This window comes from Chlorocebus sabaeus, chromosome 22 (genome assembly GCF_047675955.1).
Source record: "Chlorocebus sabaeus isolate Y175 chromosome 22, mChlSab1.0.hap1, whole genome shotgun sequence".
Classification (NCBI taxonomy): Eukaryota; Metazoa; Chordata; class Mammalia; order Primates; family Cercopithecidae; genus Chlorocebus; species Chlorocebus sabaeus.
The window spans coordinates 28,645,891-28,717,979 of record NC_132925.1 but is presented as its reverse complement, the minus strand read 5'-3'; the positions used below and the strand labels follow the sequence as shown (position 1 = coordinate 28,717,979).

Here is a 72,089-nt window from a genome sequence, read left to right as displayed (position 1 = left end):
CTATCTAACCAACCCAATTTTCATTTCCCACAGCTATAGTGGAAGCTGCTAAAGCTAAGGAAGGCCAGGTGTCATGGTGCACACCTGTATCCCAGCACTTTGGGAGGCTGAGGCAGGTGGATCACGTGAGCCCAGGAGCTTCAAATCAGGCAAGCAACATAGTGAAACGTTGTCTCTACCAAAAAAATTTTAAAAAATTAGACGGGATTGGTGGTTTCACCTGTGGTTACAGCTGCTAAGAAGGCTGAGGTAGGATCGCTTGAGCATGAGAAGTTGAGGCTGCAGTTAGCCATGGTTGCGCCATTGCTGTCCAGCGTGGGTTACATTGAGACCCTGTCTGATAAAAAAGCTAAGGAGTAAGACACATTTATAGGGAGATGATTTAAAGTAAGCTAAAAAGTATAATAGTTTATGTGAAATTGAACAAAAATAAATGAGGCAGGTATTTTGCTTATGATGCAGACGTTTTGTTTATAATATAATCTACATTACCAAGAATCCACACTCAAGTATGGATATGGAAAACTATTCTGCTAATAATTCAATTACACAAAAAAGAATTTAAAAGGCAAAAAAAAAAAAAAAAAGTCACCATCTAAAGCACTGATCCCTTTAATCTTTTTTCAATACTGTTCATTTGAGGGGGAAAAGCTTTCTTTGGTCTTTACGTTTTTACTTAGCAAAAAAAAAAGTATGAAACATACTATATAAAAAAGACATGGGGATTTGTTCAGTGATTCTGTTCAGTGATAATTTAAGAAGGATACTATTGAAAGCAAGCGGTTTGACTTCAACATTTTATTTCTGCTATTTGGATTTTTCCTGAAATAATCTAAAAAGGTGGATTGTGACTCAACCATAAGTTTTGAGGGGCTAAACCCCACATTCCTTTTTTTAAAATTAGCCCTTTAATTTTAATATGGGGTAGGTTATGACAGGTAATCAAGGTTAAGACCAGAAGTAGGAGAGTGGGTTTTTGGAGGTAGGGGACAGTGGAAAGACTGGAGGTGACACTGATAATCGAGATAGTTGCATATGAAATGTAGTTCTTACATAGGAATTTTACATGGCTATTCTTTTTCCCTGTTGATTGCTCAGAAATAAAACGTAAATTTTGTGCATTAACAGTGAATATCCAACATAATTAATTTATTACAAATAGTTCAATGATCTCTCTTTGTGAAATAATTGGTGACTACACAAATAAAAATATATAGCTTTCTACACTGCCTTCAGCTCTAAGTAAATCTATTTTTTTTTCTCTAGGGCAAGATTGTCCATTAAAACATCTACTCTCTGCTTGCTTTCTATTTTGAAATTGTTTAGTATTTTCAACTTCATCCTTTTAGGCAAAAATAAATTTCAACAAAGCTAGTGTGGTCACAGCTAGCATACCTGTGTAGTGATTGAATAACAACTTAAAATCCTAAGGTCAAATTAAATGAGAAAAATAGAATGTGTTACTTGTTTTGGATCCTAGAACATTAAAATGCAGGTATGATGATAGAAGATCACTTTTATTTTTCTCTGTGACTTATTGGGCCCACTAGAAAAAATTATAAGGAAAACCCAACTAATGGCCTTGTAGCTCAAAGAAAAGGAAGTCCCTAACCAAATCCAGATTATATGAACTAGAGTGCAAAGTTATTTTCTATAATTGCATTGTTTCCAATTGAGTGGATGCCAAGTGTTCTTTTTCTTTCATTTTAGAAAAATCATTTCTAATAGAAATAGGAGAAGTAGCAGCAGCAGCAGCTACAACCTGAGGTACAGCTGAATATCCCTTAACCTTATAAACAAAAATGGGTGGGAAAGATGCTTCAAGATCAATCTAACCATAGGCCCCGATGAGCTAACTGCCTAGTGCATTCCCTAGGCTGAAAGATAAGTCTATGAGGCTCTTTCCTGCTAGGGCAGTGGTAATGATGAAGTGGGCAGAGATAGAAAGAGTCATTTATTAATGCATTCTTCAATTCATCAAGTTATCTATTGTATATCATAGACTTATATGCACCGGACTCTGAGATAGACCATACGGAGACAAAGTTAATAAAGCCAGACATGGACCATGCCCTTTTGGAGTTAACAAGCCAAAGGAGTTATTAAACAAGTAAATTATATTATGAGTATAAAATTGCAACTCTTAACAGGCACTAGGAAAGGGCCAGATCAATTCAGCTCAAGGTTTTACAAACAATGTTAGTTCAGTTATTAATTCAGTGAACATGAAGGACATTATCTGGCCACTTTCAGAATATGTTTGAGATCTTGGAAAGGGTATATTTCAGTGTCTTTCCTTGTTTTTGCAAAGGCGTTGATGTTGAATTGATGCAAAAGCACAAGGGGGTAGGATTATGTAGGTTTTTCATTATCCAGAAGAAAAATTTATTTTGAAAGAAAAAATATTTAATTCAATTTTAAATTAATTATAATTACTTGCCAATGTTGGTAAGAGCACAGCTTCAATCTTGGAATCAGGTTGGTTAGCACCACTTTGTTTCTTTTTCCATACTGATTTTCATGTATTTGCTTTTTAAAAAAATTAAACTTTTTATTTTGTGAAATTATAGATTAACATGTAATTATAAGAAATATGCAGAGTTCTTTCACTCATTTCCTCTAATGGTAACGGCTATAAAAACCACAGTAAAATATCACACTAGGTACTGTATTACATGGACACTGAAACAGTCAAGCTACAGAATATTTCCATCACCACAAGGATCTCATGTTGCCCTTTTATAATCCCACCCACTTCCTTCCTGCCTCCACCTCCTCAACACCTGGTGACCACTAAACTGTTCTCCTTTTCTTTTCTTTTCTTTTTTTTTTTTTTTTGAGACGGAGTCTCACTCTGTTGCCCAGGCTGGAGTGCAGTGGCACAATCTCGGCTCACTGCAACCTCCGACTCCCTGGTTCAAGTGATTGTCCTGCCTCAGCCCCCCGAGTAGCTGGGGTTACAGGCATGTGCCACTATGCCCAGCTAATTTTTGCATTTTTACTAGAGACGGGGTTTCACCATGCTGGCCAGGATGGTCTCGATCTCCTGACCTCTTGATCCACCCACTTTGGGCTCCCAAAGTGCTGGGGTTATAGGCGTGAGCCACCATGCCTGGCCTAACTGTTCTCCATTTCTATAATTTGTCATTTAAAGAATGTCATATAAATGGAATTATACAATATGTAACCTTTTGGAACTTGCTTTTAAAACCCAGTGTAATTCTCTGGAGATTCATTCATGTTGCATGTATCATAAGTTAGTTCTTCTATTGCTGAGTTAGTCTTCCATGATATGGGTATACCATAGTTTGCTTAACTAGTCACCAGTGAAGGACATATGGGCTGTTTCTGGTTTGGGGTGACTATGAATAATGTTGCTGAAAAATTCATGTATAGGTGTGAAATAAATGCTCAGAAGAAATTGCTGGGTTATATGGTAATTGCATCCTTCTTTTTCAACAAATTGCCTTAGTATTTTCCAAAGAGACTGTACCATTTTACATTCCCACCAGTACAGTATGATGATTCAGTTTCTCTACATATTCCCTAGCATTTGGTATTTTCACTATTTTTTCTTTTAGCCATTCTTGTAGCTATGTAGTGATATCTTTTTGCAGTTTTTTTTTTTTTTTTTTTAATTTATTTTTTGGAGGTGATGTCTCATTATCTTGCCCAGGCTGGCCTTGAACCCCTGAGCTCAAGGGATCCTCCTGTGTCAGCCTCCTCAGTAGCTGAGACTACAGGCATGCACTATTGCACCTGCCTCTCTTTGTGGTTTTTAATTTGTGTTTTCCTAATGGCTAATGATGTCGAACACCTTTTCATGTGTTTATCTGCAATCTGTATAACCCGTTTAGTGAAATATCTGTTCATGTCTTTTGCCCATTTTCCAATGGAATTTTTTTAACTGTTGAATTTTGAGGGTTCATTATATATTTTTAGATACTAGTCTTTTTTCAGATATGTGTTTTGCAAATATTTTCTTTCCATCTGTAGTTTATCTTTTCATCCTCTTAACAGGGTCTGGGTCTTTCACAGACTAAAGTTTTAAATTTGATAACAGGTTTTCAATTTTTTTCTTTTATAGGTAGTGATTTTGATGTGAAGTCTAAGAAGTCTTTGACTAGTGCTAGAGCCCAATTTTTTTTTCCATTTTATAATTTTGCATTTTACATTTATGTCTGTAATCTATGTTGAGTTAATTTTTATATAAGATATAGGACTTAGATTGATGCTTATTTTTTCATCTGTGGATGGCCAATTGATCCAGCATCTTTAGTTGAAAAGGCTCTTTTCTTTATTGAAATACTTTTGCAACTTTGTCAAGAATCAGCTGGCCATATTTCTTGTGAGTCTGTTTCTGGGTTCTCTATTCTGTTCCATTGATATGTATGTGTCTATTCTTCTGACAATACCACACAATCTTGATTATTTTAGCTATATAATAAGTATTGAAATTAGGTAGACTGATTACTTTCACTTTTCTGTTTTTCAAAATTTTTTTAGCTATATCTAGTTGCCTTGCTTGTGCACATAAATTTTAGGACAAATTTATTTATATCTTTAAAAAAAAATCTTTCAGGGATTTTGATTTCCCTCGTGAATATAGATGTGAGACCTCAGTAATATATTAGGAAATCAAATTCAGCAATATATTAAGAGAATTATACACTAGCAGCAAGTGTAGTTTATTCCAGGGATGAAAGGCAGGTCTAATATTTGAAAATCAAACATATTGAAAGATCAAAGAGGAAAAATCACATGATCATATCAATTGATGCAGAGAAGGCATTTGACAAAATTCAATACCCATTCAAGGTAGGAATGTCAATGTCTTTGGGTTATCCTGCTTCTTTTGGTTCAGTCAGTTTCTGTTTTTCTTTTCTTTTCTTTTTTTTTTTTTTTTTTTTGAGGTAGAGTCTCGCTCTGTCGCCCAGGCTGGGGTGCAGTGGCATGATCTCGGCTCACTGCAAGTTCTGCCTCCTGGGTTCATGCCATTCTCTTGCCTCAGCCTCCCGAGTAGCTGAGACTACAGGCACCCGCCACCACACCCAGCTATTTTTTGTATTTTTAGTAGAGATGGGGTTTTACCGTGTTAGCCAGGATGGTCTTGATCTCCTGACCTCGTGATCCGCCGGCCTCGGCCTCCCAAAGTGCTGGGATTACAGGCGTGAGCCACCAGCTCTGGCCAGTTTCTTTTAACGTGCAGGTTTATGTGTCTTGCTGAATCTGGGGAATTTCTAGCTATTATTTCTTTGAATACCATTTCAGTCCCATTCTTTTTCTCCTCTCCTTTGGAAACACCAATGACATACATATTAGATCTGTTATAGTCCCACATATCCCCAAGACTCTATTTCATTCAGTCTACTTTTCTCTCTTTTTTTCCACACTGGGTAAATTTCATTGCTCAATCTGCCAGTTCACTGATTCTCCTGTCCTCTCCATTCTGCTGTTGAGCCCATCCACTGAGGTGTTCATTTTGTTGGTGGTTCTAAAATTTCCCTTTGGTTCTTCTTCACATCTTTTATTTTCTTGCTGAGGCTTTCTAGTTCATCATTCATCTCAAGCATGTTCATAATTGCTCATCTACATACTTTTGTTATGGTCGCTTTGAAATCTCTTTCAGATCATTGTTGCATCTTGGTTCACTTGGTGTCAGCATTCATTGATTGTCTTTTGCTGTTCAGTTGAAATCATCCTGGTTCTTGGTATGATGGTGATTTTTAAAAATTGAAACCTGGACATTTTTGTCTTATGTTAAGGAGACACGATCGTATTGAGACTATTTTAACTGTTTTTTCTCTCTGAGAGCTCTGACAAGTGTAGAGGGGCACTGCCTTGTTACCGCTAGGTGGAAGCAGAAGTCTCTAGGTTCCCTATCCAGCCTCCTGAGGACAGGTGGGAAGTCCCCGTTGCTGCTGGATTGGGGGAGAGTTTCTGCTGCTGATGGGGTCTCCACTGACGCTAGGGTGGGGTGGTCTCACTGCTGCTGGGTGACGCTGAGTGTCCTGACTCTCCACTAGGTTTCTTCTGACATCTTCTTCCCCATGTGGTAAGAGGAAGGGGTGCCTCATTACAGCTGGGTAAGAAGTCCAGGGTCCTCCAGTGATCTCTGTAGATACCACCATGGGATACATGGTGGGGCCTTGTTATCAGGTTGGGTGGTTTGGGGTGGAAATCCTGCCTCGCTACTTGGACTTTGTTAACACTGCCCTGGCGGGAATTTTAGAATGCCTCATTGCAGTTTATTGAGTGAGGAAGGTTAAGTTCCCACAGTGAGTTTGTCTGCATGGGTGGGAGGGCGGCCACAGTTTTCTTCACGCCGTTTGAATAGAATAGAGAGGTTATAGCTAAAAGTGTTCTGTCTCGCTAGGCTTCCCCTATCCTGGTCCTTTCAGAGACAGAAGGGTTTTTTGTCCGTGCTCATTGGCATTGTCAGGTCTCTGGCTTCTTCAGTTCCCAGTGTGGAATACATGATACAGAAAGGGAACCCGGGGTATCTCACCACTTTGTTGTTTTCTGGGTCACTAGGGCCCTAGCTGGTCGGCTGCTTCTCTCCATATAATGTCCAGAGTTTTCTTATATATCATGTCCAGAGCTTTACTTGTATTTAACAGAGGGAATAGGGATAAGTACTTCTACTCAATCCTTCCAGAAGCAGAAGTCAGTCAATTAATTTTTCTGATTAATGCATTTTTATTCCACATGTAGTCTCGTCTTGAGTTCAGTAAATAAGAATCTAAATAATTCACAAAGGAACATGGACATATACAAAATACGTGCCCAGCACCCAAACGCTATTCACTTTCATCAGGGTCTCTACTGTGGTCCAAACCGCGACCGTCTCTCATCTGAATTATTGGAATGATCTCGTGATTGCTTTGCCCTGCCCCCTACTTTCTATATTCATTACAGAACCCATAGGGGTCCTATTAAAACATGAATCTGATCACTGCTGAAAATTTTCCCACGTGTTCCCCAACCACCCTCAGGGTAAAAGCAGAAATCTGTACAATGGCTTACAAGGCCCTATAGATTCTGCACCCACCCTTTTGACCTCACTTCCTCCTATTCTGTCCCTCACTCAATCTGATGCGACCATGGTGTTCCTCTCACATGTGGGGCTTATCCCCACCTCAGGATCTTTGCATTGGCTCTTTCCTTTGTCTGCAACACTCTTGCCTCATACATATCCTCATGGATAGCTCCTTCACTTCTTGCAGATCCTCGTTCAAATGTGTCACCTTCCCAGGTCTTTCCTTACCACCTTGGTTAATGCTGCAACCATCTGTCACTTTCTCTACCCTCCATGTTCCTCTTCTTGTTTTATTTTCTCCATAGCAATTTTCTCTTCTAATATACCATGCAATTTACTATTTTAGTTTGTTTACTTTTTGCCTCTCTCCATTAAAATATAAACCCATGCAGGCTATGGTGTATTGTCTCTGTTATTGCTGTGTTGTGCACATTAAAAACAGTGCCTGACATATAGGAAGTGCTCAATAATATCTGCTGAATGAATAATTGACCTTCCAAGCTTCGTTGACGTAGAAATTTTTCATGATGGGCTGGGCGCGGTGGCTCACACCTGTAATCCCAGCACTTTGGGTGGCCGAGGCAGGCGGATCACGAGGTCAGGAGATCAAGACCATCCTGCCGAACACAGTGAAACCCTGTCTCTACTAAAAATACAAAAAAAAAAAAAAGAAAAAATAATTAGCTGGGCCTGGTGGCGGGCGCCTGTAGTCCCAGCTACTTGGGAGGCTGAGGCAGGAGAATGGCATGAACCCAGGAGGCGGAGCTTGCAGTGAGCTGAGATCAGGCCACTGCACTCCAGCCTGGGAGACAGAGCGGGACTCTGTCTCCAAAAAAAAAAAAAAAAAAAAAAAAAAAAAAAAAAAAAAAGAAAAAGAAATTGTTCATGATGCAGTAATAGCTCTGGTGGTCTGACTGACAGCAGCTGTGATGATGACAAAAGATGAACTCTATTACATGTTCCTTTGGAAGCATTTATACATGGATCCCTGCCTTAGTGTTCTACTGTATTTCTTAGATATTCTTTCTCCCTCTGCTTCCCTCCACCTTTCTCAGTCCAAACCTACTACCAACTATATGGTTTTCTCAATAATCTCTAGATTTAAAAAAAAGAATCTGATTCATCCAGTGAATTGACAAAGCTCCTATAACATCACGTTATAGGTCAGTGGCCATGGAATCCCCTTGGCTCAGACCTGAGTCGTGTGGTATGGTAAATGGCTACCTCTGCTTGATAAATTGCCTAGGGCAGTTCTCTCAGCAACAGCAAGAGAACAAGGCAGAGGTCCAAGAATGAATCAGTTCTTTTCTAATGTGCTTAGACAACTCAGACAACTCTGTAGATTTGTAAAGTTTTAGATTTAAAAATAAAGTCCTCAAATCCTTCTATTAACGGTTACATCTGTATCCAAGCTACTAAGCCAGCATCTTAGAAAACAAAAACATAATCATAGCTCAGTATTGACCAAAAATGACCCCTGACGTTTTAGACATTCTGGCTAGGAAAACATTCAGCTCCTTGAGAAACTTAAGAATCTATGCAACAAGTAGCAAATAGTTTAACCAAACTTTTATTTTTGAAATGAAATTGAATTTTAATATAGAACAAGTAGAAGGGCTTTCCTCTTGCGTGTAATGTTTTGTCAGAAAAGTGACAAAGCCCTTTCCTTTGAAGCCTGTCCTAGTGGACCCCACAAGACCCTTGAGAGTTCTTGGGGAGTAGGGAGAATTCTGTGTCTCGGATATTATGGCTCCACTACAGTGCCTTTCTGAGATCTCTTGGAAATATACAAAAACAAAAATGTCAGAATCAACTGCTGCTGTCCAGCATGACAGGTAAGAGACAGCAGTTCAGAATTGGTGTAAATTTTGAATTTTTGGTAGGAATTCTTTTCCTAGCCGTACTCAGGGAAAAATTGCTTCTAACATGCAGAATTTAGGCTCATTGTATAATCTCCCACTTTTTAAATAACATGACAAATACATTATAAACAAACTGTTCCATCACAAGCAACTTACAAAACATGAGAAAAATATTATTAAGCATATTTTTCCCTAGGAAATGTCTATCATATCCAACAGCTGTTTGTCATTATGTTGTTTGGTGGGCTTTTTTTCTCTCGTATCTATAGATGAAAGGAAAAAGCTATTATGAGTGAAGTGTGAAAAAATTACTAAATCCCAAAGAACCAGTGGAATGATTTCATACGAGTATATTTAATTTTGGAGAAATGTGACCAATTTGAAATTTCAGCAGAGCCTTTTACTTTCACTTTTCTTTAGAATCATTTCCTTTTTTCTATTGAACACGGGGTATTGATTAAACAAGCTTTTATTTACTTTTCATTGAACCCCTCCAAAAGTACAGCCGAAGAGTTTGCCTTTCATTAGTGACATAAGTAAATGTTATTAAGCAAAATGCACATGGAAATAAGTAAGAGCTTCCTGTTTTTCCACCTTATGGAACATCCCTTTATAATTGAATAAGCTTTTAATTCTCCTGATTAGAGTGCAACATTACCCGAATTGAAAGGAGGCAGATTAAATAGAAGCATGTCTAAATTAGATGAATTATCTGCTGATTAGAATAGAATGACACGTGATTACCATGCTTTTTTCATCTTCATTTGCCCAATTATCTTTACTTGTTTAATTATCATGGGTAGAAAATGAGGCCAATAAAATTTTCAAGACAGAAATTTGTATCATTTTAGTGAAGCTAACATTGAAAAACAGCAGCCAAGTAAAACAATCAGGACACAATGTCAACATCTAAAAAGTCAATTTGGTGATACTGCTTTGTTAATATTTAGTGTACCTACTGTCAGCCATTTGAGCCATAGTGAATCTGGTGCAATCATTAAACAAAAGTCTTAAGATGGAAAGCTGCCCTTTCCCCCTTCCCTCTGGCCCTAATAACACTTTAGGGCTATAAATGTCTGAAAAATAAAACACCAGCTTGCCTAGCAGCTAGCATCCCAGAAGAATGTAGCTCTGCCAACTGCTACTAATGAAGGACCTGAGGCTTTTCTGACATAATTCAGCAATGCAGAGTAGATGGAGTTGCACTGAATTTGAATCTTCTTGAGGGCAAAGACTCATGCATTCCTCTTTATAACCCCAGTGTCTAAAACTATGCCACCACACTGTAGGCAAACAATTAAATTTGGCAAAAGCAAATACATGTGGTGTGAGAAAGGTAATTCTTTCCTATGTTATAATACTCAGTCTTTTCCCATGATATCTTCCCTACATCAAGAAAGGTTTACTTGATGTAAATGTTCCAGTGTAAAATTGGAGGCTAAAAAGCAGAGCAGTGGCAAGAAAGCACAAGCATGGCTTATTGCTGCAAAGAGATGCCTGTTCATTTGGGTGAGTATTTCTAAGTAGACTGTCTGGTCTAAATATGGGTATTTGCAGGCAGTAACAGGTAACAATGACAGGATCCTAAATACAGTACTAACCCCTCTGACTCTTAAGTTTCTTATTTGCATACTCCAAAGGAGGACTGGCCTTCAAATATGATAATGTGAAATCAAGCAATTATTGAAAACATTCATTCACCACTGTAGTATAGCAGATATGAATTATTCAATACTCTAGTACAAGAAATTTTACATTGCTTTATTTGTGTAAATCAAATTAATTCTCATGTCATGGCCCCACTTCTCAAGGTTGCATGAAATTCAATTATGAAAGTGTTTTAGGAGGCCCTCTGCCTCCTTCGAAGTAGTCTTTCATGTTGCCCAGAAAATGAGGTTCTTGTCACCATCTTTGCTCCTTCTGCATTTTGCTGTTGATCTGGTTCTCACGGGAGTCCTCTCCAAGGTTCTGCCACAGAGGCTTTTGGCTCTGCTCTCCAAGTGTCTGCGCTTGGAAGCCTGCCTCCACGGATGTTTCACAGCACAGCTAACCTCCAATGTGGCACACCAAGTGTAAGTGGGACATATATCTCTGTCCCTTGAAGATACTCCCTCAACACTCATTATCTTCTCATGCTTGAAAAAGTTAACGTGTATTCGGTCTCTTTCTCTTTCTCTCCTGCCTACCTGCCTCTTTCCCTTTCTCTTTCTCCATGTCAAGATTTGCTTTTTCAACTCCCAGCATCAACTTCTCCCTTTTTGCCCACCTATAATTAAACTCCCAGGGAAACAATTGAAGACAGAGAAATGTCCTGGGGTAGGGGAGCAGGGACTCGAAGTTTTCATTTTTAACTCAAAGGGCAAATGCGATAAGCAAGCCCTTGAGACAGAGGAACTCGGAAGTACGTGCCTGCCTTCAAGGTACAAGGAAGTAAATATACCTCCAATTCTACAACAACAACACCTGACATGAACATTTTAATATGTTATGTATGCACATAGCTACTGCTACTTCTTACGCTTTAGATGAAAAGCACTTCTTGGTTGGATTTCACCAATGGAATCCAATTGTCCAACCATAAAGGTGCTCAAAGTAGCATGACCTTCCTTGTAAATTCACTGTGACTCAGAGTCTATCCCTTTTCTGTGCAGATTTAGGGCTTGGATGCTGAATCGTGCTATAGAAGCCAACAAGATTATAATCAAAAAGTCAAAATGCCCACCGATTAACTGAAAATTAGAAATAAAGTGGCAACTAGACCAGATACGTATGTGAACCTGATCAGTAAATTCTCTCCCTGTATACAATATCTATACAGGAGACCGAATGATGCCATCACTTGACGAGCATGAAGTCAGATCAGAGTGAGTGCATTATATGTCTTAGCCTGATACATCAGTTTCAGCATCAGAGAAATGGAAACACCAGAACTTGGGCCTGGGTCTGGAAATTGTCTCTGAAATGGCTTTGGTGATCATGCTCCATAATTTTTCCTTCTTTTTTTCTAGGCTTTGTGCTAATCTATATCTGCCTCCTTTTTGACTGATATTCTGTATGTATGCTAGGACTTCCAATCTAATTGGTAAATTTCCGCTAACCTGGGAGTCATCTATTACACATACTGTGAAAACTTTCATGTATTTAAGAAGACATCAAGCTTGGTACAATGGCCAACTACGTGCACACCACTTAGCTTGACAAATAAAACTAAGATAGTCACAGCCCCCTGTCCTGTGCACACTGTCTGATGCATTCCTCTCCTTCCTTCCTTCCCTCTCTCCCAGTGGTAAACATCATCCAGAATCTGGTGTTATCATTTTCTTTCATTTCTGTGTATTTTTACTACTTAGGTATGTGTTTCTAAACAATATATAGTGTAGTGTCATATGTTTTTAAATTTTATATAAATATTCTATGGACACTTTTGGCAGCTTTCCTTTTTCTCAATATCATTATATTTTTGATGTATATCCATATTAATACATGTGGCTCTGGTTTATTCATTTTCATTGCTGTGCAGTACTCCAGTATAGGAATAAAATGAGATATTTGTATTTCCAAAGAAAAAGAGAGCCAGACATTTATTAAAGGTAGCAAGGCAGATATTTTATTCATACTGCTGCAGTAGGGGAGAGAGACTCCAGTATAAATCCCAGCTCAACTCCAACTAAGAGGAAGGTGGCTGAGGTTTTTAAGGGGAAAACAGATAAAGAACAAAAAAGGATTATTAGGAAGTGCAAAAGGGGAACAAAGAGGACTAAGGGGGTATGTGAAAATGGAAAATTATAGAAGGGGAATTAGGTAGAGCATTGCTGAAAAAGGTTTGGCAAGATGGGTTGAACAATACACATTTTGCAGTTTGGCATTATTGCATTTTCTTTTTTTTAGATGGAGTCTTGCTCTGTCACTCAGGCTGGAGTGCAGTGGTGCGATCTTGGCTCACTCCGCCTACCAGGTTCAAGCTATTCTCCTGCCTCAGCCTCCCGAGTGGCTGAGATTACAGGCGTGTGCCACAACACCTGGCTAACTTTTTGTATTTTTAGTAGAGATGGGGCTTCACCATGTTAGCCAGGATGGTCTCGATCTCCTGACCTCATGATCTGCCCACCTTGGCCTTCCAAAGTGCTGGGATTACAGGCATGAGCCACCGCACTGGACCATTGCATTTTGTTTAGCAAAGACTTAGCTTGGGAGCTGGGGCTGCCTTTAGAAGATGGCCTAGTGTGGTGAAAGTCAGGCTACAGTTCCGTTTACTCTCCTAGCACAGTGTTTAGCAAAAGGCTCTGTGCCTTGGACGAATTCATAGCTGATGGTATTCACTGTCCTGTTGTAGGACATTTAGGATGTTAACCATTTATTTATCTTTATAAACACTGCTGCTGTAAACATTCTCACACAAATCTTGTTTACACATCTGGGATTCTCTAGGATATGAACCTATCTGTGTTATTGCTCTATAAAAGAATATGCATCCCTTCAACAGACATTTTCAAGTTGACATTGTCAAATAATTTTTCAAAGTATAAGGAATAAAGGACAAACCCACCAGTGGCATATGTGTGCCAACTCTTCCACATTCCAGACAAAATGGATCTTGTCAGATGTTAACATTTTTGCTGTTGCCAAATGTGTCTGAAATGTACCTTATTACTTTTTAGTGTGTGAAATGTACCTCATTACTTTTTCAGTGTCTGAAATGTACCTTTTTACCTTTCCCTGATTATTAATGAGGTTGGCCATCTTTCCATATGGCCGTTAGGGTTTGTATATATGATAACCTGTCCATACTTTTTGTGCATTTTTTGGCACGTGGTTTATCTGTTCCTTACTGATATTTAAGAATGTTTCAGATATCCAGCTGGGTACGGTGGCTCACGCCCGTAATCCCAGCACTTTGGGAGGCCAAGGCGGGCGGATCACGAGGTCAGGAGATCGAGACCATCCTGGCTAACACGGTGAAACTCCATCTCTACTAAAAATACAAAAAAACTAGCCGGGCGAGGTGGTGGGCGCCTGTAGTCCCAGCTACTCGGGAGGCTGAGGCAGGAGAATGGCGTGAACCCGGGAGGCGGAGCTTGCAGTGAGCCGAGATCGCGCCACTGCACTCCAGCCAGGGGGACAGAGCAAGACTCCATCTCAAAAAAAAAAAAAAAAAAAAAAAAAAAAAAAAAAAAAAAAAAAATTCTGGATTCTATTCCAATATGTAACTTGTCTTTTCATTCTCTACCCTTTCTTTGAAGAAAGATTTTTAATTTTACTCTGAGTTTATCTAGCTTTTCGTTTATTGTTTGTGATTTTTATGCCTTGTTTTAAAAATCTTCCCCAAATCTCAGCAACAGAGATATTCTTCTACAGTTTCCTCTAAAAATTGTAAATTTTTGTCTTTCACAGCTACAACCTTAATCATGATTGTTGTGCTTCATGTGAAAAAGGAATGGTTTTTGTTTTGTTTTGTTTATCCAGATGGCTATGCAGTTGTGCCAATACAGCTTATTTAATACACCATAATGTCACCACCCATCTACAGTGCCACCTCAGTGACCCAATATTACTCTGGATTTCTTCAGGGCTCTCTGTTCTGTGCTACTGGTCTATTTATCTAGCACAGCGCTAACACAATAGTGTCCCAACAAATCTGATGTTGAGAACTTTACACTTCTCTTTCAAGAGTTACTTTAGCTATTCTTGGCCCTCTAAACTTTCAAATAAATTTTAAAAAGCTTGTTGGGATTTAGATTGGAATTACATTGAGTCTATAAATGAGTTTGGGGGAAAATGATATCTTCACAACATTGCATTTTGTGTCATTCAGAAGCATGGTACTTTTCTCCATTTATTTAGATCGACTTTAATGTTTTTCAACAGAGTTTTGCACATCTTTGCTGGATTTCCATCAAGGCACCATTTATTTATTCATAAATGTTAACTATTTTAAATTGCCCTCTGTTCCTGTAGTGTAAAAATGTAATCACTTTTGCATACTGATTTTTATGTATGGTATCCTTATAAACTCTCTAATTCTAATATTTCTGTACTTTCTTTGGGATTTTTGAAATACATTATAATATTTTATAGGTAGGTATAATTCTTTTTCAATTTATTTTTTATTTTCCTGATAAGGAAGCCACAGAGACACGCCAAATAAAAGCAATAGTAATAGGCATCCCTTTCTTGCTACTGATTTGAATGCCTATGCATTTAATATTTCACTATTATATATGACGTTCGTGGTAGGGTTTTGGATAGTTTTTTTGCTCTTGGTAAGCAAGATGTTTTTTAGACTCAGTTTCCTCAGAGGTTTTTTGTTGGGTTGGTTGTTTTTTAAGAAATAAATGTTGACTTTTCTCTATTGCATTTCTTCATCTATTGAGATCTTTAATGTGCTCAAATTATTTATGCCTCTGGAATGCAAACTTGTCAAGATGTTTTAAATAGATTTTAGTAATGGCTTTACTAATGTTTTGAGTTTTTACGCTTATATTCTTGAGTGGCTTTGAGTATTTTCCAGTCTTAAACCATTATTGTCATCTGTTTTTGTTATCAAGATTATCATAACCTCATAAAATGAACTGAGAATTTTCTTTTTCTATTCTCTGACTGAAAAGTCATGTTCCAGCCCTCTCAAGATTCACCTATACTCTTGATTGTGTGTGTGTGTGTGCACACGTGCACTGATTTTCTTTATATAAATACAAGTAAACACAAATATATGTATATTCTTCTTCCTCTACCCCTGGCATCTGTACACAAAAGGCAGCATACATTATACATTGTTCTGCACTATGCTTTTCTTACTTTTTTTTTTTTTTTTTTTTGAGACTGAGTCTCGCTGTGTCCCCAGGCTGGAGTGCAGTGGCATGGTATCTGCTCACTGCAACCTCTGACTCCCTGATTCAAGCGATTCTCTTGCCTCAGCCTCCTGATTAGCTAGGATTACAGGCGCATGCCACCAGGCCCAGTTAATTTTTGCATTTTTAGCAGCGACAGGGTTTCCCCATGTTGGCCAGGATGGTCTTGATCTCCTGACTTTGTGATCTGCCCGCCTTGGCCTCCCAAAGTGTTGGGATTACAGGCGTGAGCCACCGCGCCCGGACGCTTTTTTTACATTTTTAACATATATCCTAGAGACCTTTTTACCTCAGTGTATAGAGCTTATCTTTATTCTTCTTTGTAGTTTTATAGTATTCCATGTGGCAGTTACAGTAAAATTCATTTAAGCAGATTTCTATTGTCGTCAAATTTTTGCTATTACAAATAATGCTGCACATACGCTGGTAAAATATCATTTAATGTATATCCTGCCGTATCTATAGAATGGATTCTTAAAAATGAGAGTGCTATGTCGAAGAATAAAACATTTATAAATTTTGTAAATATGCCAGATTGCCCTTCATAATTTGTGCTATGCTACACTCTATACCCATAGTGTAGGAGCGTGCCTGTTCTCTGCAGCAAAGTTTTACACTGAGACCACTTTTTAACGGTTGTAGAATCTTTTTATTTTTCTGTTTCTTCTTGAGTTTGTTTCAGTAGTTTATACTTTTTGGGAATTTATCTATGTCATCTAAATGTTCACCCATTTTTGCATGAAGTTAATATTCTTATTTTCTTTTTTAAGTTTTGCAGTCCTTGCAGACATGGCCCCATTTCTCATCCTTAATATTGTTTACTTGTGACTTCTCTCTATTCTTTTTTTTTTTTTTTTTTGAGACGGAGTCTTGCTCTGTTGCCCAGGCTGGAGTGCAGTGGTGCAATCTTGGCTCACTGCAAGCTCCACCTCCAGGTTTCACAACATTCTCCTGCCTTAGCCTCCCGAGTAGCTGAGACTACAGGCACCCGCTGCTGCGCCCGGCTAATTTTTTTGTATTTTTAGTAGAGACGGGGTTTCACAGTGTTAGCCAGGATGGTCACGATCTCTTGACCTTGTGATCTGCCCGCCTCGGCCTCCCAAAGTGCTGGGATTACAGGTGTGAGCCACCATGCCCGGCCTCTCTATTCTTGATCCATCTGTCTAGATGGGATTTCTCAACCTTGACATTTTGGGTCAGAGGCTTCTTTCTTGAAGGGAGCTGTCTTGTGCATTGTAGGATGTTTAGCAGCATTTCTGGCTTCTATTTACTAGATGCCACCAGCATCCCCCACCACAGATTGTGCCTGTATACACAAAATGTCTCCAGACATTACCAAATATCTCCTAGGAAAGAGGAACAGGGCACTGGGGGACAAAATTGCCCTCTGTTGCAAATTACTATTCTAGAAGTTTGGCAGTATGATCAGCCTTTTTAAAGAATTAATTTGAGTTTTGTTAATTCTGTTTCTTCTTTTTTATTTTTCTATTTAATTAATTGTTGCTCTTTTTCTGTTTTTGTGTTTGTTTGTTTGTTCTTTGTTGTTGTTGTTACAGCGTCTCACTCTGTTGTCCAGGCTGGAATGCAGTGGCGGATCACAGCTCACTGCAGCCTCCACCTCCCAGGCTCAAGTGATCCTCCCACCTCAGCCTCCTGGATAGCTGAGATTATAGGTGTGTGCCACAATGCCTGGCTAATTTTTTTTTTTTTTTTTTGAGACCTCACTCGAGCCTGCTGCCCAGGTTGGAGTGAGGTGGCACAATCTTGGCTCACTGCAACCTCTACCTCCTGGGTTCAAGTGATTCTCATGCCTCAGCCTCCTGAGTAGCTGGGATTACAGGTGCCTGCCACTGCGCCCACCTAATTTTTATAATTTTAGTAGAGATGGGGTTTCACCATGTTGGCCAGGCAGGTCTCAAACTGTTTACCTCAGGTGATCTGCCTGCCTTGGTCTCCAAAGTGCTGGGATTACAGGTGTGGGCCACAGTGCCTGGCCTGCCTGGTTAATTTTTTAAAAAATTTTGTAGAAGTGGGATGTCACTCTGTTGCCTAGGCTACTCTCAAACTCCTAGACTCCTGATCCTCCCAACGTGTTGGGATTACAGGTGTAAGCCACCAAATCCAGCCAGTTTTCCTTTTTCTAATTTGGCTTATTGATGTTTATTTCCTAACTTTTTATGATTGATATTCAATAATTGAATGTTCACCTTTGGTTTCCTAATGTATGCACTTAAGGCTACATATTTTCCTCTAAGTATCACTTAACTATAATTTACAAGTAAGTGGTATAGTTTCGTTTTAAATTTCAGCTTTAAGTTTTTTTTACTCATGGGTATTTAGAAGTGCATTTTTATATTTATTTATTTATTTTATGAGACGGAGTCTCACTCTGTTGCCCAGGCTAGAGTGCAGTGGCGCAATCTCAGTTCGCTACAAGCTCTGCCTCCTGAGTTCACGCCATTCTCCTGCCTCAGCCTCCTGAGTAGCCAGGACCATAGGTGCCCGCCACCGTGCCCGGCTAATTTTTTTTTTTTTTTTTTTTTTTTTTTTTTGTATTTTTAGTAGAGACTGGGTTTCACCATGTTAGCCAGGATGGTCTCAATCTCCTGACCTCGTGATCCGCCTGCCTCGGCCTCCCAAAGCGCTGGGATTACAGGTGTGAGCCACTGCGCCCGGCCAGACGTGTATTTTTATAATTCCCAAATATATGGGTTTTTACGTACCTTTTAGAAATTGATTTCTAATTTAATGTAATTGTAAAGGAGTATGTTTGGTTAATTCTGATTCTTTGATGTATAGTGAGACTTAGTTTATGGCTTACAATATAGTCGATAATATTCATAAATGTTCCATATACTCTTGAAAATGATGTCCAGTTACTTCATATAGTCTTCTGTATAAGTCCATTAGCTCAGTTCTTCTCAAACTTTTTTGTGTCATGTCATGCTAAGGTAAATGAATGAAGCTGCCTGAGGTCAGAGGAGACTGACCTGTAAGGCTGAAGACACCCAGTCTACGTTTAGCTATCCTTATGATGGAGAAAATCAAGATCTGAATCAACTTCTAACCCTTTTACAGTATAACAGTTCGCCAGAGCCCAGCACAGCAGCTTATAAGTTTTACATTGTGTCAAGATTACTGTGTTTTTCCAATCTTCCAAACTTTTATCAATTTCTTTGTTTATTAATCTATTAATTATAAAGTTGTGTTGGAGTCTTTTTATTCTTATGGTTTCTCTTTGTAGTTCTGTAAATTTCAGATTTATATATGGTAATAGGTGCCTATAATTAGGATTGTTATATATTCTTAATAAATGTTAACTTTATTAATTGCAATGACCCTTTTTATCTCTAGTATTGCTTTTGTTTACATCTCAGTTTTGGCTGATAGTATAGCCACAACAGTTTTCTTTCAGGTCATTTGGTTAGCATATTTTTCTTCACTTTTTATTTTCAACTTTTGTATCCTATGTTTTGGGTGTATTGCTTCTAGTTAGCATATAGGTGGATCTTTTCCTCCATTTTCAAAATATTTGTCTTTTAAATTGATAGCTTAGTCTAGTAACATTGACTGAGACTGTTGATATATTTGGAATAATTTCTACCATCTTATTTTGTATCTTCAATTTTTGTCACTTTTGTCTTTTTGTTTCCCTTTCTTCTTTTTGGGCTTCTGTTGGGATAAATTACAGTTGTTTTTTTTTTTTGCTTATTTGGGGGGTTTTCTCCCTCTCTCTTTCTTCCTTCCACTTATTTAGAAGTTTTACATTCTGTTTCTTTCAATAATACTCTAACAAATTTAACCATCACATTTAAATTAGTGCAAAGATAGTAAATATCTTTTTTTGTTTGTTTTTTTTCTTGAGATGGGGTCTTGCTCTGTTGCGCAGGCTGGAGTGCAGTGGCACAATCTTGGCTCACTGCAACCTCTGCCTCCTGGGTTCAAGCGATTCTCCTGCCTCAGACTCCTAAGTAGCTGGGACTACAGGCACTTGCCTCCATGCCTAGGTAATTTATTTTTAGTAGAGACGGGATTTCACCAGGTTGGCCAGGCTGGTCTCAAACTCCTGACCTCATGATCCGCCCACCTCAGCCTCCCAAAGTGCTGGGATTAAAGTCATGAGCCACCACGCCCGGCCAATAGTAAGTATCTTTATACTCATCTTGAACAATATAAACAATTTTAAATACTTTGATTATCTCCTCCATTTAAATATGTTATTTTGGTCTAAGTGTTTTTAATCCAAAAATTGAAAATTTTTATAGTGCAATTTAATGGGTTTTTTCCAATTTATGTCTAAGTTTAACATTTTCTTCACTATATTTCTTATTGCAACTCAGACTTTCTTTCTGAAATCAATTTTCTTCTTCCTGAAATCTCTTCATAGAAGTTCTTTTAAATAGTTCTATTAGTTGTAAATTCTGTCATTTTTAATTTTTCTGAAAATGTCCAACAATTTTTGGAAAATATTTCAGTTGGTGCAAAAGTAATTGGGGTTTTTGATATTTCTTTTAATGCAAAACTGCAATTACTTTGCATCAACCTAATAGTTTAGCTGGATGGACAATTCTAACTTGAGGGATATTTTATCTCAGCATGTTAAGGATTTTACTCTGTATTAGTTTGTTTTCATGCTGTTGATAAAGACATACCTGAGACTGGGCAATTTACAAAAAAAAAAGAGGTTTAATTAAACTTACAGTTCCACGTGGCTGGGGAAGCCTCAGAATCATGACGGAAGGCAAGGAGGAGGAAGTCACATCTCACGTGGATGGCACCAGGCAAACACAGAAGCGCTTGTGTAGGGAAATTCCCCTTTTTATAACCACCAGATCTCGTAAGACTTACTCGCTATCACAAGAACAGCACAGGAAAGACCTGCCCCATGATTCGGATTCAATTAACTCCCACTGGGTCCCTCCAACAACACATGGAAATTCAAGATGAGATTTGGGTGGGGACACAGCCAAACCGTATCATATTCCATTATCTTTCTGGCTTGTATTGCTGCATTTGAGGAGTCAATTGTCAGAATAATAACTTCTTTGTAATGATCTTTTTTCTCTGGCTACTTTAAGATCATCTCTTGGTCTTTGATATTCTGCAAATTCAGTATAAAACATCTAGATATGGATTCATTGCACTTCCTAAATTTGCTTATTGATTTAATATCATTTCTGGAAAATTTTCGGGTATTTGAAAGATTGCAAATTTTCCATTATTTTTATTATCTTCAAGAACGTCAGTTACCTCTACATAAAACTTCTTACTCTCTCTTTCAAGTATCTTAACATTTTTCATGTTTGTCATCTCTTTATACTTCATATTGAGTCATTTCTTCAGTTACCATCAACCACTAGCTATTCTAACTTATTTAACATCAAATGTTTTATGTATTTCAAATAGCAAATATCTAATATTTCTTTTCTAAAAGTTCTTTTTTTCAAACTTGATTGGTCAATTTTGTTAATGTGTTTTCTTCTCTTCATATTTCCAATGCCCTAATTTATTATTTAAAAATGTAAAGAGTTATATTATAACATGTACATGATAATTCCAGTATTTTGGAAGGTCTGGTGAGAATTTTGTTTTGTTTGTTTTGAGACGGAGTCTCGCTCTGTCGCCCAGGCTGGAGTGCAGTGGCCTGATCTCGACTCACTACAAGCTCCGCCTCCCGGGTTCACGCCAATCTCCTGCCTCAGCCTCCCGAGTAGCTGGGACTACAGGCGCCCGCCACCACGCCTGGCTAATTTTTTTTATATTTTCAGTAGAGACGAGGTTTCACCGTGTTAGCCAGGATGATCTCGATCTCCTGACCTTGTGATCTGCCCGCCTTGGCCTCCTAAAGTGCTGAGATTACAGGTGTGAGCCACCGCTCCCGGTCGAGAATTTTTAACACAGATACATGAAATAAAGCCTTAATTCAGATGTTTATAATTTATTTGAGATTCAAAAATGGCTCTGACACATTGTTAAAGTACTAAGTAGAGGACCAGATCGTGTGATTTTGGAATATCTAGGAAGGACAAGGAATTTACATAATGCCATTGAAGGGGCAGGTCAAAGGAAGCTTAATGAAGGATGTGATGTTTAAGCTAAATCTCAAGGATAGGGAAGATTATCTTAGGCAGGGAAAGTTAAATCACAGAACCTTGAAAATGCATGGTATGCTTAGGAAGCAGTAGTCAAGTGTGGTTGGTATATAGGAGATATTGTGAATGAATACAATTTGAAAGATGTTTGTGGATGGGGCAAAGACATAAGAATTCTGGTTAAGTAGTTTTGATAGAGATGAGACAGCCAGGGGTCCCTGGAGAAACCTCGCCTTCAAGCCTAAAACGGCCTGAAGGCTGAAAAACTGGACTGCTGGTCCCGGATGAAGCTGCCCTCTGCTGACTGAATAGTGCCCACTTGCGCACTGGGAGGACAGGGTGGAGCCTCGGGAAGTTCGTGCCAGTGGCAGGGGGAGGAGCCTGGCCTCTTCAGTTCCTTGTTGGTGACCTGGAATTCAATCTGTGAGGTGGGAGACCTGCTAGCAGGACTCTCACCTCACTGAGAGTTATTTTTCCTTTTTCCTTTTCACCCAATAAATTCTACTCCTCACCCTTTTATGTGTCTATGAGCCTAAACTTGCCTGGTCATGTGACAAGAACCCGGTTTTAGCTGAACTAAGGAGAAAGTTCTGCGACAGTTTGGCCTTTCACATCTAAATAAATGCTTATGAAATGGTGATTCAAGGGCCATATTACATAAGAATCACAAGCTGTTAATAGTAGATTTCTAGGCTCCAATAGAAAACTTATGAATCAGAATCACTGAAGTATCAGAATCACTGAAGTATGTGACTCACATATGTATGCTTTATAAAATCCCCTGGTGATTTTTTACTTCTCATTGAAGTTTGAGAACAATTGATCTAAGCAATGAAAATCAATAAGAGTTTTTTTTAAAAGAAGAGGGAAATAATCTGAGCTATGTCTTAGACACAGTCTGAGAGTAAGCAAAAGACTTCGGGAAGAGAGATAAATTACAAGGCTATTGTAGTAAGTCAGGTGAAAGATGCCATCAGCCTGGATGAGGGAAAAAGAAAAATGAAATGGGATATAGTAACAAAATCTACAGGCCTTTGTCCCTTAATTCGGTAAGAGGCAAGGGTGAGGGCTGAGTAAACTGCCCCAAGTGGTTTTGGTTGTATTCTCCCGTCTCTGCTCAGTCTCTTGGTTCTGGCTTCATCCTCAGAGTAGTAACAAGATGACTGCAGCAGTTCTGGGTGTCATCTCAGATGCAAAAGTGCTCAGATAGATGAGAAGTCATTTCTTCCTGTGGCTCTATTACAATACCCTTGAACTAATTATGCACTACCTTGATTTCCTTTTCTCACCTGGGGAACAGCTCAATTTCCTGTGAGGGACGTGGCTGCATGAGGGTGGGGAAAGTGCATACGCAAAACCAGGGACTGTTGTCCATAGCCTCCAACACCGATTGGGTGTGGGGTTGGCCATTACACTAGAATAGTGACTAGCACACAGTGGGCTTACACAAATTTTTGTGGGAAGAATGCCTTACAGGGTCATTTGGAAAATAACAGCTCCTTGCATTTTGCCTACTTCTACATTTTACTGCCTCAGTTGCCCCTTCTTGTAATAGCTCGTTAGGTAGATTTAAACAGATATTATTCCCGATAAATTAGCTAGACTCTCAATCTCTTTGTTAAAAAAAAGTTACAGTCATAGGCTTTAACTTTTCCATCATACCTGTCAGAAAAAAAGAAAGTGCCAGTGATTATTTTTTGTATGACCTAGTAATCTTTCAAGCATTTATATTGTTTAAAAGCACTGAGGTGGCCGGGTATGGTGACTCATGCTTGTAATCCCAGCACTTTGGGAGGCTGAGGCGGGTAGATCATTTGAGATCAGGAGTTCGAGACCAGCCTGACCAACATGGTGAAACCCCATCTCTACTAAAAATACAAAAAAATTAGCAGGGTGTGGTAGCCCATGTCTGTAGCCCCAGCTACTTGGGAGGCTGAGGCAGGAGAATCGCTTGAACCCGGGAGGTGGAGGTTGCAGTGAGCTGAGATTGTGCCACTGTACTCCAGCCTGGGTGACAGAGCAATACTCCGTCTCAAAAACAAACGAACAAACAAGCACTGAGGTGTCAATTACAATAATATTACAAGGGCAAGTAAGATAACCAGTCAGAATTGCAGGTTTCCTCTGGTTATTATCACAGGGCATTGCAACAAACTTTAAAGACGTCAAAGTCTTAGAAGAGTCTCTTCTTCTCGCGATACTTCCAAGGACAAATTTATATTAACAGAGAATAGAACAAGTTGGCAACAGTTATGAATATTCACACAAGTCTCCTTGTTGCACAGAAACAAGATTGATATTCTTGTGAATGTTCTTAATTTAATACCTTATCACATCAGACTATTTGAATTTATTTTATGATGCAGAAAGCTCTATCTTGTAACTTCAGGAGAGAGGGGACATCTCTTCATCTTTTTAGCCACCTATTGTTAATTGTGAAGACTTGCATTTTTTAAGGCCAGGCTTGGGAACTTCATTACTTAGCGTAAGAAGTGAAAAGAGGCCTAAGGCCTCATTTTTATTTGCAGAAACGAAATAAAGGATGAGTAGGATTTTACTTCTTAACAGTGAGAGAAGGAGCGTGTGGCATTCATCTACCACATTCTGATTTTTGCTAATGAGGGATATGCTAATGTCACAAGAGTGGCAAAATTGACGAGATGTCAACAAGCACAAGTAAAGGTAATTCTTTCTTAAGGTAATCAAAGGTTTAGAAACTTAGAGAGCAGGGGACACTGCAGCACTTCTGGCCAGAGAAACAAGTTTCCCTGCTCTCCTAAATCCCCTGCGACAAGAGGCTACAGCTTCTGCCTCCCAGTAAGAATCTGACTGTTCCACTTCTTTATTCTTTTTCCCTAACCAGTGTTCAGCGTTGAACTCTGCAGACCGCTTTATTTGTCTATTGCTGGAACCTTGTCTTCTAAGGCCTGCTGAGGTTAAATAAATTAGGTCAGACTGATACTAACTTGGTAATTGATATCAAGTTAGTGACAGTAAATGATATTGCCCTTAACAATTTGATAGTAATGTTGGGCGCAGTGGCTCACGCCTGTAATCCAGCACTTTGGGAGGCTGAGGCAGGCAGATCATGAGGTCAGGAGATCGAGACCATCCTGGCTAACATGGTGAGACCCCATCTCTACTAAAAAATATTTTTTAAAAAAATTAGTTGGGCGTGATGGTGGGCACCTGTGGTCCCAGCTACCCGGGAGGCTGAGGCAGGAGAATGGCGTGAACCCGGTGGGCAGAGATTATAGTGAGCCGTGATGGCGCCACTGCACTCCAGGCTAGGGGACAGAGCAAGACTCCGTCTCAAAAAAAAAAACACAAAAAAACAAAAATAACAACAACAATTTGATAGTAAGATTTAGAGAGCAGATGAAGTGTAAATAGCCAAGGGATTGTTGGTCTTTTAAAAATAGGTTAATATTTATTTAAAATATCTGCATATGTCTTATCCATTTTCTAATTGATCTCCTTAAGTTAATTTTATTCTTTTGACTATATTTCTTCTGAACTTGTGAATATAGTAACCAATAATTGTATAGAAATTTAATTTCTCATAGTTACAGATAAAATATTCTAAATTCTAATGGAGAGGAAATAATTTAATGCGTATGTGAGAATTTTTCATATTAGTCTTACAGGAAACTGGCTTTTCTTTTATCTCTACAAATGTTCTGAGTGGTCTGGAGCAGATTCAGTACATGGAAAAATATTAGGTTGGTGCTGCTGGAACCTTGTCTTCTAAGGCCTGCTCAGTTTGACCTAATTTATTAAGTAATTGCAGTCTTTCCATTACTTTTTTTTTTTTTTTTTTTTTGAGATGGAGTCTCGCTCTGTCCCCCAGGCTGGAGTGCGGTGGTGCGATCTTGGCTCACTGCAACCTCTGCCTCCCAGGTTTAAGTGATTCTCCTGCCTCAGCCTCCCGAGTAGCTGGGATTATAGGTGCATGCCACCACACCTGGCTAAGTTTTGTCTTCTTAGTAGAGATGGGTTTCACCATGTTGGTCAGGCTGGTCTCGAAATCCTGACCTCGTGATCCGTCCGCCTTGGCCTCCCAAAGTCCTGGGATTACAGTTGTGAGCCACCGTGCCTGGCCTTTCCCTTACTTTTAATGGCAAAGACCACAATTACTTTTGCACCAACCTAATACCAGTGAATTTCATTCTGCCAACCCCACTTCACCCCAAATGACATCATTTTAGTACTCCTTATTACCTCTTTAAAAGAAGTTAAGTGGAAAATGAAAGCAAGATGTTTTGGGTTCGTTAGTCCACCTGTGAATTAGGTCCACCTGTGAATAACATAAATCTCAAAACAACAATGGCTTAAATAAAACAGAAGTTCATCTCTCACTTTAAAGAAAGCTGGAGATAGGTGGTCTAAGGCTGGGATGCTGTTCCATGTGTTAGGAATTTAGCTCTTTTTATCCTATTTCTCTGCCATCCTCAGCCTGTGCATTCTATCCCGTGATCTAATATTGCTATTCAGACTTCAGCCACCACATCTTTATTCCAGCTACAGGTAATGAGGAGCCAAAGAAAGGCAACACAAGCTACAGAGGGAACATTGTTCCAGCAGCTGTGCATCTGGTATTAAAGCGAAAAACGTGCCAAAGTTAAGCAAGAGAGACTTTATTCAAGACGATTGTAATAGAGGAGAGAGGTTGAACTCAGCCTCTGAGTTCAGGGTGAAACAAAGGGCTGGAGAGTTTTTAAGAGCAGGGTGGGGGTAATGGTAAGCCACCTGTGATTGCTAATTAGTCTTACCCACTATAAAAGAAAATTCGGACCTATCTCCATGACAGAAGGTAGGCTTTTGCCCTCCCACAGACTGGAGGATCTTCCTTCAGAAATTACATTTCGAAGAGATGGTTTTCAGGTTTTTGAGAGAAACATTTCTGGGGGTAATCAAATAGGTTAAAAGCTTTTTGAGGAGACATATGCATTTGAAAGGGAGCCGAAAAAGAATTTGCAACAATGAGTTTGTTTTTTCAGTAAATACTTTAGGAAAACGCACAGGAAGAAATCTGTCTGAAGTTTAGTCAACCTGAGAAGAAGTTAATGCTGTCTTGATCACCAGTTAAAAGTAAAGATTCTGTACTTAGGAAAAATGGGAGAATAGACATTGGAGAAAAACTGATTTGGCCCAGTTTGCTTAAGTTTCTCTCTCAATACTTTGTAGAAAGACTAAAAAGTAGAGTATTTAATTTAAAAATTAATTTTTCAAATGGTAGAATTTTTAGGTACCACTATGGCTTGTGTGGTTAAAAAAAAAAGAAAAAAGACAAAACAAAAAAAAAAACAAAGGATGTGGGAGACCCTTCCATTGTTCTAAAAATTCATCCTGTTAAGTTAATTTGGGTTTGTAAAATAGAAGCATTGTTAACTGACCTCTGCCTGTGTGAGCCATTTTCCCTTCCTTCTATCAACATGCTGTATCCTGACCCAGCGCAATAAACACCATGGCCTATAGACTATTCTTATAACCTGCTGAGTCTCTCCCACCACCAAAACTGTGTTTCCAAGGAGTGCATGGCGTTTGTTCCTGCACTTGATTATTCTGGCTCTACTTGTAATTACATAAGATAATTAATTGTTATGTGTCCTAATGAAATATGGGTGTGGAGGGAACTTTTCCTATGACAGTTAAGTTAACTGATTCCAAAGAATCAATAAACAGAATCGCTAAAAATAAATTACAATTTAGGTAAGGGTGAAATAACTCTTAAAGTCTTGGAAGAAAAGCCAAAAATCTTGAGGGATGCTACAGTTAGATTTCATTAGAAATGTTTTTAAGTTCTTATTTCACTTAAAACTAAAAGTGGGACTGTAGACAGTGTTTTATGGACAATGATATTTATACAAGAAAAATGACATGGAACTCCAATCGTAGACCTACTCAAGGCAAGGCGTTGGCCCTATATCAAAAGTTAATGAATAAATGTTTATACATTTTAAATTTAAATGTTTATGGTACTTTAAAAATTTATTCCTCACTTGACCCAACTTTTTCAGTTAATCTACCAACTATGTTCTTAATCAATGCAGATGGAAGAAATAAACCTACTTAATTCTCAAGTGTTATGATGGATACTGACATCTGAAAAGACTTGTCCATTACATCAGAGGTGGCCAAGAATGCTGTTGATTGAGGTTCTTTTTCCATTCTCTTCCATTTTGGTCTAAATAACAAATGTTTCCCTGATTCCAAATGAGATAACTTTCATCCCCTACAGACAAAATTAGACAAAACTGGGCACAAAATTATGTTTTAGCTTCAATATTGGGATTTATTTATTTATTTTTTGTGAGTTAGTTTTGGGTTCTGTCTTTTATGGAGAGTGAATATGAGGTCACTGCAGGGAAAACCTCTTTATATACAAAACTGAAAAAGAAAAGGTAAGTCATTTTAAAGCAAGTGGCATTAATAAAATACTTTCCTGTAAAAACACTTTAATATGAAAATATTGTGGTAGATGTAAGTCTTAGTGTTTATTGAAAGCAACAAACTGTCATTTAAGTGGATTTATTGTTGGATTTTTCCTAAATTAGAAGGGCAGTTAGTGTGTACAAGCTGCCATAAATTGTCATTATTTTTAAGAATTGTTTTTAATTTGTTTTAGCCTCTTTTGATTTTAAATAACAGAAATGCAGGCACAGCACTTAAAGAGATTACTATTGTTAAATAGATAGGATGCAGGGATAATTAAGAAATAGGGTCCAAGAGCACTTAAACCCAACTCTAGAAATCAGCTATTCTACAGAGCAAGTAAGCAAGTCTAAGTCTAGACTTAGACTACCTATATTCAAATCCTGAGTCTACAGTTTATTTGTGTGATATCAGGCAAGTTACTTTGTATCAGTCTTGGTTTCTTCATCTTAAGATTCGGACTTAATAGCATCTATCTTTTAGGGTGTTATGTGATTAAATTAAGAATGCAGGTAAGCACTTACCACAGTGTCTTATGCTTAGCAAGTTCTCAATAAATATGATTCGTCATTGTCATGATATATGATTAGTCTGATGAGTTACGGAGCTTTGAACTCCAGTCTCTGCCATCTTACTGTTAGTTTCTTCCCCTTGTACTTGTACTTGCTTTTCAAAGCCCCAATTCTATCTATGGTTTTTTTTCTGTTGTTGTTCTGATCAGTATCCAGTCTCTTGTATCTAGATTGGTTCAAAGATGAATCTACTGTCTTCTTCCTATAATGTATTCCAACTAATATATGAAGGAATAACAGGACTAGAATATCATTTTGCAAGCTCCTAATGAAACAAATGATCTTGCAAGGTGTCAGCCAACTATGGCCTCTAGGCTACATCTGGCCTGCTTGTTTTTGTAAATAAAGTTTTACTGAAACTCAAAAAAAGGAGAATCTACTGTCTTGATTCAGGTACCCACCCTTGATGCAGTCAGCCACGACTTCCTAGGTAGTAGAAGCTGTGAGTGGGTGCAGAAGAGCCCTTCAGAAGAGGTTAAAGAATTGCAAACAGCATTTAGAAGTGTACCTCTGTTGAATTTATATTCTATCTTGTTCCTTTCTGTCAATGCTCTGTTTTTCTGTGTTAACATAAATTGTCTGTTCTGTTAATCAAATGACAAAACCTCAGAGAAAGATTTAAAGCATATGTCTAAACTAATCACCCTCCCTTTACTGTGCCAGAAATAAGCCATTTAATACCAAAAGGAAATGAGTTATCCCTCCTATTCTGGAGATTTGAGTTCAACTTATTGGAACTTTAAAACATTGCCAGTGAAAATCTCAAGACTTGGAATTCATCTGTTTTCCAGTCATGATTTTTCTTTTTCTTTTCCTCTGTACACATTTTTTTTTTTTTCCAGTTGAAATGTTAAGACTTATAATGATACAGGCTAAGGATCCATAATCTGAAAATCCAAAATCCAAAATGTTCCAAAATGGAAAACTTTTTCAGTGCCATGACTCCACAAGTGGAAAATTCCATACCTGACATTATGTGACGAATGCACAAGACTATTTACAAATATTACATAAAATGCCCCTCAAGCTATGTGTAAATAAATGTAAATGAATTTTCTGTTTAGGCTTAAGTTCCATTCCTAAGATACCTCACTACATATGAATAAATATTCCAAAATCTAAAAATCAGAAACACCTCTGATTCCAAATACAGGATATTCATCCTGTATTCCTTCTGGAACATAAGCCCTGAGAACTGCCAAAGGCGAAGTATATATAGTCTGTAATAATTACATGATGCTCAGTAATTCATAGCTTACTCACATTTCAAATAGTCCTGCTTAGCTTATGGAATTATACTAAATTACACTAAAAATATACTACAGAATTACAGTAAAGTGGTAAGAATGCTTTGGATTTCTGCTTCTGGCGAAGAGAGAATAACATCCTAGATGTACCCTCCTACCTGAACATATTCTGCCAGCTGAAACAACTAAAATCCAGACAAAGGAGATGAAAGTGTTACTTGACATACTGTTTCCGGCAATGAAGGACAAGAGTCCCTGAAAGATGGGAAATAAATGAGGTAAACCTTCCTATCACCCTATCTTATTTCCTGGAGAAAAGTTTCAGGCCTTGGAGCAGGTAGATTCCTCTAGTTAAAAGTCCATTGATCTCTTGAATTGAGGAGATGGAGCTCCAGGTCAAGAGAAATCAAAAAGGCAGAGTACTGGAGAGAAGCAAGCTGCGTGTGGAGAAAACTCTGGAGAAATGTGAACAGTCGCCCTCAAGTATTCAGTTAAGTAGTGGTCAGTGCGTGCAAGTGACAAAACTACCTGAACTTGGGGAAAAACCCGCCTGAAATGAATAAAGAAAACAGTGCACATGACTCACACATGGCTGGGAATAGTGTCGGTTTTCAACAGCCGAAGTGGAAAACCTCATAATTCATGAACAGTGGTACTAAGTACTAACGAGGATCTTTCCTCAGTAATAAACTAAATTTAACTTAGTCTAAAAGCTGCTCTGGCTTAATCTAACAAAATTTAAAAGCAAGATTCTAAATGATCAAATTGTGTTCAAGTAACTTGAACTACTAAGTTAGTTTTCAGTTACATAGCTCAAAAACATTTATAAGAATGCAAAAATATGCATCGCCAAATAAAGGAAAACGTACAGTATTTTCTGTCCAATCAAAAATCATCAGGCATTTAAAGAGGCAGAAAAATGTAACCCACAATGAGAAAAATAAATCACTTGAAACTCACTCAGAATGACAGATAATAAAATTAGCAGATTTTAAAAAGCATTGAAACAGTTGTTACAGCTGTATCCATAGGTTGAAGATGTTAGATGAGAGATTAAGTATGTTAGATAGAGACATGAAAGATGGGGGACAAAAGACCTAAACTAAATTTATAGAAATAAAAACTAAGTTATCTGAGATTAAAAAGTCCTGTGTAGGATTATGGCAGATTAGATCATTTAGAAGAAAAGATTCATAAACTTGAAGATGTAGCAAGAAAAACTATCCAAAATGAAATACAATAAAGAATGAAATAAAATAAACAGATAAGTAAAATGTGGGACCATTTGCAAGTAACTGAAAAACTTGAAAATGAGGAGGGTCACAGAAAAAAAATATATTGGTCATTTCCCCCCCAAATTTGATGAAATCTATAAATACATAGATCTAAGAAGCTCAACAAATTCCAAACACAAGACACTTGAAAAATAACCATACCTTGGCACATAATAATCAAATTAGAACCAGTAATAAGGAAAATCTTAACAATCAGAAAAATAACGTATATCATATGTAAGGACAGAGACAAGTATTATAGTAGATGTTTCATCAGAAACAAAGTGAAAAGACAGTGAAGCAATATTTTTTAATTACTGAAAGAAACATTGTCATCTCAACTTTGCTTTTTGTATCAATAAATTGTTTTTAAAAAGTCATTAAAATTATTTAAATAAAATCTGATTTAGTTATCAGTGGGGTGCTATGCAGACATTAAAATTATGATATATAAGTGTATTTATATATAGTTAAATACAACAGTGAAAATAAATCCACAATATATTGTTGAGTGAAGAGAAAGTTTAAGTAATGTGTACAAAAGAAACCACATTTTTGGTTAAAACAAAAAGAGAAACACCTGATATACATACATAAGCATGCCCAGAAAAATATTTAGAAGGATATATAGAAAGTTTCTCCAAGTGATTATCTCTGGCTAGTAGAATTCCTAAACTCTTTTTGGTATTTGTTTGTTGTTATAAGGAGCATGCATTAATTTGACAATTTTTGAAACAGTAAAGCTATCTTTGGGAAAAATACTTTGTAAGAAAACTATATTACTTCTCTTAGTAATGCATTTTAATGTTTCCTATACCTTTCAATTAGAAATTTATTTCAATTATGGGCTATTGCCCATTGGTGAGAAAGGAGAATTAAAAACAAAACTCATTGGCTTTTATTTTTATTCTAACTTGTTCCAGAATACATTCATGCTTAAATTTTTAAAAAATTTCCCTAAGTATTAGGTATTGTGACTTTGTAATTTTGTTATCAGGCTCAATTTTCAAGTTGGATTTTATTAAGTTTTAGCATATGTGCTGCCGAGGTGAGCACATTAATTTTTTACATTTTAGTAGTAAAGCATTTTTTAAGTTATTTGAAATACTGATTTTCACAGCATTACATTTGGCATGCATAAGTGTAAGCTCTGAATAAGAGGTAAGCCACCATCCCATCAACAAATGATCAGGTCATCACCCTGCCGCCAAGTCCTTCTGTGTCCTCTGAGTATCTTGGTTTCTTAGCAACCATCTTCAATAGGAGCCAAATCATTGAGCTAGATCATGGCCCAGCTAGTTTATAGGTTCTCTCTTAGCACGGATCAATCCAAACAGTCTAATGGGATCATCATGAATGTTTTCCTCTACTGCCTGACTTCCTGGGGAGAAACTGTCTACTAAGGTGGTCTTAGAAATGCTGGCATCTACTGCATGTAGTTGCTCATGTCCATCCTTGTCTGAGAAATGAGAATTCTGTTTCCTGGGCTTTCTGCGCTTCCCCTTAATGCTGTGATCAAGTGAGGCGTAGCACATCTGTGTTTCATTGGTTGCCTAAAAGAAAGGGATGTTAATTTTTCATTGTTAGCCTGGTCTTTAGCTTGACTTCTGGAAATTTCTATGGTGAATGAAAACCAAGTAACTTGTTTTCTAGGCCTCACCTACCTTGTTTTGCCAAATTTGTCAGTACAAAAAACAAAAACAAAAACAAACAGAACAGAAAACTATAATCAGCCAACATATTGAGTTGAAAAAGTGCTTAGATGAAACTTTTTCCTAGATTTTTATTTCTTTCTTATACTCTAACTGTACATGAACATTTTAGGTTGATTCTTACCTGCCTCTACCTCCACCTCCACCTAAGGTAGTTCTGGCTCTGTGTTGCTCTTACCAAGTAACAATAGTCCAGTTTATTAAAGTAGGAATAAGCATGATAGGAAGGAGTTTACCAAATCACAAGGTCTACTTTACATGTACCTAACAATTAGTCATTTAATGGTACATAAAAGTCCCCAATTTTTCTACATTTTTAAGATTCAGAAGTATAAAGATAACAATATTCACTTACATGATGGATATCTGGCAAATAACTAAATTTCTTATCTTTCCCTATTATTTTCTTATCTGGCTTCCCCAGCTCCCTTTTGAACTCATTTGGGTTGGTCTTGGAGATATCCATTCACATCCATGAGGGCCCAATGGGCTTCTCTGGACTAGACCTGGGTGAATACTAAAGAAAGACAGGAAACTAGGCTATCTAGGGGAAGCAACATGCTAAAGGCAAGACCTTGAATTTGGCATTGGAAAGACTACAACTGAACCCCAGCTCTGCCATACACTGATCATGGGATCTTGGTCAGGTTTTTAAAACTATTCTGAGCCTCAATTTTCTTGCCTAGAAAATGCAAATCATCATAGTGTGGTTATGGTTAGTACATAGAGATAATGTATATGGAAGCAATAACTACTGTCCAAAAGTAAGGTAGCACTGTAATTATGAAAAGTTGTAGACTAAAACTTTAAGACAGCCATTGAACAAAACACAGATTTATGTATTAAGCATTACTCTTTAAGACTAGGCCAAAATTGTATTGATTTGCAGGGATAGAGTGAAGAAATAACATTTGGATTTACAACATTTCTATTGCATAAGTAAACATCTCCCCCATTGGCACTTGTTTTCATGTTAAGAGTGAAACGTTTTATATTCTCTGCCCGATAGAAAAAATGGTTCTATTTATACCCCCTGCTTTGTGTGTGTGTGTGTGTGTGTGTGTGCGCGCGTGCGTGCATGTTTTTTGAGATGGAGTTTCGCTCTTGTTGCCCAGGCTGGAGTGTAGTGGTGCGATCTTGGCTTACTGCAACTTCTGCCTCCCAGGTTCAAGCAATTCTCCTGCCTCAGCCTCCCGAGTAGCTGGGATTACAGGCACCACCCACCACCACACCTAGCTAATTTTCATATTTTTAGTAGAGACGGTGTTTCGCCATGTTGGTCAGGCTGGTCTCGAATGCTTGACCTCAGGTGATCTGCCAGCCTCGGCCTCCCAAAGTGCTGGGATTACAGGCATGAGTCACCGCGCTGGGCCGTATGATTTTTTTGTTGTTTTTTGTCTAGCTTTTTATTCTTAAAATCCTCATTTCTGGAGAAATTATAATGGCTGCCTAACTGGATCCATGCTCTATTTTCTTCCCACTGCCATATACTGTCGTCAAGTTATTTCTAATTTAATCTCAACCTGTTTTCTTTATTTATAAGTGAAAGCATTCCAAATAATGCATGTGTGGTCAACACTTGGTCAACTTTATCAAGTGCTACAGAGTTAAAGAATGTGAGTCCTAAGAAAGGAAAACAAATTGTATGTTTAATTTGTTTTGTCACTGGAGACTTCCACATTGCAGTGTTAGTTAAGTGCATGGGTGGAAAACACATAGCCAGGGTAAATGAATGTGTATCTATCAAAAGAAATCAAAACAATAGAGGAAGAAGCTAAGAATCAGTTTAAAAATTAGAAGGAAAAACAGTTCAAGTAAGGTTTTTTTTTTTTTTTTTTTTTTTTTTAATATTGGAGGGATTTTCACATATTGGTAGGCAAACAGTAATGATTCATTTAAAAAATGGAAACTGGAGAAAAATTAAATAATTGAAAGTACAAGATCCTGAAATAATTAGGAGAAAGGGTCAAGATCATGAATAAGAGCATTGGCTTTGGAAAGGAGAGAGGATGCCTCTGGAGGAGGAAAAGATTGATTAGAGATTTGGACATGAAGAGAAGAGGAGCAAGCTCACACTTGTGTTTTTCAAATGCTTTAGGATTTGGAAACTCTTGTGAACTAACTTTATTACTAGGCTTTCTGATGAACTCTCCCTAGTTAATAGAAGACTGCGATACTAAAATTACAATTTCTGAACTGTACACATCATTTTCAAAGGCCAAGGAGCCTATTTACAGTTTTTTCAACGAAGAAACACTTTGTCTATCAAGCTTTATGCATAATATCCTAGATTTTGACCAAAGTAACAAAGTAAGTATTGTAGTAGCAAACTGGGTAGTGTTTTTTTATGATAATAATCACTGTAGTGAAACGAAATTGAGCAAATACAAAGAGATTACCTCCAATTTGTGAAACTAAATTTATGAGAATAGTATAATAGAAAAGAGTAATTTTCTTGGAAATACCTTTAAATACATAATTTTTAAAAGATCAGACTTTAAAGACATTTTAAGGCTTTGCATAATTTTCACTTGAGTGAAAGCCAGATGCAGCTCAAATAAAGCTACCCTGTACAATTCACGTGTATTAAATAGTAACTTCTATTCGGAATTCTCAGTACTTCTGTAACTAAAGTGCTGTGAATCTCTACATTTCAGATAATATATTTTAACCTTATTTGGGAGGTTTTCTTTTCATTATCATGGATTTAGCAAATCATATTATATCATGCAGGTTTTCCATATGTTTATCTAAACAATATTTTATAATTAACTAAACATTAGATGACAGATTTGGTGACTATATTTTTCCCAAACCCTACTACATCTTGGTTTCTTAGTTAAAAAATATTCGACCGGGTGCGGTGGCTCACGCCTTGTAATCCCAGCACTTTGGGAGGCCGAGGCAGGTGGATCACTGGGGTCAGGAGTTTGCAACCAGACTGACCAACATGGTGAAACCCTGTCTCTACTAAAAATACAAAAATTAGCTGGGCATGGTGGCAGGCACCTATAATCCCAGCTACTTGGGAGGCTGAGGCAGGAGAATCTCTTGAATCTGGGAGGCAGAGTTGCAGTGAGCTGAGACTGTGCCATTACACTCCAGCCTGGGCAACAAAGAGCAAAACTCTGTCTCAAAAAAAAAAAAGTTAAAAAATCTGATTTATTAGGGGATTTATCTGAAGAAAAAGAGCAAACTTCTACTTCACTGGGAAATTTTCAAGATGTGAGTCATTTTAGGGAAGAGAATGTTCTGTAAGATAGGACTAAGTTTGGATTCTGTCTACTTACTTAGTACCTAAGTGTTCTAGGGCAAGTTTTCATCCTTTGTGAGCATTTGTAAAATGAGAATGATAATGCTGCCTCCCTCATAGGAATCTAAGGAGATAATGCACATAAAGCACATAAAGCACATAATACAAGACCAACACTTAAAAATTGCTTAGGAAATGCTGGTTCTATTACTATGTCTAGGCAGTAACAAGACAGGATCTGAGAGGAGAAGAAAGACTATTTTAATTGAAATGTGTAGCATTTCAAGAGCATGTAGGCTAAAAATTTCTAATGGCTTTTAGTAAAGTTAGAACTAAAACTGAAGAGGTTGAACAAATTGTGGTAGGAAAAAGAGAAACTAGCCATTTCTTCCTGTTTTTTTTTATGTTTCTCTTTACGTTTTTGTCCTGCCTACCTCCACATAAACTGAGTGTATATTTTGCAATCTCTTGCCGTAAGACCACAGCCATGGGACTTGCATTAAAATTGAAAGTCATTTGCCTTTTAAAATAGGGATATGATGTTTTGTATCTAGCTAATTTATCTTATAACTAAAGGTCTCCCTCTCCCTACCCCAGCTCTGTCTTTTGAGCTTCTGACATTTAGGTCTTGTGAGCATTATCCATGTGTCAACTTCTGTATTATATGATCTCTGTGATACACACAAAATTTTCAATCAGAAAGAAAAAGCTTAATAGATTGCCTTTGTGATTGTGTACAATTTTAAAATCTATTGCCTTTGTGATTGTGTACAATTTTGACTCTTGGAATATGGTTTGAGTTCTGTTTACATGACTCTGAGTTAGAGTCAGTTCCCAGAACTTGATACCCGATTGATTGCAAAATTTCTAACAGGCTATTTCAGATGTGTATCATAATGTACTACTCTTATGCTCCTGAAATGTGCAAATACGGAAACAGAAAACAAAACTCACCTGTGCAGATGGGGTGGCTTCATGCCTCTCATTTACAGATTTCTCTGGTCGGGCTTTCATTTGTTCATAGCAATTTTCATCCATTGGTTCTTGGGAATTAAAAAGATTGTGACTCATGATAGAAAATTTAAAAATACAGTATGAATAAAAATACATGATCTAAACAACATTTGACTGTAAATATAAACTGCCCAAGAATTACTTAACTAGTGTTTTTGGTGGAGATACAAAGAAGTAAGGAAGCCCAAACTGTTACCTGCAGATTAAGCAGTGAAGTCTCTTGAGCTACAGGGTTAGTAAGATAAAAATAAATCCTTGGCATAAGAACTAGATCATATGAATTTTCTTGTACCATTGCAGGACTTGACAGTCTTAAACTACCATTTAAATGTTATAGAGATCTCACAAGTTAAAGGATTGCCTGTACTCTCTATTTAAGATAGATTGCAAATGGTGCATGGTGCCACAAAGCATAGTGCACATACATCAGTGATTACAATTTTGAAATTTGTTCCTTGAGTAAGGAGTTTTACTCAGGGATGTTTCAAGTCCAACATCCTAATTTTGAAAAAGGTTTATATTATGACTTTTGTCCCATCAATCAGTGACAGGACATCTCAGTCAGACTGCCTAAGGGTCTGGGACTGCACAATGCTTGTCCTTAGTATTTGGGGCTTTTGTACAGTGTTCAGCAGTCAGCAGATCTGTACTCATTTCATCCTGCAGGATGAATCATCCATACCTTTCTTCCCCCAGATATGTGCATTTAAAAGGAAGAAGAAAGTGAAGTAGTGACTCAATGAATGACCAGTAACCTGGCAGAAATGTGGATGGTACCAGTTTGACCCTCAGAGAGAAAAAGATATATTTACTATAACAAAAGCAACTTAATAATCATTGAGCTCTTTCTGAAAAGCAACACAGAGAAAGGGTATGTAGAGTGGTGTTTCTCAAATCATGGTCCATGGAAAATCTGCATCAGAATCACCTGGGATGTTAAGTAGCAGATCTCTAAGCCTTAGCCTGGACCTGCTAAATCAGAATGTGTGCAAGTGTCACCTGGGCTCACTTAAGTATAGAAGTAACAAGTATGATGGGTTTAGAGTCATCAGAATGCATAAGAATTTGAGTAGTCAAATATTACAGGTGGCCAACATGATTCTCCAAAGTGAAATGGGGACAAATTATTTTTAATAATGTACTTCCAAAAAATAATTTTTGATTCCTTAGAGCACTAGAGGACACTCTACAATGAAAGGAAAGATAAAAATAAATTCTTGAATCATGCAAAAGAGAATTCCCACATTTCTAACTTTAGGATGATTCCATAGTGCTTTAATATATAGATTTTTAGATAAATTTTGTATATTACTGGATGTCTCTGTGTTCAAAACTTGGAGTTCAATAGGATTTAACCCCTAAGTCTCCTCTGATGTATTGAATGAGTACTTGCAGGGAAAGGCTGGTAGCTTCTATCATCAGAACTCTAGGATCAGACCAAGGTTATCTGTTTTGAGAAATGTAGGGATGTTTTATTTTTAGGTGTCCGGGATGATACAAGTGATAAGGGATGCTGGGAATTCAAGAGCATTTATTATATATGAACAAAATAAATATATAAATCACTCAGCAACAATTTGGTTCTTCTTTCTCCCACCTGCCATCAATCCAGCCCTACATTCTCTATTTAAAATATGAGAAACCAAGGAAACTGTTCATTGTTCCATGCTATTCACTATACATTTGCTTTTGTATACTGAGCACAAAGCACTGTTTCTGTGGACAACTTTCTGTCCTAGAAATAGCTTTATTTCATAGAATTCGGTGTGTGTCGAAATTCATGGTAATAGAGTCTTCCTGTATTCTCATTACTACTAGAGTGAAATGAAGAGAATGTAGAAAAACAGGATGTTGATTTAGAGTGGCTATTGTAATACAGCTTACAATATGCAGCTTCGGAAATATAGCCTAATTAATATACCAAAAGTACTTGAATTGATGGTTACCACTGGGATAGCTAAGTGTGATTGTGATTTTTTTAAAGTGCCACTTAAACTATTTTGTGAAACCAAGTGTGATTTACTTGATTTATTTATAAATTTAATTTATGGAAAACTTACCTGAAATCATATCATCTAAGTTACCATAAATTGGTGCATCTTCAATATAATACTCATCATCCCTATAACAAGGAAAAATAATTTACCTTATTAGATTCCACTTTTCACATAATTCATAACTGATTTCTCAGCTAAATTCAATATTAAGTGAACTATTGCCTATTCTTGGTTACCTCCAGCCAACCACGGTAGGTGTGTTCCTGTGCAAGTGAGTGAACACATGCCTGCGTGTATGTATGTGTATGTGTGTTTCGTGTAAATTTAAAAAGTTGGTTTTTGGACCTTCTTACAGGGAATAATGATAGCAAATACTTATTCAATAGTAACTGTATATTAGATGCTACCTCGAGTATATTTCATATGTTTGTTCATTTAATTCTCTCAATTCCAACATAGGTACTATATCATCCCCCTTAGGCAGATAAGAAGTCTGAGGCACAGAGAGGTTATATCACTTGTCCAAGATTACAAGACTAATAAGGAGCAGAACTGGAATTAGAACCCAGGTAATCCATGCTCTTTATTGTACAATGTACTGCCTCTTTACTCACCCAGAATATCAGTCCAAACAGTCTCTTAAAACCATGTTTTCTGAGTATTATAGACTGAGGTTAGCAGATGCAATAAAATGATTGATCACCTATTATGTCCAGATGCTGAGTTAGGTGTTTTACATACATTATATCAAAAACTCACAAAGAAAATTCTCCAAAAGTAGTAGTATTCTTCCCTGCTTTACACAGGAGAATCCTGAGATTCACATAAATTAATTTACTTTCCCTAGGCTTATCTCAACTGTCAGCAATAACTACCAATTATGAAACTTTTCTCTATGCAAGTGCTCATTCAACCCTCAGGACAATAATATGAGATGCATATTTTTATCCCTATTGTGCATATAAGGTATTTGCAACTCACAGAGGTTAATAACATTGTCCACGGATACACAGTAACTGGAAGTGCTAGGATTGTACAGCAAGTTTAGTCGTAAAGCCCTGTGCTCAGTCCACATCATGAGGAAGTTATTCAGAGGGTGATACAATTCAAAGGCTTTAGGGAAACAGTCTAGATACTATACATGGACCACAGTTTTGTGTCTCCCCCTCCCCCAAGTCAAGAGAACTGACAAGAATACACAGCTATTTGCTCTTGCTAGCTGATTAAAGTTCCTTCCAGCCTCACGTGAGTAATGCTATTAGAATTACAGTATACATCCTACCATTGTCACCAGACTGTCATTCTACCAATGTCATCCTACCATTGATGATGGCCCTAGTGACCAGATTTCACAATGGCAGTCTGGGAACTGAGGAACTTATCAGGTGGTGAGAGTGGCATTTCATAAAATAGTACCAACTGCTTTAACTTTGAGATTACACGTCACTGAGAGCTGGAGGAAATTTCATCAAAAGAAAAAAAAAAGGACTCTTATCTCAAGGCATAACAGCTGTATTACTCCCCATGCTACTGAAAAAAAGACAGAGTATATGTAAATAGTAAGTAGGTATTAAAAAAAAATAACAGTTCAAATGATACCTGTATGAAATGGCTTGAAAATCTCAGACATGGGCATACACTTCACTCATCTGATAACACAGGAACTCATCTGTAACCTTTTCTCCATCCAGTAATTCAATACAGCTTAATATTTGGATATCAAGTAGTCCCTGCTCATGAGTTTTCTCCATGCCAAGAATATAATAGCAAAAGGTGAAGAATTTTTAATAAGACAATCCATCCATTTTCCTAGCCCACATAGATAGCAGATACAACTTGCAAATGATAAATCATGTCCAAAAAATGAATATTGTTTTATTCCCTATGAATGAAAATAAGATATGATTTATAATGCAGTGTCCTGTGTCTACAGGCCCATCTCAAATGATTAATCATCTCAAATAAACTATTATTCAGGAGCAACTGCCTAACAAACAAATTTAAAAATATATTCTTGGCAATGCCAAATAGCTCCAGCCTGTTGTAAATGTGTAATAAACCTCAGGAGCAAATGTGTGGCAGTGTTTTATGTGGATAATTAATTACTTTTAAAAATAAATTAATAATTGAACTCATATCTGAGAGGCTAGTGTGCCTCTGAGTTTTCAGCCAGATCAGACTCTCCATTGTTCTGAACATGCCTGAAATAATTCTCTAACCAATAAGTACATTTACTGACACTCCAAAATTAAGAAAAACACATTAATTGTATCTATTACTATGTTCCAGACTCTGTGCTTCCATTTATATTTTTTCTAGTTCCTATTTTTTACATTTTATATTTATATTTATTATTTATTAGGTCTTTCATAAAATTCCTCAAGTAGTTTGCGATCCAAGTCCATTTAGATAACTAAATTCAAATTTAAAAAAAAAAATCTGGCGTGAACCCAGGAGGCAGAGATTGCAGTGAGCCGACACTGCACCACTGCACTCCAACCTGGGAGTCAGAGCGAGACTCTGTCTCAAAAAAAAAAAAAAAAAAAATTCACTACTTTTACCTGATCACCTTGGACTTAAATTCTCTAAGTTTAGATTGTCTTACTTAAAAAATGAGAATATTAAACTAGTTGATTTCGATTGTTCTTTTCAGCTCCCAAGTTCTAGAATACAAATGCAGGATTCCAACATCCAAATAAAATTGAAAGACTTTTTTACAAAATTAAATAAATCTATTTTAAGGGTCTGAGAAGTTGCCAGATATGGGAAAGGACAAGCTTCGGGATATATCAGAAGTCGGTTTTGGTAATTGCTAACCTGATTTGCTTCATAGTTGTTACTCTGAATAGGCAAAGATGTAAGCTTGGGCTCCGAAAGCATGTAAATGTTTAAAGCCATGAGAGAGGATGACATTATTTATGGAATGAGGCCCTGGGCACTCTGATGTTGAAGATTCAGAAACCAGCAAAGGAGAAGGGGCTGCTGGTAAGAGAAGAGGAAAACCAAAGAGGGAGGTGGCTCAGAGCCCAGAGAATCAGGTGTTTCAAATAGAGAGTGTCAGGGTGTCAAATGCTGCAGAGGGACTCAGCAAGCTGAAACCGAGATTTGATCATGGTAACCTTGAAAAGAGCAGAGCTGGTGTATTAGTGAGGACCTACGGAATACAGTAGGTTCAAGAAAGAAGAGGAAAAGAGGAAGAAAAGCCAGCAAATATGGAGAGAATATAGAGGGAACTTTCAAGTTTTCTTGTAAAAGAGAAAAGAGCAGTGAAGAGGTAGTTGTAAGACAATCTAGTTTTTTTTTTCTGTTTTTTGTTTGTTCGTTTTTTTTTTTTAGATGGAGTCTTGCTCTGTCGCCCAGGCTGGAGTGCAGTGGTGTGATCTTGGATCACTGCAACCTCCACCTCCCAGGTTCAAGTGATTCTCCTGAGTAGCTGGGACTACAGACGCATGACACCATGCCCAGCAAATTTTTGTAGAGACAGAGTTTTAGTAGAGACAGAGTTTCACTGTGTTGGCCAGGATGGTCTCAATCTCTTGACCTCATGATCTGCGCGCCTCAACCTCCCAAAGTGCTGAGATTACAGGCATGAGCCACCGCACAATCTAGTTTCGAGGAGATGGTTGGTTTTTTAAACATATAAACAATACAGTCTGTTTATATATTGGTAGGAATGATACAAAAGGGACAGAAAAAGTAACAATGCAGAAGAAAAAAGGAAACGTTGGCAGAGTGATGCATATATGCTTATTACATTTTTGCTTTCTCTGGCATGGGTTGTGATGTGGGTGTAGATGTCTTGAACTTGGCGTAGGAAGGCACCAAATAGAGAATCCTGATCCAGAGGAAGAGTATAAACCCTAGCACTATTTCGTGTGACTGAGGCTGAGAAGCGAATCCAGCAGTGTTGTCTCTGAAGTGATGGTTAATGGATGCTCACAGCCATGATATCCAACACTAAATTCTCATTCTGTTGATTAGTGTTCAAGTGCCTCTCTAATATGCTTATTTCTTTATAAAGTCTGTTAAGCACAATGAGCTCACATTCCCAGTGCTTTAGAGCACTTCAAAAGAAGGGTCTTTCGCCAAAGTTTGGCAGAAAAGATACTGGAAAGAACTGCCAGCATGATGATTTCTAAAATGACAGAGAATCCGAGAGCAGTGACAGAGCTAGAGGTGACAAGGGGGCAGCCAAGAATAAGGTTTGGGGAACCCTGAGATTCCCAGAATTACTTAGGAAAGGGACCAGACTTCTTGCAGTTATACAGGGTTGGGGCTTGGGGTATGATTATTTGTACATTGAAACAAACAGGAGGCTGGAAGACATAGAGACACGTCTTCTGGGTCTAGGGAAGGCCTCAATTGTGTAGCCACTTGGATGTCTGAGATGTCAGGGAAGGGCGCCCAAGAGTTCTGTTGTCATCAGGATTCTCAACCTTGAGAACAGGTCAAGAGGACGGATGAGACTAGTTATATTTAGGTAGCATAGTTAGCAAAGAAGGGACATACAGAAGATCCCCACCCTGCAGAGCTCCAGAAAATCAAGAAGTCACCTGAAAGTAGAAGAGTAGCTGAGCTGAATTAATGTTTTATGATAAAAGCACCTCCAGTGTCCTCCAGGAGAAGTTCATGAAAAGCTGCTGGAAATGTGTCCTAAGCTTTTTGAGAGAAACTCTGAAAACTGAGGAGTCATGATAAGCGTAATGTAATTGTGAACCTGACCTGCTTTCTTGAATTAGGGTGTGAACATACTGCAAGTGGGCAGGAATTTTCAGAGACATTAATTTTTATTCAATAAAGTGGCAGCTTTTTAGTCAACTACACTCCATAAATAAAGTATTATATTACAAACCTTATTCTTCAAATGATAAAACCAAATTTCACCAATGCTCATTTCCCCGAGACTGCGAATCCACTAATTGCAAGTCTGTTTAAAATCCAGAATTGCCTGGATCTCAGACCCATGATAGTCTCACAGTGTTATCCTTCCAACACAAACCAAAAGACAAGAATTATGTTTTAAATGAGAAAGAAAGTGACCCAAGGATAAATAGCAGAAAGTGTGTATTTGACTTTCTGCTTGATTTAAACGCTATGGTCTCCTTAAAGTGATCATGTTTCTGACCTACTATTGCAGGAAGGGCAGGGAATGGGGAAACAGAGAAATACGATGAGAGAAGCAATTCCTTTCCCTTCCAACATAAGCCAGTATTGAACAGGAGTGGGGAGAGAGTGCAACAGAGAACTCAGTGCGATGGAAGTTTATTTCCTTCCTCTGTGGCCACAAACCATGTTGGAACTGAAGAGGCATCAGTAATGCAAGCCCCACCTAAGAAACATAGACCTTATTTTCACTTGCCCTGTTTTAACGTTTAATGGATTGAGATAGTTTTTAGTTTGCTTATTGGTTTGTTTGTGGAGCTTCCATGCCCCTTTACAAAAGTGATTTTGGTTCCCAAAGCACATAATCAAGAGAAATAGACAAAATATAAAGTATATACATAAACTTGTGAATTAAAATATCAACCCTTTTTTATAGAAAAAATTTGCATTGTATATTCAAATTTTGCCTAACTGGAGATTTGTTACAATAGACAATAGACTATTTTATAAATCTTTAAGGAAAAGATTTACGCCTTTCCATCTTTGTATCTTTGTTGTTGCAGGACAGTTATCTGAGTGACTTTACATCAAACTGGCCCCTTCCTTTCTCACTTCTAATTTTTTTTTTTTTTTTTTTTTTTTTTTTGAGGCGGAGTCTCACTCTGTCGCCCAGGCTGGAGTGCAGTGGCTGGATCTTGGCTCACTGCAAGCTCCGCCTCCCGGGTTTACGCCATTCTCCTGCCTCAGCCTCCCGAGTAGCTGGGAGTACAGGCGCCCGCCACCTCGCCCGGCTAGTTTTCTTTGTATTTTTCAGTAGAGACGGGGTTTCACCGTGTTAGCCAGGATGGTCTCGATCTCCTGACCTCGTGATCCGCCCGTCTCGGCCTCCCAAAGTGCTGGGATTACAGGCTTGAGCCACCGCGCCCAGCCTCACTTCTAATTTTTAAAAATAATTGTAGAATGTGCTGGAAATGCAATCTTCAGAGATAAAGAAGAATCGGCTGGAACAGCCTAGGTTCTATTCTAGTCTTCTCATAGAAACAGGATATCCTTCAGTGCTTTAATCCAGCATATCATGTTGCCCCTTAGGGATAAAGCCAAAGGTGGGCTACTTTCTGGGGTCCTTCAGTTGCAGTGCAGGTGGGGAACAGAAAAACGAGTTTCCATCCACCTTGGGCAGCTTTTCTGAGTCTTGGGGAACTAGCTCCTAATGTGTCTTAGACTTTGGTTGTCCTTTGCTGAGTATCGGTAAGTAATAAGCTCACTTTATGTAACTCATTGTGTGTTTTGTCTCGCCAGGCTCAGGCAAAGTTGTAAATGTGCAACCCAAGACACAGTGGGCTGAAGCGCTCAGACCCCTATTCCTGGTGGTTGGCATAGTAATGACCCTTTGCTATTTTACATCCTCCCTTGGGATTGGTAATCAGCAAACTTATTTTGCAATTGTCTAGCACAGTACCCATTTGTTGAGTGAATATTTATTGAATGAATAAATGCTATAAAAGCTTCTTTTTTACATTTGCCCTACAGCTAAGAGCCTGATTGCTTTGAGGCAGGTATTTTACCAATTTTCCCTCATTCCTCCCATCCTAATCCCTAACCCACCAACCTAATTTAGCTAAATAGTCAAATCACAAGACTTTCTATCACATTGCGTCTTAATTGCCCTGCAAATTACAAGTATTAAATAGAGCATCAAAGAGATTAGCATTTACTGTGTGGTTATACAGGATTTTCATCATTATGTGTTGTAGAAAGAAACCAAAAGAGCGATAAGCAAATCATTCTTGATATAAACTAATGACTTGAAAATTATCTAATGTTAAAGAATTCAATGTTAAGAGTAGTCGTAAAAGCAGATTTTGTGTGTGAGGGGGTGTGCCTGCAGCCTGGATCTTATACTTGCTGGAGAAATTTTCACATGGAAAAAGAATTTAAAAAAAAAAAAAGACCTTTAAGATACCAAAAAGGCTTATGATCTTATCCTACCCAGTGAGAAAGCTCTGTGTTTTTCAAAGACCTTTCAGTCTACCATTTCAGAAAGGTCTTGAAGAGCCCTCTAGGAAATTCTCTTTATTTAGATTTTTTTTTTTTTTTTACTCCTAAAACAGAAATCTCTAATATATTGACATATCTGGGTCAGAATATACTATCCAAAAAAAGTAAAATTTCTTTACTATGATTTATGCCATCTTTTTAAAAAAATGTATACTACTATACAAATTTCTTTGCACATAGCTCATTAACTATTAAAGAGAATAAGTTATATCTATAACTGCATATTCTTTCAGAGTATCTGTTCATCACATTTCCCTGTTGATTGACATTAACTTTACAAACAGCATAGGGCTATGCATCTTTGTATATATCTATGTGTATACACATCTTTTTTTTTTTTTTTTCTTTTCCTTGAGACAGAGTCTCACTCTGTCACCCAGCTGGAGTGCAGTGGTGCCATCTCGGCTCACTGCAACCTCTGTCTCCTGGGTTCAAGTGATTCTCCTGCCTCAGCCTCCTGAGTAGCTGGGACTACAGGCATGTACCACCACACCACGCTAATTTTTTTTTTTTTTTTTTGTATTTTTTGTAGAGACGGGGTTTCACCATGTTAGCCAGGATGGTCTCCATCTCCTGACCTCGTGATATGCCTGCCTCGGCCTCCCAGAGTGCTGGGATTACAGTCGTGAACCACCATGCCTGGCCCATGTATACATATCATAAATTGTATTAGGTTGCCAGACTGTTTTCTACTATGGATTTTGAAGTGTAGCACAATTCTGTATCTAAGATGGATCATAATCTAGGATATCTGCCTCTGAAATTAATGAGAATTCTATAGTTACCAGGTTAGAATCTCATTTTATCCTTCAACCAGCTCTCTTGTTGATTCACAGTGTGCAAATAACTAGGAAAGATAATAATGTTATAGCTTCTAATCTTTAGATGAAAGTAAAAGTAATTAAAACTCACTTTTCATTTTATTTTAACCTAAGTACAATATCCATGAACCAAAACTTTAAACAATATAGCATTGTTACTTTCGCTTATTAGTTGGGAATCATGATACATGACTCAATCACAACGTACCTGGGAATGTGGTCATTGGAGTAGCTGTACATTTTATCTGAAAGATATTCAGAATAGACAAGTTAAAAGAAATGTTGACATACCTTTGTTAAATATTCTAAAGTGTGTTCCGAGGGGAGCTTAGCCTCAATGTCACTTAATATATTTGAACAAGGCTCTCAGGGCACTTCTGATTGAAGTAGGGTTAAAGGTCTCTTGGGCCAATCAGATTTGCCTTTTACCAAATTACCAAGACAGAAAGATTTATATGATTTGAAGAAAAACCAGATGAACTTTCTTGGTAATTTGGGATGGAAACAGTGCAGCTTGGAGACAATGTACAGCCTGGATGCTTGGCGGTTTTATGCACAGAAAACACTAAGTAGAGAGAACCGGAACCTTCCTTCCTGCCTCCCTTGTGGCTCCAGTCCATTGCAGGGCATGGCTGTGCTTTCTGCCTTTGGGTTCCATGAAACACCTCTGCATTCTTGTAAGTTTTTATCTTTGCCCGTGTGGTTTGAATAGGCGTTTCTTCCTTACCAAAAATGAAAAAATCAATAGGAGACTTTTCTTTTATCTATCTATCTATCTATCTATCTATCTATCTATCTATCTATCTATCATCTATCTGTATATCTACTTTTAACATTTCTTGGCATGAGTAACAACATAAAAATGATATTAAGGAAGTTGCTCTGATCATGACGCCATTTCATCCACATGGTACAAAGGAGTGGCAAGGAGAAATGAGTGTCCTAGAAAGAAGAGACCTGGAAAAAGTTGGAACACAGGCTCTAAAATTAAGCAACACAGTAGAACAGTAGAAAAAAAAAGTTATTTTTGGTCTGCCAGGGCAAGACTTACCAGAGATGTATTGTAGGACAACAAAACCACACATACAAAAAAAAAAAACTATGTGATGAATCTCAGTAAGCAACTCACTGTTAAACCTTGAATGAGGCAGTTCAAAGCCAAATAAAAGTATTTTTACCTCTAGGTTAAATATAAGAATTCAAAATCTATTTAACAAATACAGTTTTAAGAATTTTTTTTAATGGAAGGGAATAGATTAATAATGAATTATTGAGAAAAATTAAGGGATATTCAAGGTACAATCTTAAGATCAATATTATAGAAAATTCTATATTATCCATTCATCAGTAAATTTTCTTTGCTGTTGAACTAGATGCACATACACAGTACAATGTTTATTACATTTGAATGGCTTATTTTTCAACCTGGCATTAAATAAAAACCAAAACCTTGCAAAAAAGTTATTCATGTAAAAATAAAGACCACTATTATCTAACTCTCTGACAAATAACCACGAGAAAATAGTGACCAAATGATTGTCTTTCAACTTGAACATATGAAAACACTGTATTAGTGAGGAAATAGCAATAACATTTTCAAATAATTCAGTAAGTCACCAAACAACTACAAAACTTATTTTAGTTAAATGTATGTGTAACAAAGTGGAGTTATTCTCCAGAGTTTATCAACTGTTAAAGAAACATTAGTGAAACAATTTATGAAAGTAATCATATTGGGGGATGAAATGGACATGTCAATGTGTTTGGAAGAACTCTGTGAAGGACTAAATGAGGGAAGATTTTGCAGATGCACTAAGCTGCTATGGGACCAAAAGTGATGAACGTATTCCACTTGGAATATGCCGGAAACATACTTCTAGCCCAGAGGAAATGTTCTACCATGAACTGCATGTAAAAGATGCAGTTATTTTCAACTACTTTCATATTAGTCTTGTGAATGAGTGCACACAAATGGTGGGAGAAGCTTAGAGAGGTCTAAAACATATTGCATAATAGGCACAAATTCGGCAAAATAAAAAAACCTGAGAAATGTAAATAGTATCAATAAGCATATAAAGAAAAAAGAGTTAATATAGACCAGGAAATTGTAAACTGATAAATAAGACATGACATAAAGTATGTGTTGATTTTCTTCTATGTGAAGAAAATGTTTACACTCAGGCCACTAATTACTTTGCAGATTTGCCTGGAATTAAAGTAGATGCGTAAGAATTTAGTCAAATGGTAGCCTGATGTATAATGGAACAAATCCAGGGTTAAGAATTAGAAGACATGGATTTGGTACCAGTTTTGGAATGCATTTGCCCTGTGACAACACGCAAATTACTTTAAAACTCTGGTTCTCAATTTATCCATGAAGTAGGGACAATAATGCCTATATCACAGAGTACATGTCAGAAGTAAATGAAATAATTTCTGTAAAAAACATTTTTAATGACAAAGTTTGTTACTAATATTATACATACATTCTAAATACATATTATATAACAAGCCAGAATTTAATTGCACTCATTCGAGTCAGGAAGTTTCATTGAACGAGTTAGTTGAAAACAGGTTGGTATTATTAAGATGGTATGATATTTTAAAGTTAAAAGATTTATAAGGAATGCTTGATTTGAAATGAAATTACTAAAATCTCACCTTTGACAAAAGAAAAGTCACCAGTGGAGCATTAATTTGAAAGAAAAGGGAAAACATCCGCAAAAAATTTGAAAACAAAAGTGAAGAGTGTCATTGCTTAATAAGAATAGGAAAAAGTAGGTTATAGAGTAAAAATAATTCCCCAAACAGGCTAATACTTTTAAAAGATAATGTGGATTTTTCAGTTGGAGGTGCTTGAAGTATGATCACTGGTGCTGAGAAAGAATGCTAGCGTAACACATAAAAACTAACTCTGGCCGGGTGTGATGGCTCATGCCTGTAATTCCAGCACTTTGGGAGGCCGAGGTGGGCAGATCACGAGGTCAGGAGATCGAGACCATCCTGGCCAACATGGTGAAACCCCATTGCTACTAAAATACAAAAAATTAGCTGTGCATGGTGTCGTGCACCTGTAGTCCCAGCTACTCAGGAGGCTGAGGCAGGAGAATCGCTTGAATCCAGGAGGCAGAGGTTGCAGTGAGCTGAGATCGTGCCACTGCACCCCAGCCTGGGCGACAGAGCAAGATTCTGTCTCAAATAAATAAACAAACAAACAAACAAACTATATAGAATGGTAATGTGCTGAATGTATTATCAGGAGGGGGAAAAAAAGAAAAAAAAGTAAGGCAAAAAACTGTGTGGGAAAATGGAAATAGAAGCAACCATATAAAGGATACAATATTATAATGCGATGTTTAGATGGAAGGAAAGGGACTAAACCAATTTGGGGGGAAAATAAAGAAAACAAGTAATGGACAAAGGGAACACCTGAAATGGGATTTAAGAAATTCAAGGGCACCCCATTCCCTGCTACTCTTAGGATGTAAATGTATCATCTGCAGCTGAGACATCAGTACTTGGAGAATTTTGTTTTGCACTCCTTTCTAGAAGAAGGTTATAATCTCTTTAAATGAGCAGTAGTAAAAAGTTCAGAGGTTACAGCTAAGAATAAAAGCCAGCAAGCTCAGGCTCCTGAAAAGTTCACTCTGTCATGAAGGCTCAAAAGTTTACTTAAAAATAAGTGGCATGACTTAATTTAAAAGCTGCCTGGTGATTTCAATGACATTTAGCAAAATAAAAAAAGTGTATGCTTTGCTATAAAGCAATGAAGTGTGCAAGATGTGCGTGGGAAGAACTAGGTGAGCTCTCATAATCCTCTCCGGTGATTCAGATGCAAACGCTTGTGGTCAGGTTTGTAGTTGAGAGGGTGCGATGCAAATATATTTGCTTTTATGTTTTTCCTCTTAGAGTGTTAACCCTCCTATGTACAAGAATAGACAACAGCACATAGTTTAAACTCCATAATAAAATTTCTCTGATGCGTGTTCCATGCGAAGATGCCATAATTTCCTACTGATAGGATTTTGATGTATGACCAAACCATACACTTGCTTAACCTTCTTTCCAAACCAGAGAGGAAGAGTTGAACAAAGAATAGTTTTTGGATTTAAAGAAGCAAAAAGTTAATGCACTCCTATCAGAAAAAGAAACAAATATAATCCTCCTGAAGAACAGATTTGAACAAAGAATCACATAAAAATGAAGGATTTATTTCAGGGAGAATGAGAGAGCTCCATTTCAAAGCTTCTACCCAGCTGCTACAGAAAACATCAAGGGGAGGCTTATCTGGTCTATCTGATTGAATGTGCAGATATTGTATTGTTGCTGAAATGGAGATTTTCTTTTGAACGCTATTTATTACACCCGCAAAACTTATTCACTGACTAACCAAGGTGGAGTCAGATCTTGCAAGTTTCTTAGCCACAAAGAGTAACACAAAGGTACAAACATAAAAAGTTACATGAGGCCAGATACAGGGGCATTGCATTCACAGCCCAAGTGGCAGAAAAGCTGCCTGATACAATAGAATCTCTTTTATTATAGTTTGTTTGTCCAAGAGAAATAAGGCAGGAAGGCGTCTTCAGGAAGACTGGGAAGGAACTGAACTGTTTGCAGAGCAGTTCTGAAATATATCTGAAATCTCTGGGTTAGAAACAAAGAGAGTTCTGTTTGTTCATATGGGATGAAAAGAATGGCAGAGCTATTACTAATACTTGGGAAAAGATGTTAGGAGAAATTGGGGCAGAGAGAAAGGGTGGAGGAGAGATAAGAACAAAGGACATTCTTAGCATTGATGAATACATCAATTGCACACCAATAAAATGCAAGTTCCAGTGTATGCTCCACCTAAGGAGGGCACATTACTGCTCAAATAAAAAGTTTTGTGATAAGCGAATGTTTAGAACCAATTCCATAAAACCCTACAGAAAACTCTCTGAAATGGCCTGAATGTGACTTACATGACCACAACAGTTAGTGCTAAAGCTCAGGGTATTGTACAGATTTGTTAAATAATATAGAGATGAGGAAAGTGAAGTTGGAGCTGGAGAGGACTTAGAGGGGCATAGGGACGGTGGGAGCAGCAAAGTAGCCAGAGAAACCAATGTTCACCAAAATAACAGATGTGAAAATTAAATGGGATGAGATGTAGCCATAGTAGATCCTTAATACTTACTTGTGGAAAGAGGGAAGGAAGCAACAGGGCCACCACGTATGGTGATGGGCTGTACCAGATCTAGGATTGACCTACTAAGTCCCCAGTGCTATGCAAAGATTTTGTGTGTGTGTGTGTGTGTGTGTGTGTGTGTGTGTGTAATTCTTATAAGAACCCTAGGGTCTAGATGGTATTTTGCACATCTTGTAGATAAGGAAACTGAAACTCAGAGAAATTATGTTACTTGTACAAGATCTCCCAGCTAAATATTGAAGGCAGAGTTATAATTTACATCAGGTCTGCTTCAAAGGTATACTATTAAAAAACAATTGAGAGAAGCAAAATTTATTTTAAAAATACATCAATAAATGCAATTTATTGTTTGCTGTTTTCTTAAAAATGTTCTTTCCCATTACATTACTTTTAGGTAATAGAGCTATTTATGGCATGCCTGGGGCAGTAAGAGTTTGCACAATTGAAAAGAAAAAAATCTGTCCTGAAATAGCAAGATGAAACAGTGTTGCCTTTTTTTTTTTTTTTTTTTTTTGACAGAGTCCCGCTCTTTCACCCAGGCTGGAGTGCAGTGGTTCTATTTCAGCTCACTGCAACCTCTGCCTCCTGGGTTCAAGCAATTCTCCTGCCTCAGCCTCCCGAGTACCTGGGATTACAGGTGTGCACCACTATGCCTAGCTAATTTTTGTAATTTTCATAGAGATAGAGTGTCTCCATGTTGGCCAGGATGGTCTCAAACTCCTGACCTTAGGCGATCCACCCACCTCCACCTCCCAAAGTGCTAGGATTACAGGCGCTGTTTTTTTAACTACCAAAGGTGCTGCTTTTTAAAGTAAGGCTACCATCTTTCTGCAGTGGTCAACTTACCATAATAAGCAACTACACAAAGGAATTTGCATGGAGGCAAAAAGGTGTGGATGTGGGTAAATAAATCCCAATGCACAAACTACCAAAAATGAGAATTGTAAAACCTATTTACAATGAGTTGTAAAAGACTAATACAGCTGAATACTTCTGGGGCGGAAGTACTAGATTAGTGAAATTATACCAGTCTTGATCTTGATGATGTTGATAAAAAGTGGTTCTTAACATCCATAATTCAATGCAATCATATGACTGAAAACACTGACTATTTAGGTTGAAAGTAAATAGGTCACATTTGCTAGATAACTTTTAAGTTAGACAAGTGAGCTCAAGGTAAACATGTCAGTGTCTACCTGTTACCTGGCCCCTCAGCAATCTTAAAAGGATTTTCAATGGAATCAATGAAGGAGTGAGGTACTAATTTAGGTTACTGTTCTTGTCTTGGTTGTCACCTTAAATTATTTACTCTCTGTAGATCTCAATTCACATATTTTTTTGTAATTCAGACTATAATATTATCTGGATTTATAAGATATCTTAATGAAGAAGTTAAAATAGCCATTTTGATATATAAAACAAAGTACTACTCTGAGCTCATTTTTATCTATAAAAGAGGGATACTGTAGATGTTTGATGATGGGTCATTTACACATCTGACTTATAAAGTTTATGTTTATTTGAAAATATATTTGATTTTTAAAAGACTTACTGAAAGCATTGCTAATGAAAAAGGATTGCTTGTCATAAATTTCACCTTAGCCGTAGAATTGATATAACAGAGATCCAAAAAGAGTGTTGGGTTTCTGGCTGAGGGCAACTGGTCAACAATGTCAAAATAGGATGTGCTGGTAGAAACCTTTTGGGACAGAGAGTTAGAAAAACTGGACACTTATCATTGATTTTGCTATTGAATAGATGTGTGGCTTCAGCTAGACCTCTCCATTTTCGAGTACCTCTCATCTTATTTTCAAACCTGCATGACGATAATCTCTTCTTCATATTTTTACATTAGTATTATCAATGCTTAAGATATTTCTAAATGAAATAAGGACATTTGCTGCAGTCTGACCATTGTTCTAAATTAGCTCCATGCAATTTTCCTTGGACACATGTGTCTAAGTTAATTTTGTTAACTTAGTTTTATTTCATTTCCTCTGTTAAAAGGAAATGCATTTATCCTTTCTTTTCTTTTATTACCACTTCAATGTCCCGCCCCGAGGGTTTCTTGGTATTTACACATCTTCCAGGCTGGGCGTGGTTGCTCACACCTGTAATCTCAGTGTTTTGGGAGGCCAAGGCAGGAGGATGGCTTGAGAACAAGAGTAGGAGATCAGCCTGGGCAACACAGTGAGACTCCCATCTCTACAAAAAAATTCTGAAAATTAGCTGGATGTGTTTGTGCATGCCTGTAATTCTAGCTACTTGAGAGGCTGAGGCAAGAGGATTGTTTGAGCGCAGAAGTTTGAGGCTGCAGTGAGTTAATCAAACCACTGCATTCCAGCCTGGGCAACACAGCAAAATGCTGTCTCAAAAAAAAAAAAAAAGATACCTTCCAGCAATAGTTGAACTTTCATTCTCCCACCCATCCATACGTATTCAACATGTAATGGATTCAGCATGGATCCATGCATATTCAACGTGAATTGGATGCCTACAGCATACAAAGGCTGTGCCATCTGCTGAACTTTAGACCATTTCAGTTGTGGCATATGCAGATTGAAAGCCACATCGTTAAAACTTATACCTAGCATGTTGAAAAAGCAAAGCTGACAGTGGCAGATACTCTTGACCTCTCCTAGACTCTGGGAGTGTTTGACAGCAAGCCCATGGTTCGATTTATTCCTTTTCCAGTCGTCTTCTGAGCCCGCTCCTGTGTGTTGCACTTGAGAATGCCTGACTGATCCTGAGAAGATTAAGCTGGCTTGAATGGAATCTTAAAGAGCTAGACTTCCCTTTGTTTATTTTGTATCAGAGAGAACCTTGATGGCTGCCCCAGCATAGACTATAATTTCATAGGTTTTTCAATTGGAGGAGGAAAAACATTATTTACCAGGATAATCCCTTCCCACTCTACACCCTAAAGCAGAGTTCCTAAATTGGATAATTTTTTCACATTTCTAATATGATTGCATTCTTAAATAAGAGAACCCTTTGGGTGAGAAAAATTAGCAAATAGATTTTCTATAGATAAAAATATCCTGTTGAATGACATTTCATAAAATTGTCTGCTTCCATAGGTTTTCCAGTGACTCCATAGTCTCCATTCAAGCAGGTACCATGTGAAATCTGTCAAAATGTCTTACCTTGTCGTTGCTTTTCCACATAGTGGGAAATATTGAAGATCAGTGATATAACCAAAGCCAAGCCCAGCAATGCCAGAAGTCCCCAGAGGAAAAAGGGGCACCCAGAGTTTCCTGGAAATTAAAATACACATACACATAATACAATAGCTGCTTACCCATTTGTTTTGGTCTGGCTATTGCCATGATTAAAGCTGTTGTATTTATTCATAATGAAGGACACATTCTCTACCAGGAAAGTAATTAATATTCATAACTTTTTTCAGTTTTCAAAGTGGGCGTGGATGTTAAGTCGCTGAATTCAGCATGGGCAAAAGGATTCAAGTTTCTCACATTTTGAATGTTTATGAAATAAACGACTTTTTTGTGTAGCTACTAAAAGGTGACAAGTGGTGACTGATAAAAAAACTTTTGTTCAAAAAGCAACAACATTCAAATTACCAAGAATTCTAATTTGCTATACTTTTCACCTTTCTTTAATCCTCAGACTATAACCATACATGCTTTTCTTATTTACAGAAAATCGCCTGTTCTCTTCCATTAATCTCAGTAGAATAGAATACGATGTGTTGGGATAAAACAATAATTCTGGAACCCAGTTTTGTTAAGATTGGCCACAGGGAGCTTTTCTCATACTATGTAGAGCCCCATGAATGAAAAGTGGAAAGTTATTTACGCTTCTCTTTCCCCTAGGCCTACACAGGGTCAGAATAATCAGTATGACTGTCTTCCACCCCCACATCTTGTACCAGTAAAAGGTCTTCAGGGGCAATGACACACATGGAGAGGTCATCTCCTATAACAATGCCTCCTGGAATACCTCCTGAAGGACCTACCTGAGGCTGTTTTACAGTTAACTTTTTTTGTAAGTAGAAGTATACTCTAAGGTAACGATAAAAGCATAGTATAGTAAATACATAAACCAGTAATATAGTCATTTATTATCATTACCAATTATTCTGTACATAATTGTATGTGCTATACTTTTCTACAACTGACAGCACAGTAGGTTTGTTTACACCAGCATCACCATAAACATATGAGTAATGCATTGCACTATGACATCCCAACAGTTATGATGTCACTAAATGATAAACATTTTTCAGCCCCATTATAATCTTATGGGACCACCATAAAATATGTGGTCAATCATCGACCAAAACACTGTTTTGTGTATGTGTGTGTGTGTGTGTGTGTGTGTGTTTGAGATGGAGTCTTGCTCTTTCACCCAGGCTGAAGTGCAGTGGCATGATCTCGGCTCACTACAACCTCCATCTCCCAGGTTCAGGCAATTCTCCTGTCTCAGCCTCCCAAGTAGCTGGGATTACAGGCATGCACCACCACGCCTGGCTAATTTTTGTGTTTTTAGTAGAGACAGGGTTTCACCATGCTGGCCAGGCTGGTCTTGAACTCCTGACCTCAAGTGATCCACCCACTTCGGCCTCCCAAAGTGCTGAGATTACAGGTGTGAGACTTCGGGCCCAGTTGGACCAAAACATTGTTACACAGCACATGACTGTACATTATACAATGACAATTATATAATATAACATAATATAGTATAGAACAACTTCCCTACAAACACATTTTATAGTTAATTTATTAGAGTTGACCAGGGAGTCGCACTGGTTAAAATTAAGCATTTAATGGATGCAGTAATAATTTACCTTTGGCCAAATTGGACTTGTAACCCTGCTTTAGATATAGTTCAAGCTATAATTATTGCATCCAATTTCTATAGTATATACTTTGGGACCTTGTTCATTCACTCATCAAATGCTGAAAGGATGAGAAACTGATTTTAGAAAGATTATTTTGACCTTGCCTGTGTGAAACTACCTGGATCTACCCATATGGAAGTAAAATAGACTTTGATGATTTTCTATTCTGGGACATGTCCCAGTTATGTTTTCAAAATTTCTTAAGGGAATGTCAAGACTGCTTCCATCTCACCGACCGTTAAAGCATACAATCTGCCTAAAATGGCAACAGAGAGCTGAACTTCATGTTGTAGTCAGAAAATAAAATTTAAAATTCTCTGTTGCTCTTTCTTATTTGCTTCCATTTTCCACATTTGGGCCTTTGTTCTCAGGACAAAATAAAACATGTTTTAAGAAAAAGAACCAGCCGTATGAAACTCTCCATTGAATACATTAATTTCAGGGATACTATGAACTGGAAGATATTATTTAATACATCCCATAGTGTCTCAAATATAAAGGCCTGGGGATTTCCTTAAGAACTGGTACATTTTTGCTATTATATCCCATGTGAATGTTGTACTCGATCATCTGTCTGTCTTTGATACACAATCTACTTTAAGCAAATCTCCAGAACTTTATGATACTCATTTTTGTGAACTAATCATATCCCTTTTTCCTTATTTTCTCTTCACCTTGACTTATTTGGTTATCTTCTATACTGTTACACTTATTTCTAATACCCCTGTTTCTGGGGGAGGGGTAAATAAATACATGGAAAATAATAATAAATCTGTAGCACTTATCACCCTTGGGAACACTAGTAAAAATCAATCTCCTTTCTACTTAGCATTTTTTTCTTTCCATTTCCCATAACACATAGCATTTAGTATATACTCAATACATAGTTATAGTTTGAATAAATAAAATATAGTACAATATAACCAATCATACTTCAAGGAAGTAAACAGAAAGCCCTAATCTTATTTTTTAAATTACACTGAATCTAGCTATAAATCATCCAATCATTTGGACGAAATTATATTCCAAATAGAAGTTTTGCTTTCTCCTTTCCAATTAAAGAGAATTGAAATAGTTGTATTAGTCCATTAATTGCTATAAGAAGATAATTTGACTCTCAGCTACAAAGAAACAACCTAATCAATATCACAAGCCTATACGCTACACTGAAAGCTTTGGGGAAAGTCCTAATAATTTTCAGGAAATATGTCAGAAACACTAAGGCAAAAACTTGGGTCACACTGTACATTTCTTTAGGGTTGTGTTTTGTCATTTACTGTTAGAGTAAATTTGCCCCACATAACCACCTGGAGGGCTTTTAAAACACAATCTAAATTCTAATATTGGGGAGTAGTTTAAGTATGTGTGATGTAGTTTCACATGGTCTCTGGTTTCCTCTGCTTTTGGGGTCCATAATTCCTAATACTTCTGTTTTCCAAGTTTTTAAAAATAGTATTATATACATTTTAAACAGGAAGATTTTTATTTAGAGGCTTTGTATTTTATGACATTCTTAATATCTTTCATGATTTTTTGATTGCCAACAATAAATACCCCCATTTTGAAAACTAATGCACACACATGAGAAGAGTAGACATTAAGTAGATAATGGTGGAAATTTTCAACTTGAATTCAGGTCTGCATAAACGTACACACACACACACAGACACACACACAGACACTTTATACCTCCCCTTACCCAGTAATGCTAAATAGGCAGTATAAATATCTCCATACTCTTATGGGTATCTACTTAGTACAGACAGTGCCTCTTAGAATATTGGATGCACAAAGTGCTTAAAACTTTTTGCCCAACAAGTGTAACCTTTAGTATCAATATCCATTAATTGTAACTACTTTCATTTGTATAGCTTTGATCAATTTTTAAAAACTCCCACACAATTTGAATTCAGCTGTTTACACTGTTAAAAAGCCAAAGGCTTTGAGAAATTATCAGAGCGGCAATGGAAGCTAGGAAAATCATGATTTAAGTTTCTCTCCAGCTTCCAACTACCAGGGGCTAATAGTGGTGGGTTTAATTATAAAACCTCTGACTCCCTTAAAGCCAACAGTAATTGGCAGGCACTGTCTTTGAAATTCACAATTGCATGTGTTCTGGAAGGAAACCCAGCTAAGCAAATATAATGTCTTTCTGCTGGCAGATTTGATTTACACAGAAGCCTTTACTTAAACAATTAACAATAGGAAAAGCAATAAATAGAATGCCTTAATTGTTTTTACTTCAGGCTGTCTTTAACTGAGACAAGTGTATGAGTTTATAGTATATTACAGCATATAGCTTCTCTTAATGGCTTCCCTTGGCTTGTAAACTCTGTCAGAGCAATGAACATCTCTTTGCATTCCATGAATGTGTAGATTTATTTTAGGCACCCAGATCCCAATAGCAATATTATGATCCCCATGGGTCTACTTATAAAATGAGTTTTTCTTACCATGGTGGTGGTTGGTACTAAATGAGGCACATTCTTGATGATTTTTTGAATGTGACATATCATCACTACACCCACAATCCCAACCACTGCCCATCATCCCACAATAAAAGACATTTGAATCATGGATATCAGCACAGGAGGCGGCTCTCAAATCAGTTCCAGGCTTTCAAGTAAAATACCATGCTGTCTTTAATGCAAATCTGAAATCCACTGACTTTAAGTGTCTATTATGAACAGGGGGTTATTTGAGAAGTAAATGGTGTGTACTGGGGAGTGGGCTGTGATGGGGAAAGAGAAAATAGCAATATTAGCTTTGGATTCCCTATTTTCAAACTGGAAAAGGGAATGAGAGTAGTCACTAGTTGTGTGGCTGGTTGTGTGCAAATCACTGAACCTCACTAAGACAATTGTAACCCTGGGGTTCTTATCTTCATCTGTGTTACATTAAGGCTACCTCTTCCTAGCACATCATGATTCCCCTCAATCAACACTTTCCTTAGTTTAATTGAAGAAAGTATAAATGTGAAAGTAAGGTGGAGGGCAGAAGAGAGTAAATTATGATACCTCCAATGCTAGACTCTTCGTTGCTTCTGCAATTAAACTTTACCCGAGATTGGTAAACCTCAGAAATTCTACTGAGATTAAAGTGCTGCTGTAGATGAACCTGTCTTTCTCTGTATTTAGTGACTCCGTTTATATGTGTACTTATTGTTTGAGAAGAACCTTAGTAAGATCCTCTGAAGATGGTATGGTTGTGTGGAAACTTTCATCCAATAAAATACTTTATTATGTTTCTTTTAATATTTCAAGAAGGCCTATTAATTTTGTCATCTCTTCCCTTTAATTCTGAAATGCTGAGAGGATTACGTGTAATCAAAAATGTCTGGAAAAGTGCCCAATAATGATTTCTCTTATTCACTAGCAATTTGTGGACATTTATGACTTGGAACTGTGATCTTTAATTGACAGTCTTTCCTGGATTGACTTTTCTTAAAAACACTGCCCAACTCATAATATTACCTAAATTAAATGGAGAAACATTGTCTTTGACCCATCTGAGTTTAAAAGATAATTTACAAGTTAGTCCCACCCAGTCTCTAAAAGAAGGGATTTCATTGTTCTCAAAAGGTGATGAGGCTCAAGAGAAGATAAAACTGAGTAAAGAAAATTGAGACTCCTTTTTTTAAAAAAATGAAGATGAGTAAACTAAATTGTGAATCATTATTTAAATTAATGATAGACCAAAGGACTTGTTTTCACCATTTGATTCCTTTAATATTGATTTTAGGTAAATGCAGAAACACAGCAGGAATTATGATACTAGAACATTGTGGATAATGCAGTGACTACAGGCATATAGATAGGAAAAAAGAAAATACTTGGGTTTTTGTTTTCATACATAGTTTTACTTAACTAGAAATAATTATTCTTTTGCGTGTGTTCAAATTTATTTTATTTTTTATTTTACCTATCTAAATATAAAAAATACTATCATCTGATTCTCTTCTTTCATGTGAAATTTTGTTTTGTTTTGACTTTTAATACCTGTGAGGCTTTTAAATACTTTGTCTTTGCATCTCTTCTGTGAAATTGTAAAAGTTCTCAACTGATGATGGAGGAGCTCCTGTATTAAACCCAAAGGGGAAATCTGAACTACAAAATGCTGTGGAGGAAATGTTACCGTATCTCTTCTAAATTTAGAATTAATTAGTCCCGAAAATAGTTGAATGTCATATTCACTGTCTTTGGCCTTCCCATGCTTTCTGAGTTCCCCATCATCATCAGCTCATGGCAATTATACTTAGTAATGCTATGTTCATTTCTTGCAGGGCACTAGAAAAATGGGGACACTTATTTTTGTTCTTTGCTAAAGTATGAACTGGTAAAGAAAAGGAGCGGTATGAAAATTGTACGTCAGCTTATGGTCCCTGTGTGATTTATGTAATCAATTGATTGTAAGATCCATCAAACAGAACAATGGAAGCCAATTCACAGAAATTATAATATATGTAATCTTTACTCCATAGCTGGCCTATACAAATTGGTATTAAAAGTACTATAAGCATAATAATTAAGCAAAAGATGTAATCAAACTATCGCAAATGATAGAGTTATAAACAATTTAAAAATCCATGCAAAAATGTTCAACCTCATTATAATCAAAGTAATGCATATTAAACAATGAGTTAGCATGTTGTGCTTATGAAATTAGTGAAGATTTTTTAAACAAGATCAGCTTGTGAGGGAGAAGCACTGCTAGAATGAAAGGGAATTGTCATCACTCTTGGAAAAGCGATTTGGCAATAATGAGATTTAAAATGCTCGTAATCTCTTAGTAATTTCAGTTCTAGAAAGTTTTTCTGAGAAAATAACCCTTACTATGGAAAAAGCTATAGAGTTGTTCATCTTTCTGCCATATAAAAATATTTTTAAAAGCTGTGTACAATAGGGCTGGGCGCGGTGGCTCACGCCTGTAGTCTCAGCACTTTGGGAAGCCAAGGCAGGCAGATCACGAGGTCAAGAGATCGAGACCATCCTGGCCAACACTGTGAAACCCCGTCTCTACTAGAAATACAAAAATTAGCCAAGCATGGTGGTGCGCGCCTGTAGACCCAGATACTCAGGAGGCAGGAGAATTGCTTGAACCTGGGAGGCAGAGGTTGCAGTGAGCCAAGATTGCGCCACTGCACTCCTGCCTGGTGACAAAGAGAGACTGTCTCAAAAAAAAAACAACAACAACAAAACTATATACAACATAAATGTTCAGCAATAAACAAATGACTAAACTATAACTGAATAGATGTCATTTTTGTTCATTCATTTAAAATGATTAGGCAGAAGTTATATTAAAAAGGGACGTGGTTATATTAGTGAAAAAAGCTGGATATATTATGTACATTATCATTTCAGTTATGTAAAGCAAACATGTAGAATGTATATAAATAAAACTTGAAAGGAAATACAACATATTTTGTGTTTTTAAGGTGATGGAAAATATGTATGAATTTTTAATATGTTTTTCACGGTTCTCTCACATTACATAATATTCATGTTTTCTTTTGCAACAAAAAGATGTTTAATAAATTAAAAGTACATAAAAGAATACAGGAGGAATGAACCATCAACATGGATTCACAACAGCAATCAATATGGATCCAACCCTTTCACAACAGCAAGTCAATATGGATCCAACCCTCATGATTAATCGCACAGCAATTGAATTTTCACTGGCCTTTTCAAAATTGTCATCTCTCTGAATGTTGACAATTGCATTGCTTTCTAGAAAATACTATAGTGCCTAATCTCTGAGGAATTAGAATTACACCTATCCTGTTTAATAGCTAAAGTAAACTAAAGAGGAATACACATAGTCAACAAAAGCTTCTTTAAAAATAACAAGTACTTCACATGGCATAATTATCAGTGAACGCTTACTGAACAGCTGTAATTAGATTTACATTCTAAAACACTGTCCACATTTTTCTTTCAAAAGAAAAACGTCAACTTATACTCATTAACATGTTTCAAAATATATTTTAATTATACTAAAAGTTGTCCAACATTTTAAAAATAACTACTTTCTAAATACTAAGGGTCTTCTCATTAGGACTTAGAAATTATTAAGTGAATTTTTAGACACACAAATGGAACAAAAACATTTAAAATGCCACTTACCTGACATGCTTCTTTTTTTAGAGAAATCTTTATCTAGCCATAAGACAAATATATAGATTAAAAATCCTCCTACAAACTTCTTTCCTAGCTATGTTGCTATGTTATGTTAAAAGCAGCATGACAGTAAAACTTATCTTTATCTGTGCCTCAGATTCTTTTCTCTTCTGTTTCTTAAAATCTTTTGTGTGTACTTTGTTTCAGTTACAAACAGGAAATGTGGTGAAGGAGGTGTCTTGAGTTTTGATCTGAAAACAGTCGACTTAAATTGTGTAACGTGGGAAGAAAAATCCCACATGCCTTTGTAATCTGACATTTGAATTTTTATGAATACCTGAGTCTAATTGAAAAATAAATAAATAAAGGTATGAATTAAACTAGGAGGGATCTTCCTATCTCTGCAGAGAATCCAGTCATCTCTTCACAAGTAAATTCACATGGAAACAAAATAAGATACACTAAACTGATGAGTAAATAGTAAGCAACCCCTGGGTGTGCTCAGCTATTGTATTTTCTTGAGCCATGATGGAGGACAGGGAGTTAATATTTTTTGGGCACTTAGTATGTATCAGTTGCCTTCTATACTTTCTCTTAATGGGAGGCTAGATGCCTGTCTTATTTTCTGACAATCCTCACCTTGTCAGCATGAGTTTCTCTGTCCAATCTAGAGCCACCTGACAACAAGCTCCTGCTCTCAACCACCACCCCAGAGTCTTAATAGCAGCAGTTCTTACAGGCTGGTGTACATAAGTATGCTATATGATGCTACTTTAAAATCCTGGGCCCAACTGAATCAGACTATTTAGGGTGAAGCACTAGAATCTGCACTTTAACAAGCAGATTTTCTGAGTGCATTTTAAATTACATATATTGTATATGATAAACTATTTTAATATAGATGTTCTGGACAATGCTTTCGGAAACTCATATGGAATAGAATCTATCTTATTCATTATTACAATTTCATGACTAGAATTATGCACACCGGCACGTTGTAGGTCTCATAAATACTCTCAGTGATTGAAAAAACAAAACCATGAGTGGCTTGTGTTTTCTTTTTCCTCCATTATAGAAAATAACTCCCTAGTAAGCAAAATACAGTGCATCTTATCCTTTGGACAAAGCTAGCTAAATACTAACAAATTTTTCCATTTCAATCACTTCCCCTCAAATATTTTTTGGTGAATCATTGACTCAGAGGCTGTAAAACTGAAAGAGACCTTGGAGATCCTCTGGTCTAATCTTCTTTAAAAGGCATTTTTAAAGTATGTTCCGTAGAACGCTCGGTCTTTAAGAAACTCAGAAGACAAATGTTTCTTCAACAAATATATTTGGAAAAACTATATAGCTTTATTTTTACCTCCGCAGATACATATTAAAGGCTTAGGTAAGTCCTGCGAAAAGGAAACCCAAACAATATTTTTATCGGAGGTTTTCTAAACTTATTTGACCAGAGGACTCTCTATTCAGCAGCTAACCATGAGCAAAGTGACAGGTTTTACGACGCAGGCCTGGATGCTCACAGAACAAGACTTCAGGGAACAGCAGCCTCAGGTTCATGCAGGGATCAGAGGACAACAAAGAATCAGAAGGTTTCATCCTAGAATTAAATGGAACATGGGGAGGAAGACTGCTGAAAAGTTGAATCCCAGACATTCAGGAGGGTTCGGACACCTGATAAATCAGTTTGAGAGGAGAGGGCCTAGTTATGGCCTTGAGGAGTTGAGCTTTGGTCTTGAAAGAGGTAACTGGTAAGAAAAGTAGAAATCCTAGGCTCAAGAAAGGACTAGAGAGGTTACCTAAGCAACACCTTGGAATATGGGCAAAGTCGATGCCCACAACTGGAGCATACAGAGGACATTGGAAAGAGAAAGAATTTCAGGACTGGAAATTTGGGTGCTGGCATTCCTTTGTTAGACCAAAATTATCGCAGAGGATGGGCAAAGAAGGAAGGAAGAAGAATTCCAAGGCCGGGCGCGGTGGCTCAAGCCTGTAATCCCAGCACTTTGGGAGGCCGAGACGGGTGGATCACAAGGTCAGGAGATCGAGACCATCCTGGCTAACCCGGTGAAACCCCGTCTCTACTAAAAAAATACAAAAAACTAGCCGGGCGCAGTGGCGAGCGCCTGTAGTCCCAGCTACTTGGGAGGCTGAGGCAGGAGAATGGCGTAAACCCGGGAGGCGGAGCTTGCAGTGAGCTGAGATCCGGCCACTGCACTCCAGCCTGGGCGACAGAGCGAGACTCCGCCTCAAAAAAAAAAAAAAAAAAAAGAAGAATTCCAGAAAATTCTGCAATTCCAGAAAAACGGTGTTTAATTATTATTGGCTGTGAATGGAGAGAAGGTCAACTCAGCAAGAATGACTCAGGCAAAAATACAGAAACTCTGTGGTTTGCTCAGAAGAAGTACCTCTCAGAGCAGCCCAACAGGAAGAGAGACCCAAAGCAAACCCACCTGTTCGGAGAGCAGCTGTCTAAGGGCTTCCCTGCCTCAAGTGTATGATTTTACACAGACAGCTGCAGGAAGCTGGGGAAGGCAAGAGAAGAGACGTTAGCAAGGATATGTCCTGCTTCAGAGAGAGCCTGAAGTACCTGTTGAGTGATTACCTTATGGTTTAAAAGGGTTAATGTACATCCTATGCATGATTGACATCTCTAAATGGTAAAAACTTAGGCTAATAAATCTGAACCACTTCACAGTTTCTAATTATTATAGTATTTTTGAAAAGTGATCTTCATTACAATGTTCCATTCCATAGATTTAAATAATCTATGGAGATATAACAAGATCGTTCAAGGTCACGCAGGAAGCCCGTGCCTGCACATTAGTTAGCTCCATAGACGTTTCAAATTTGCCAGGAAAAAAAAATAGCTTTTCATTAAATGTAGATAGCTGAGCACATGGAAACATTATCAGAATATAAAAAAAGCATATGGATATGTATTTGTTATAAAATATATTAGAAAGTGCTTTCAGAGATTTGAATGATGGCTTCATGAGCCACGTTTAAATAATAAATAAACATGAGGCCTCTGTAGTACTTTTTAAGGAGATGGGTTACCAAAAGGGAATTTCAAAGATAGCTAGACGAAGCAGAAATGTCTCGACAAGCTTAAAGCAGTTAGAGGTGTTGTAGGAAATTTTGGGGGGAGGTTTTGATGGGCACCTGTCAAGAAATAAAAATATTAAGGCCAACAAAATTGAGGTTTTGTTGCCAACAGAAAATGAAAAACATGTCAAAATGGCAGCTGCCATTCAGAGTTTCAGAAAAATGGGTCAGAGTGTAGAAAGAGGCCCGATTTTTCAAACTTCTTTTTTAATGATCATCTGTCATTTTTATAATTAATTTTCATCACCATAATGTATTTTCTTATATCTCTGTGTGTGTATATATATACACACACATATATATATACACACACACACATATATATACACACACACACACATATATATATATATAGAGAGAGAGAGAGCGAGGGAGAGAGTCTGAGGGTTTCCAAGCTGCTGAATAGATGTATTTACAAATGTATCTAGCTATTGTTTAAATTACTTACAATAACATGCACCAGTGTTATAACTGGAATAAAAGATGTGCCCTTATTTTAAAGGCTCTTTATAATATCTGTTTTATTGAAACACTACTTACCTCTCTGTAGTTTTTCTTTATTCGGGTGAATTGCTGTTTAGTCATACTGAAGCTAGTACAAAGTAAGCAAACCGCTTGATGAGAGAAAGGAGCGGACGGGCCACCCATGCTATCAATTATGCTATTTTCACCTGTGAAATTATTCAAAATTGATTATGAGGTTGCAGTTGCCCCTGATTAGACTATATTAGTATTTATATTTTCATTGAGTTTAGCCTATGAGGTCCTCCAGAAAGCACAATTCTTTAGACAAAAAAGATAAAAGCAAATTAAAAGCAATAGAACAATGCATAGACTTAGCATCAGATTTTTCTATCTTTTTATTACAAGTATCATGCCTTACAGAACCAGAAGTCTTAAAAATTAAACACTAAAAATAAAACCGTAGACACAAAAACTTCAGAAACAGTAGAGGAAAATGTCTAATATTAGGTAGTCTGTTTTCCTATATGTGAGAGGCTTAAATATCCAGGTTTTCTAGAAGACAACAATTTGCCCCATTATACCGCTTTCTAGGTAGTGCTCTAGAGGGAATACTATCAGCAAACCTAAAGCATTCTGAGAAATCTTGGTCTTATTTGAAACACAACTGATTCAAACAAAGTAAATCAGCTTATTTACCACAGCACTTCTCAGAGATAATATTCAATTTCTCTTCTTAAGGGAAGGCTATGTTACACAGTATTTTTAAAAAGTATTTCATAAGAAGTAACATCCCTTTATTTTTAAAACCTTTTACAAGACTACTGTTAGAAAGCATATGTTTTAGAAAACACGGGATCAGGCAACTTTTTCTTCCTGTTGAACTGGCTCTTACTCTCTGGCCTCCTCTGACATTGAGGGCCTGGCTTACTTGAGGAGCACCATGATAATATCAGCTGTAACACCTGAATGTCAGTTTTTGTCATTAGAGATAGTTTTCTTAAGATTAAAAAAGAATGAGTCCTTACAACTCAAATGCCCTAGGACACAATTAGCTTCCTCAGAATATCTTACACAGTGAGTCTAGTTCTAGTGAGTCCTCTACCAAATGAATATATGATAGATTAATTTTTGATTAAAATAAGAGACTTGGTGCTAGACTATTTTTAGGAAAAGGAAATTTTAGTTGAAGGACCCCAGGGAATAGGAGCATTGAGTGGAAGCAGGAACACTAAGAAGTGAGGCACCAGTCAGGGTTCTGGCCCGGCAACAGATGCTAACAGTCAAAGGGGTGGTAGAATGAGTTAAATGAAGAGAATACATTTACGACGGTGCAGGCAGGGCTAGCAGGAAGCAAAGGGAAAGTGAAGCACTTCTGGGTTAACAATAGAGGGAGCCAATGACCACCCATGGGCTCGAAAATCTTGGAGGAGTATCAGTAACTGGAAACCAGCAAGTAGCCATGGCAGAGCTGCCTGACAGCAGCTATGGCTTTCAGAAAAACAAAAACAAAAAACAAAAGTGAAACAACAATAACAAAAACCAGCCATTGCCATGTTACAAGCCAGCAAGAAGAGAACTGTGGGGAAAAAAAAATCTCAATTTTGCTCTCCTCTGCCTTCCATTCTTCCACCCATTTCCTCACTGGCCAAACCAAACAGTCAGAGGAAAAGGCAGCCCTGATGGTGCAGTCCATAGAAGTTGGCCTTGCAAGGCTCAAAGATGGGTAAAGAAGAAGAGAGAGTGGACCTGGCGTGATAAACATGTGAGTAAGATGTGCAGAGAATGAGCTTCAGTTTAGATAATTACCCTCTGTTCTGCCTAACATGGATTTCAAAATGTTAGAGGTACACTAATTTTCCAGAGCACAGAAGAGTAAATAAGAGCAACTTATTTTTATATATTGAACTAGATTCATCAGGGCAATTTTACTGACCTTAAAAGAATACCTGAGATGTCTTAATTAACATTTAGCTGGTTCTGCATAATAGAACAAAACTAAGAAAAAAATTTGTCCGTAGATTGTACAAAATGCTGGTAGGAGGGATATAATAATGGAAACTATATACAAAAATTTCCCAGTGTTTAAGAAAGATATGAATTTTTAGAGTGAGAAGACTCAGAGACAGAGAGAATGAAAAAACGATAAGGTCAATGTTATAGATGGTTAGTATTTGAGGAATCTAAATTAAAGGTTTATGAGAATATTTTGTACTATTCTTGCAATTGTTTTGAAAACTGAATTATGCCAAAATGAAAGTTTTCAAATATATGTAAATTACTTAGAACAGTGTCTGGTACCTGTGAAATGCTCAGTAAGTCCTAGATGCTAATGTTGTCCATATTACCCTGATAATAAAATCAGATAAAGGCATTACAAGACAAGATAACTACAGATGAATTCTTCCTCATAAACACAGATAGCAAAAATTTTAAACAAAAGGTTAGCAAGTTGAATCTACCAATGCAATAAAAGGATAATATATAGTGACTGAGTGAGGTTTATCACAGGAATAAAAAGGTGGTCCAGTATTAGAAAATCAATCAATGTAAATTACCATATTAACAGACTAAAAAATGAACAAACAAAAAACACGTGATCATCTTAATAGTAGAAAAATGATTTGGCAAAATCATTAAACTCTAAATTAAGCTCTGAGAAAACTAGGAATAGAGACTTCCTCAGCATAATTCAGAGTATTTACCAAAAAAACCCACAACTCACATCATCTTGAATTGTGAAATACCAAATGTTTTCTGCCTAAAATAGGTACAAGGCAAGAATATTCACCCTCACCACTTTAATTCAACATTGTACTGGAAGTTCTAGCCCAAGCAATAAGTAAAGAAATTAAATGCATTTGAATTAGAAATGAGGAAAAACTGACTTACAGATGATGTGATTCTAGGGAATCTACAAAAATACCTGCTAGAACTAATTACCAGGTATAGCATAGTGTCAGGATACAAGAATAATATACAAAATATTGATTTTATTTATAATACTGGCAACAAACAATCAGAAATTGAAATTAAATTAGAACAGAAATGAGATCAGTAGATTTGGGGGGTAGAGACTGACTACAAAAGATCACAAGGAAATTTTGGGGGAAAATTTTAAAAAGTGAATTTTTACTGTATCTAAAGTATACCTCAATAAATCTCACTTTTAAAACGCTAAGAAAAAAATAATCTATGAGTCCATTTTGGTAAACAAACTAACAAACGACTGAATAAATGAAAAGGGAAAATTATTTCTTAGAATAGAATGCCAACTAAAAATTGAAAAAAGAATGATGGAGTTAGAAAATCTACCATTTTACAACTATCAAATTAGTAACTGATTCAGAAAAAGATTTGTCATTAGATGCTAAAGTAATATGTGAATAATTAATGAGCAAGGAGATATTTATCCAGTCTCAAAATGTCTTCCTACAAATTATTTATTAATTTAAAAAATCCATTAACTTCATGGTAGAGAAATCTAACAGATACAACCTTAACTAAGTATCAAAGTTAGTGTTACCAATAATGGGGCAAACCAAAATCATTCATCTCCTGATATAGTGCACTGACAAGTATTTTTCTGGTACTCTTGTGAAAATTGCCAAACGTTAACCAATCATGAAGTATCAGACATGTCCAAACTGAGAGGCATAATACAAAAATAGCTGACCCACATCACTCAAAAACATCAAGATCAAGAATGACAAAAAATGCTGATTAAATGTTCCAGATTAAAGCAAACTAAGGAGACACAACAAGTGAAGGTAAGGCATAATCTTACATTGGATCCTGGGCTGTGGGGAAAAATAACTATAAAGAACATTATTGGGACACTTGCCAAACTTTTAATACAGACAAGTAGATAACAATATTATATCAATGTTAAATTTTCTGATTTTGATAGTAGTGTAATGGTTATGAAATAAAAAGTCTTTGATCTTAGGAAATATATACTAAGGATTAAGAGATTAAGGAGTATAATCTCTGAAATTTACAATCAACTTCAAAATACATGCAAAGAAAGAAGGAGGAAGAGAGAGCAAATGATATATTCACCCCCAAAGCAAAGGGGGGAAAATGCTAATGACTCGTATATTTGGATAAAGGGTATATGCAACAACTCTGTGCTATCAATTTATGTGCTATGGTTTAGCTACAGTTCAAAAGAAAAGTTACAGTGTTAAGCTATTAACTTATTTTATTTTTATTTATATTTTTTGAGACATGATTTCATTATATTGCCCAATCTGTTCTCAAATTCCTGTCTTCAAGTGATCCTCCTGCCTCAGCCTCCCCAAGTGCAGGTATTACAGGTGTGAGCAACCACTCCCAGCCAACTGTTAATAATTAAAAGACGATTAAATCAGCAAATCAAGCACCCAACTCAATAAGTTATAGATCTATAAAATAAATCTAAAGAAAATTAATATATTGGTCAAGATAAAAGCAATAATAAATTAGAAAACAATAAAAAATTCCTGCTAATAAATAGATCTAAAGACCTAATTTTTGAGACCTCAGCACTGAAATAGATAAATTATTGGCTATTCAAGTATAGTTACAATGGAGAAAGTACAGATATGCAATACAAGAAATGAGAATGGGAAAATAATACAAAAAGGAAATTGACAAGATTGTAAGTGTACATTGTTTAACTCCAGGCAAATATATTTGAAGACCTAGTTGATAGATAAGATTTCTTAGAAAAATATAAATAATCAAAACTGACCCCATTAGAAGATAACTAAGGAAAATTCTCATGAAATTGAGAAAAATTATAGTAAGGATCTATTCATTAAAATGTGACAACTCTTCACTATTGGGAATCTTTTTAGTGTTTTGATACTGAACATAATGCCAATTTGGCTCAAGGCAGAGGTTCAGTATAGATGTATATTTGGATAAGCATTTAATTATAGAGACAAGTATGTAGGAAAGATCACTATTATTGTGTTAAAGAAATAACCTTCAAATAGTCTGTATTTTTAATCAAAATTATATTATACATA

The 72,089-nt window shown here is 37.1% G+C and overlaps 1 protein-coding gene across 1 annotated transcript; it reads right to left on the bottom strand.

Annotated features, from left to right (window-relative positions):
* Positions 1–32,260: 32,260 nt before the first annotated feature.
* Positions 32,261–63,662, bottom strand: TRAT1 (T cell receptor associated transmembrane adaptor 1). The gene is made up of 6 exons (XM_007985884.3): positions 63,508–63,662; positions 55,662–55,772; positions 47,536–47,572; positions 39,409–39,470; positions 37,289–37,377; positions 32,261–32,922 (listed from the first exon to the last, which is right to left on the bottom strand). Exons 1-6 carry the CDS (start codon positions 63,512–63,514, stop codon positions 32,665–32,667), a joined length of 564 nt encoding a protein of 187 aa, XP_007984075.1. The 5' UTR covers positions 63,515–63,662; the 3' UTR covers positions 32,261–32,664.
* Positions 63,663–72,089: the final 8,427 nt, after the last annotated feature.

What these genes read in the sequence shown, in the direction of transcription:
- TRAT1 (XM_007985884.3), bottom strand. An exon ending in CTTAGATGATATGATTTCAG is followed by an intron (nt 37,378 to 39,408) that starts GTAAGTTTTCCA and finishes TTAATTCCCAAG; the next exon opens with AACCAATGGATGAAAATTGC. An exon ending in AAGCCACCCCATCTGCACAG is followed by an intron (nt 32,923 to 37,288) that starts GTGAGTTTTGTT and finishes CCTTTCTTTTAG; the next exon opens with GCAACCAATGAAACACAGAT.